Source organism: Sorghum bicolor, chromosome 3 (assembly GCF_000003195.3).
Source record: "Sorghum bicolor cultivar BTx623 chromosome 3, Sorghum_bicolor_NCBIv3, whole genome shotgun sequence".
Lineage (NCBI taxonomy): Eukaryota > Viridiplantae > Streptophyta > Magnoliopsida > Poales > Poaceae > Sorghum > Sorghum bicolor.
Genome location: NC_012872.2, coordinates 46,591,439 through 46,660,677, shown reverse-complemented (window position 1 = coordinate 46,660,677; position 69,239 = coordinate 46,591,439). Strand labels below are relative to the sequence as shown.

General features: G+C 42.3%; 2 protein-coding genes across 4 annotated transcripts; one reads left to right on the top strand and one right to left on the bottom strand.

Moving 5' to 3' along the window:
* Positions 9,082–37,214, bottom strand: LOC110433701. The gene is made up of 7 exons (XM_021456216.1): positions 36,769–37,214; positions 36,627–36,689; positions 35,937–36,026; positions 32,927–35,430; positions 19,645–20,710; positions 17,545–17,590; positions 9,082–9,112 (listed from the first exon to the last, which is right to left on the bottom strand). Exons 5-7 carry the CDS (start codon positions 20,708–20,710, stop codon positions 9,082–9,084), a joined length of 1,143 nt encoding a protein of 380 aa, XP_021311891.1. The 5' UTR covers positions 32,927–35,430; positions 35,937–36,026; positions 36,627–36,689; positions 36,769–37,214.
* LOC110433979 (pre-mRNA-processing protein 40A) lies at positions 39,268–61,575 on the top strand. 3 transcript variants are annotated; one of them, XM_021457294.1, is made up of 30 exons: positions 39,269–39,428; positions 39,536–39,578; positions 40,294–40,392; positions 40,481–40,549; positions 40,649–40,957; positions 41,058–41,186; positions 41,356–41,417; positions 41,547–41,616; positions 41,967–42,019; positions 42,129–42,186; positions 42,289–42,614; positions 42,705–42,777; positions 44,551–44,649; positions 44,733–44,801; positions 44,867–44,944; positions 45,057–45,143; positions 45,232–45,266; positions 45,437–45,542; positions 46,516–46,596; positions 46,677–46,769; positions 46,847–46,900; positions 46,988–47,104; positions 47,183–47,281; positions 48,620–48,667; positions 48,797–48,889; positions 48,990–49,097; positions 57,047–57,111; positions 57,705–57,807; positions 58,593–58,919; positions 60,273–61,575. In XM_021457294.1, the coding sequence occupies exons 3-30, from the start codon at positions 40,357–40,359 to the stop codon at positions 60,402–60,404; spliced, it is 2,979 nt and encodes a 992-aa protein (XP_021312969.1). In that variant the 5' UTR covers positions 39,269–39,428; positions 39,536–39,578; positions 40,294–40,356; the 3' UTR covers positions 60,405–61,575. The 3 variants fall into 3 exon arrangements, with proteins under 3 accessions (XP_021312968.1, XP_021312969.1, XP_021312967.1); XM_021457292.1 differs by having other exon boundaries at positions 46,988–47,281; XM_021457293.1 differs by lacking the exon at positions 39,536–39,578 and having other exon boundaries at positions 39,268–39,428; positions 46,988–47,281.

Genomic DNA, 69,239 nt, shown 5'->3' with positions numbered 1-69,239 from the left:
CTTGTGGGAAGAGTGCTTGATCTAAAGTCTAAGTCGTTAACGGATATGATATGGGAAGGTTGAGCTGTTGTTTATTTGTTCCTAGAGATGCTAGAATTCTAGAGAATTTTATCTTTCAAAATCTTTAAAATGTTGCATGATGAGTTCTTGTATGATGAGAGTTTAAAATCCTACCACAGCCATATATACATGCTTATTAGACTATGAACCATACATTTACTTTTTACTGCTTATGAGCATTGAGTGTGGTCAAGCTGTGTAGACCCTTGGGAGCTTGTCATGTGGTTAAAATCAAGATTCACTTGCACGTTCACTCATAAATGCTGCTTCTACTCCGAAAGTACGCATCTACATACATCCATTCATTTCCATCTCCAGATTCACATAAAATTATTCTACTCCTATCCAAGAGAGAATAGCCAAAAATATTATCCTATCCCTGTTATTCCCCGTGAAATAAATGCTCTGGATATTTTGGTTACTACCACTTGCTACATTATTCTAGGAGGGTGAGTGCTCTGGAAAAAAAAAGAGAAAAGAAAAAATATACGAGGAAATAAAAAGGGGCAAGTGCCCGGAACCTCGAAGGAAAAAAAAGAGTAAGACGAGAGGTAAAAATGGACAAGTGTCCGACAGTACAATTAGGGGTACAAGATACCCACCTAAGAGAAAAGAAAAAAAAAGAAAAAGAAAATATAGAGCATCTCATTCCCCTCAAACTTCAAAGTGCAAGAAAGGTATGTATCCCCTCAAAAGAGCAAACGTAGAATTAGACTTTCACCATTGTTTTCATCATTATCACCATTATCACCATACACCATTCATTCACCACACATGTGTTGGGTATTCTTAACATCATTACCAAAAGTAGACAGTTTTCTAATTCTAGTAACGGTGCGAAAAATGCCAAACCTATCCCTCATACCACTTAAGCCAAGTTGTCATCCCCAGCATGACATGAGAGACGCGGTATTGAAATATGCAATGAATGGGATCTGCAAGCGCACAGATTAATACCGATGTAGCATTTTAACCGGCAACCTTGTGGAAAGATAATCTATCTATGTATAAGTCTTTTTCTTTATATCTTCTCAAAGATTGAATGTGCAACATTTTAGCTCATATGATTAGGAGTGTAGGATCATGGAGGTAGTACTCGGAACAAAGATTAAAGGACTAAACATGCTGAATCAGTTGGGTTGGTTAATTTGGAGTTATAAATCATACATGTTTGTCTCTTTATTTTATGTGAACGCCAGAACCAAGGAGAAGCTTAGAAAAGTGATATTCACATACCTTAAGATGTTACCTTAATTGAAGAGTGATGGTACCATCTCACCTTGTGGAAGCTTTCCTTTCTTAGCGGTTGTGCATCGTGTTTGTGGCACTCTTTGTCTCGTTCCATGGATCATCTCTCTATGATGAATGCGCTATGTCCTTCCTTGTGCAAATCGTTAAACTTCATGTGTCTCCTTTATCTCCAATGTGAGTTTGTATCTCAGGACTTCCCAGGTTGATATTGAAAGTTTTCCTGCAGGGGTTAGTCCGACAAAATATACCAATGCCTACTCAAGCAGTTTTTAGTTCAGTAACCAAACTAGACTCCATGTCTAATCAGATTAAGGAAGGCTATTTAACCTAAGCACCACGCTTAATTTAAATGTCAATGGAAGTATGTTCAGTACTTCCAAACCAACACTTGCTTATGAATAGACAAAGATAGCATGACAGCATTTATAGAGATCTACTTAGGTGGAGATGAAAAATAAGTTTAGTGTTTAGTAAAATTGAGCAAGCCTCAAAGGTAGGGACAACCAATATAGCAACATGGCAAAGGATGTTTTTATGTAAGGTACTCCCCCAAGCTTGAATTTTACAAAATTCAAGTTTGGATGAATTTAATTCAATGTTGTATGATGATTGGTTGGACATACCTTGTGCTTGTTGTTGACGGTCCTTAAGTACCAAATATAATCATCAAATAAGTAAAGGAAATGATCCAAATGCAACCAACACCTAAACTTAGGGTTTTATCTGACAGAATTCCACGAGTTTTGGTGTTTGTCTATTTCTGTAAGGGGTTATCAGGAAATATGGAAGAAAGGCCCACAAGTCGGGTTTACATTGAGATATTCACGTGCCGCGCAATTTTCTATCATCTAGAAGACTCTAGAAGCCACGAGAACAAATGGGAAGGTGATCGGGCCCGGGGGCAGGGCGCCCGCCCTCCCCCCTAGGGCGCCCGCCCTGACCTAGAGTCCAATCAGGACTCGCTTCGGGGGTTACGCTCCACCGACCTAAAGGATCAAGGATAACCGTTCAATCAATGTCAGTTTGATCCGACGGCCCACGTTCACCTGAGGGGACTATATAAGCAGACCCCCTCGCCCCTAGAGGAGAACAAGTTCATCATAGAGTTGAGAGGAGCCCTCGAAGGAATACCTCTCCTCTAAATAGACTTAGGGCTTAGCATCCAATGTGAGAGTAGAATTAGTTCTTCTAAGTTCTACTAGATTGAGAGAGATAGAGTGGAGGTGTAGATCGGAGGAAGCCCGGCCTGTCGGTGTCTACTTCGAGGTTGTACCTGCGGGATCAAGTCTCCTAACCCGAGGCTTGCTCCTAGGATTCTTCAGTAATTCGACTTCTAAATTCTAGTAAGTTCTTGTTCTTATTGTTCTTTGGTTTATGAGTTTACTTTAATCTCTTCCGGTTGAGTTTAGAGTAATCATTGCTAGCGTAAACGTGATGTTTGGGCTAGGGTATGTACTCATAGATATCCCCTGACTAGCTGGACCGTGGTAGTAGCGAGAAACGTGACATTTCCGAGTTACCTTTGCATCCCACATCTCGTTAGCAGGACGGGTAGGGTTTATAGGTGCGGGTCGAACATCCTTTGTGGTGTCTAGATTCCATAAGCTTCCCCAATAGAACAGTAGATCATCCTTACCAAGGTTAGAACGAGACTACATGTAACATCCCAAAAATTCACATTCAAAAATCACTCGCATTAAAAAAATTATTTTCAAAATATATTTCAAAAACTATAAATCATTTGAGCTCTATAGTATCTCCATCTAATTCTTTTTCCATCCATTCTAATTATCCATCTTTAAATATAACCTGCACCGCATGGCATGAGCATCATATGTCCGCTACTTATCCCTCTTGCTCGCTAGCTCTGCCCGATACCCGGCAACGGCGCGTGCGCCGACCCCACCACCATCAGCGCCGCAGCGCACTCACGCCCGGCCCCCTCGCCGAGCGCACTCGCTCGCGCGCGCACCGCGGCATGCGGGCCCCACCTCTTGCCTTTTCCCGCGCCTCTTTTGCTGTACAAAAAGATAGCAAGTACCAGCAAGCTTACATGCGAGAAAACATAGCAGTGCACCTACACGAATATATATCTCATGCATGCATGCAGGACAAGCATGCCACCGTCCATTTGCATGCACCTGCATGCAAAGGACATGGTGATTAGGCACCGTCCATTTGCACGCACCGTGCATGCAAATGAGACATTGCCATTTGCATGAAAATTAGGCACCGTCCACCGTCCTGTCGTCCTGTGTAGCCATGCACTACAGTAGCAATTCTAATGGCACGAAGCTGAGCACCAGAGGCATAACCTCACTCCTCTGGCTATAAAAAGCCAGCCTCGGGTGCTCACTCTCACCACCCGAGAAACACGTTCACTCACTCGCTCACTCACTCTCACTTCGCGTATACCGTATACGGCCATACGCACAAGCTGAGCTCGACTGTCGTCGCAAGACGAGGTGAGCAGCTCATGAGCATCTCCTTGCTCTTCTCTGTCTTTCTGTAGTATTTTTTCTGTATTTTTCCATGTATTTGTCTGTACCGGTTCACTGCCAAGAACTCCACGAATAGAACCATGACATACAGAAGAGTTCTAATGACCCCTGCTAATTTCTCTCTAACCATGCATGTGTGGGCCAAGCATTAACTCCAAATAGTACATGCATGCATGCAACATGCACTACCAGCCAAACAAATGCCCACGTGAAGCATCCATTCCTTAATCATCGTTAGCCTTTTTCGCATGATTAAATTCCGGCCATTTCACAAATGCCACATGCTAACTCTGATTTTAATAATTCTTTTTCCTAAATTCATCTAAAATCATGATCTACCTCCCATATTAATTTCATGATTTTTGGAGCTCATTTGAATTTATATGATTATTTATCTGTGCCTGTTGTCTGTATCGTTCGTCACGTATTTTAGTTGACGGAGTGAACGAGCCAGAGAACGAGAACGTTGGAAACGAGTACCGCGAGTTTGACGCCGAGGACCCGGACTGTCAGCAGGAGTTTGCCGAGGACGCCGACGGAGGCAAGTCCAACTGATCCCCTTTGATGCATATTGATCCTATTTTTAAACACAACCCGTAGAAGCCGTTTTAAATATTGCATGTACGATATATATACGAAGTATTTTCGCTGCTTAGTTAAAACCTGTTGAATAGCCATCCTTGAATTGATATTACCCGATAATTGTCTTGTTCGAACCTAGGAACAAATAATATGCTATGACAGAAATATTATTATTTAGTATGCTTAGGACTTATTACTCATCCTGGATACTCATCGCTATATTTTATCAAATATAATGATTTTAAAAGTAAAAGGTGTGAGTGGTGAAAATAAATTGTGGGTATTGTGAAAGGGTTAATGAACAAGTTATAGATGTGATTACTATGGAGATGGGGCGGATGGGATCTCGTTTGGGGATGCCCTGGTGTTGTGGCTTATACCTTGCGGGGTTAAGCGTGAAGATATCCGCCTTGTCTCGATTAAGGACTGAGTTGATGATTCATCTTGCCTAACTCATTTATCGTACAACCACTCGCCTTGCATGGGAAAGGCTTAGTCTAAATCCCTCTAGTTAGTATGGCAATCACCTGGAGGCAGGTGTGCAACGGGACACTAAGTGATGTATGTGAAATTGTGGAAATATATGAAAAGAGCTTTGTGAATTATTGTGGTATCATGAGATGTGGCCTTAGTGTTCCCGTGGTGAGCGCCATTACTTAGCTATGGAGGGTAATGACTTTGATGGATCTGTGCTTGCACGACGGTGTAAGTTATGGTATCCTACTTGTGGGAAAAGTGTACAACCTCAGCAGAGTGTAAATCTATCTGGATAGCCGTGTCCGCGGTCTCGGACGGGTTATGGTTTGGTTTCAACAACTAGATGGGTTGGTATGAGTGAAAGCATGTGAGAGAGTGTGATTTTGGAAATAAATGGTTGACTGCCATTGTGTTGTGGGAACAAGGGTTCAACAACACTTAAAATTGTGATCAAACCCCCATTTTCAGAAATACTATCATATGTGGAAAAAGAGTTCTTTTACAACAGTATTTGTGAAATGAAACCTTGCATGTGTAAAAAGATAGCTTTATGCAAATAAAACTAAGCCTCATCCTTGATTTATCCATATGCATATATACTGTTATCCCCTTCCGTAGGGTAAGGTTGGATTTGCTGAGTACTTTGTACTCACCCTTGCTTTATTAAACAGAGGAAGATCCGGACTTCGATCCCGAAGTGGCGTTCGAGTAAGGTCGTGTCTGCACCCAACTAAGCCTGTGGCATTGGGACTCGTCAAATGTTCGATGGCGATATCGTTTGTTTCTGGGTCCTTTGGACCTGTGTTGTATTTTGGTGTCTTATTATTATAGCGTGCCTTCCTTGTCCACGCTTTCCAAGACTACTGCGCTGAAACTTATCTGATGTAATAAATGTGTTACTAGCCTCCTGGGACTAGTATTGTATCACATTTGAGTTCCTGGTTTACCAGGGGTGCTTCAGGTGGTATCAGAGCCGTAGTTGGCTGTAGGACGCGACCTTAGGCTTTTCTGGACCAGTATTTTACTAAATAAATATATTTTACAAAAGTTCTTACCCTCTTCCCTCTATTTGAAAAAAATATTTACTCTCATCTATTTCTCTCAGATGGCAGAAGGTGTTTGGACCAGCAGTTACTGTCTAAGTGTAGAAGGCTTTCCCAAGCTCTTGTATGCTACCATGCAGAAACTTGGAATCAAGGATCGCCCAGAATATGAAGACAGAGAATATGAAGAGCATGAGACCGAGCGGTGTGAAGTTACCGTCTATATTGGGAAAAGTGAGGACTTCCCTAACATAGCTGAAGCTTGGAGTATGACTGCGATCGGATTTCGGTTTGCAGATACATATCAAGCCGTCGCCCGCAAAGCCTTGAGGTACCTATGCCAGATCTACGAGAAGCCCATCACCCGTACACCTATGAGGTTCTTTCCACCCGACGAAAAAGACCGACCAGTTGGGAGGACCCGCATGGAGCTCTTGCAAGGACGTTACTCACTTGAAGATGACCCAACTGTGGTATTCATGACCACGTACCTTCTTGCTCTAGATAAGCAATATGATGAGCAGGCCTCGGAGTTAAGAAAATGCATCCATCGTGCGCAGGAAGCCGAGATCATAGTTAGAAAGCTCCATGTGCAGCTTGCAGAAGCTCAGGCCCAAGCAGCTGCAGCCGAGAGTCGTGAAACCACCATTGCTGAAGTCTTAAAGGCAGCTGAAGACCGCCATGCTCAGGAGTTGAAGGATGCCTACCTTATCACCAGGATCAAAAGAAGGATGTTAGCAGTGGAAGACCAAGAGCCCATAATCCTAAAAGGAATCCCAATCATGTCCCTAAAAACCAAAAGCAAGATGGACATAGAAGGGCCATCAGCTCCCCCACCCACAGAAGCCTCTCATGAAGCTTTAGAGTTGGAGCCCAGTAAGGAAGAAGGATTTCCCCTCCTCACCCAGCCACCACCAAAGGAAGACGGTGACCCACCTCTTAGTCCAAAAGAAGAACCACAAATGCCGGAAGCATGATCCTCCTCAACACCAAGGGAATGAAGCCGTTCTGTCCGAAGAAGTTGAAGAATAGTAACACCTAGTTCCTCCTTATGTCTTGGGGAAGTGAAGTTTACTTCACTTTTGTTCAACCCCCAAAGTAGATGAACCGTATTGTAGTACGCTTATTTCCTCCATTACTATGTTGTAAACCGCCCTCTTATTCAAAATATATATTTGTGCTTGTTGGTTGTGCTAAATAATTGAGTGCTCTATGTTGTTCCCTTACGGGATAGCAAGTCTTAAGACTTGCACCTTTTTAAAATATAACGCCTTAACAAAAAAAACAACATCACTCAATAGATCTAACCCTTATCTAATGCTTTCTCATCTTAACCAACAGATGCCTCCCAAACCAGCTACCCGCTCTCAACCAAGTGGTCGTGCAGCTAGTAGACAAAGCCAAAATCCAAATGGAAGTCAAGCCAATGCAAATGTGGATGGTATTCATGAAGATGAAGTGAGTCAGACTAGGAACCATAATGAAGGAGATGACTTGCACCCTCCTCCAGTAATTGACTTGGCACAAGTCATGGCAACTCAGACTCGCCTTCTGGAGACCTTGGCTCAAGGCATGAACCGCCCTAGGAACAACCGTGGAGCCGGAGTCCAAGACAAGATGACTGAGTTCATGAGGCTTAAGCCACCCACCTTTACTGGATCTGACAACCCCATGGAAGCAGATGATTGGCTTAAGGTGATTGAAAGAAAGTTGGACACAATCCACTGTGATGGAAGGGATAGAGTTCTGCTAGCATCTCATCAGCTGACAGGAATTGCCCTTTCTTGGTGGGAAGCCTATAGTGGAGCTGTGGACAATGCCAACACGATCACATGGGAAGAATTTGTGGATGAATTCCGCCGGTACCACATTCCAGATGGAATCATGAAGCTAAAGGCTGATGAATTTCGCAACTTGAAGCAAGGAAATAAAACCCTGAGTGAATACATCTTCCAATTCACTGAGTTGTCTCGCTATGCCCCAGAATTGGTCAACACTGATGCTAAGAAGCAGACAAAGTTCATAGAAGGATTGACCTGTGAGCTTAGAACCCTCATGACCCCACAGATCTATCCAGACTTCAACACCTTGATGAACAGGACCATTCTGACTGATGTGGCCAAGACTGAAGAAAGGAAAGAGAACAAGCGCAAGTTTCTAGAGCGCAAGGTTCAAGATGGTGCTAGATCCCAGAGGCTGAAAACCTTTAGCCAACCAAGCCAGCGGACTCAAGCCCCAATGCAGTTTCGCTCTCCTGCTAGTGTCTCCAATAACCAAATGCAGTCATCATATCAGCCTAAGACAACCTATCAGAATCAAACTTATGGCAAGACTCAACAGAACAGCACTAGTCAAGTCACAAACAATGTTAGGACTTGCTTTAATTGCCATGAGACTGGACACTACATCGCCAACTGTCCCTACAAGAACAACCCACCAGCAGTGTCCACTCAGTCCCACACCATTAATGGACCAAGACCTGCAGTGTCTGGAGTCAACCGTGGTTTCCCTCACAACAATAGCAACACCAACAATAATAGCCAGATGATGAAGCAACCTCAACAATCCTATGGTAGAGCCCGTGTCAACCATATTCATGCTCAGGATGCTCAGACTGCTTCAGGAGTGGTACTTGGTGAGTTCTTAGTCAATTCAGTACTTGCAACAGTATTATTTGATTCAGGAGCATCACATTCATTCTTATCATCAAGTTTTGTTGAGAAGCATCAAATACCCATAGTACTACTAAAGTTACCCCTAATAACTCGAACACCTGGGTCTGACATCAAATGTCATCTTGGTTGTTCAAATGTAAGGATCATTCTAAGTGGGGTAGTTTTCTTAGGAGACTTAGTAGTGCTCAAGTCCAAAGGAATAGATGTTATCCTTGGAATGGATTGGTTAACCAGACACAATGGAATTATTAGTTGTGCAACCAAGGAAGTATCATTAGTTAACCATGAAGGGATTAAAGTGAAATGCCAAACCCGAGGGTCTAAAGTTAATCCAATGGTCTTCAACTTGGATGCAAGGACCATAGAGGAAGTACCAATAGTGCAAGAATACCCTGATGTATTCCCTGAGGAACTACCTGGGATGCCACCAGACAGGGATATAGAGTTCATCATTGATCTTATCCCCGGGACTGCCCCCATAGCCAAGAGACCTTACAGGATGGCTCCAGCAGAGTTAGCTGAACTGAAAGAGCAGCTAAGAGAATTGCAGCAGAAATGCTATATTAGACCTAGTTCTTCACCATGGGGAGCCCCAGTTTTGTTTGTGAAGAAGAAAGATGGAAGTATGAGGATGTGTGTGGATTATAGGTCTTCACCATGGGGAGCCCCAGTTTTCCTTCTTTATCTGTTAGTAAAGCAAGGTATGTCTTCATTCGTGGACATCCTTCTTGCACTAGTCTTCATAGAAAAATCTTAGAGATAAAGAAGGAATCATCTCCCAGACGAGGAAAGAAAGTTTCAATAGCCGATTTCCAAACATTTCAATCCCATGATTCGGCTATCCAACCCATCCTTGAGCTTAATAATTTCTACTATGCTCTTTCTCTTGAACCTCCCGATGATCCTATGAATCTCTCTAGACATCTCATACATAAGACTCACCAAGACCACAAGGAGGATCGAGAAGAGCAACATCAATGGCTAGAGGGCATTAAAAATCCATGTGCTATCACCATTGAATGGATGGACAAGGAAGAAGCCTTAATGGATTCTGACTTTGGCTCAATTTCAAGTGGTGAGTTCTTAACTCCACTTGAATACGAGATTCATCCAACTACAGAAGAGGATATAGGCGAGACCAATCTAGGAGAAACTCCGAACATTTAGATTGGAGATGAAGATAACATTAATGAGCATGAAATTTATTTCATAGCCACTGTGTTTACTCCATGCTCATATGCAACATCTTCCCAATCTATTGGTCTCTCCAACATCACCACATTTGAGATCTTCAACCCCCTCTTCCTTTCTATTTATAAAAACTTTAAAAGAGCGGTTGTCGATGCATATGTCTATAATAAATATTGCAGATCTCGTTGAGTTTATTGATGGTTTCCCAAGGACAAGCTTAGTGTCCTAAAACAAGCACTTATTAGATCGTAACATGAACTTTTAATTATTTGCAACATTGCCTTGTGTATTGAGCATATAAAGATAACTGTAGAAATATTCCTTCAGGTATTCTTGCCACTAACCTTTCCAAGATTGGAGCAAGAAGATCGGATGAATGACAAGCACAAGGTATGTCCAACCAACCATCACACAACATTGAATTAAATTCATCCAAACTTGAATTTTTCAAAAATTCAAGCTTGGGGGAGTACCTTACAAACATCATTTGCCATGTTGCTATGTTGGTTGTCCTTACCTTTGAGACATGCTCAATTTGTTAAATACTAATCACACTACTTCATCTCCACTTGAGTAGATCTCTATAAAAGTCATCATGTTACCTATGTTTATCCTAGTAAGTGTTAGTTTGGAAGTACTGTACATACTTCTATTGGCTTTTAAATTAAGCATGGTGCTTAGGTTAAATAGCCTTCCCTAATCTGATTAGACATGGAGTCTAGTTTGGTTACTGAACTAAAAACTGCTTGAGTAGGCATTGGTATATTTTGTCGAACTAACCCCTGCAGGAAAACTTTCAATATCAAACTGGGAAGTCCTGAGATACAAACTCACATTGGAGATAAAGGAGACACATGAAGTTTAACGATTTGCACGAGAAAGACACAGCTCATTCATCATAGAGAGACGATCCATGGAACAAGACAAAGAGTGCCACAAACACGGTGCACAGCCGCTAAGAAAGGAAAGCTTCCACAAGGTGATATTGTACCATCACTCTTCAAGTAAGGTAACATCTTAAGGTACTTGACTATCGCTTTTATAAGTTTCTCCTTGGTTCTGGCGTTCACATAAAATAAAGAGACAAACATGTATGATTTATAACTCCAAATTAACCAACCCAACTCATTCAGCATGTTTAGTCCTTTAATCTTTGCTCCTAGTAAGCTAAAATGTTGCACATTCAATCTTTGGAAAATATAAGCAAAACATAAATATAGATAGATTATCTTTCCATTAAGTCGAGCGATTTGATCCGACGAATGTTTTAAATGCTACACTCATGATCTTATTATCCATCAACTTTGTCTTGCTCACTATGCTTAAGGTTAGAGAAGAACAAATACACTTTTGGTTCTGTTGGTGTTTTTCACCAACAGAGCCCATGCACTTGATCTCTGCCTTGTCTCTATGAGCAGGTACACTTTGAGCATAATATGAAGGAGTTTTACAACTCCCAGACTCCACCAAGTGAAGAACCTTGATCTACAAGCACAAACACACTGGAGATACTGGACACTCAGGCAATCACTGCCTTGAGATGCTTGAGGATGTAAACTACATCAACAACAAACAACAACTACTACTACTACAAACATCCTCAACAAAATCCAGAGAGGCGATCCAGGACGCCCCATCATCCCGATCTCCATCAGCATGGTGGACTTCCCAAAAGCACTCTGCGACTTTGGCTCCAGCGTCAACATTATGCCCAGGGTTGCATATCGGACACTAAAGTTTCCCAAAGGGAATATTGAAGAACCTCTGCGTCCGAGTTAGTACCTTGTACGCCCAGTGCTGCCAAGATTAGTCTCTACATCAAGAAGAGGAAGGAGACATTTTCCTTCAAGAACAAGACTACACAAATCTCAGAGCAATCCCGACATGAACCAAGGAAAGGACCAACGGGAGGAACAGGAACAAGCAAATGTGGACCGAGTCAGCTAAGATGGTCACTGCAGTTCAAGGAGGTCAAGATCGTTGACTTAAGTCACCGTTTCTGACCAAAAAGGATGACATAGCTCCAGATGGTAGATCAGACATTCCGAAAGGTTGAAGGTTATTGACATGGGAGAAGACGAGTACGATCCACCCATCATCCTTGAGAAACCGTTCCTCAGCACCGTTAGAGCAATCATCTACATTGGAACCGAAGAAGTCCACATGCACTTCCCCTCTGAGAAGGTGCGCCGCTATTTTACTGACCTTAACTATATAGTTGAAGACTCTAAGCAGGTCAGGACGAGAAGAAGACGACGCAACCACAACCAGAGGAGGCAAATCATCAAGGACGGATGGGCATACTACAAAGGAGAAGTGGTAAGGTCTGAAGACATACAGCTTGAATAGAACTGTCCTGAGGAGACTGTAGCACCGAGTCAGGTGTGGAGAGAGAAGATAGTTATACACGAAGAAGAGGCGCTGCCGGAACCACCGACTATGCCATCCAGCGAATCCCAGGACGACTGAGAAAACGGAGAGTCCCGTTCGGAGGACTTAAAAACACCGAACGCCTTGCCAAGAGGTAAACTTGGTAGTTATCCTTTTCCTTTCAATTATTTAATAGTTTGCTAAGTTAATCAGGTTCATGCTATCTTAAAAAAGAAAATAAAAATGTTAAAAATAGTAAGCCCCATGTGAGTATGTTCATGGCATAAAACCCATAAGTACATTCACTATGGTGGCATAAAAATAAAATGAATATATTCCTATCCTATAAAAATGAAAATATAAAAATAAATTTATGATCCTACCAAGTAATATTTATTAGGAGGAATCTCAATATGATAAAGGCTAAGAGATTTTATGCTAACACTTAACCAGTTCCACAAACTTTGTTGTCTATTTGAGCTCCACAGAATTCAAGGATCAATGAAGACTAGCCGGCGGAGGACATCCTAATCGGTGTCAGGGTGCTGCCGGCATTCAAATACACCTCCGTCACCTGCTAGCTACATCAGAAGAAATTACGTCAAAATCCAGCTTGGGGGAGAGCACCCCCATTTATCCAGATAAGTGTTTCTACTCGCGTTTATACTTTACTCAAATAATAAAAAGATGCATAATCATGAAAACCCAAATAAAAATTTTGTGCTTATATATATCTTTGCTTAGTTTGCTAAATAAATAAATAAATGAAGTTTGCTATGAACCCTCATGATAAGCTCTCACATAAAAATGATGAATAGTTGCTCTACCATAACTAGTTCTCAAAATTAAAATCTCTCTCAAGTTTAGGCATGACTGTTATGAATTAAGATTTGCTCTAAAATCTGAACTTGTGGGAAGAGTACTTGATCTAAAAGTCTAAGTCGTTAACGGATACGATATGGGAAGCTTGAGCTGCTATTTATCTGTTCCTAGAGATGCTAGAATTCTGGAGAATTTTATCTTTGAAAATCTTTAAAATAACACATGATGAGTTCCTGTATGATGAGAGTTTAAAATCCTACCACAGCCATATATACATGCTTGTTAGACTATGAACCATACATTTACTTTTTACTGCTTATGAGCATTGAGTGTGGTCAAGATGTGTAGACCCTTAAGAGCTTGTCATGCGGTTAAAATCAAGATTAACTTGCACGTTCACTCATTCATACTACTTCTACTCTGGAAGTACGCATCCACATATATCCACTCATTTCCGTCTCCAGATTCACCTAAAATTAATCTACTCCTATCCGGGAGAGAATAGCCAAAAACATTATCATATCCCTGTTGTTCCCCGTGAAATAAATGCTCTAGTTATTTTGGTTACTACCACTTGCTACATTATTCTAGGAGGGTGAGTGCTCTAAAAAAATATACGAGGAAATAAAAAGGGGCAAGTGCCCAGAACCTCAAAGAAAAGAAAAAGTGAGACGAGAGGTAAAAATAGACAAGTGTCCGACAGTAGAATTAGGGGTACAAGATACCCACCAGAGAGAAAAGAAAAAGAAAATATAGAGCATCTCATTCTCCTCAAAAAGCTTCAAAGTGCAAGAAAGGTATGTATCCCCTTAAAAGAGCAAAAGTAGAATTAGACTTTCACCATTGTTATCACCATACACCATTCATTCGCCACACATGCACATCTTGATTTGACTTATTGACTTATTCTTCTGGATCCATGGTTTGACTATGCAATAAATGTCTTGTAAGTATGTATTATCTGTCTCCCACCTATGAGCTCCAGATATCAAAACCTTATTAGAGTAGGATGAGAGAGAAGGCAATGTCACTATGTCTCATACCAAAAATACCACATACTTCGAGAGAAGGCATATACCATTACTGCCTTGGTAAGGATCCAAAAATACCACAAAAGAGAGATTTGAGAGAGTCATACAAGGAATCTCTGAGTTTTATTTTGAAAATCTACAAAAACTCCAGAGCTATAGTTGACCAAGAATAAGAGACATGACGCTTGACTTGACCGTTCTATCTTTTAACTGCTCAAGACATAAGTGACGGTTACAAGCCCCATGGTGAAAGGTAAAATGAGTAAGTTTAAATCTTAACAGTTTACCCTAACCCAGAGATGAGATCTTGTTTGAACGCATGTGTACCTTTAAGGCATAAAACCACTGCAGAAACTCTTGAGTCCATCCTTGCTCAGGGACGAGCAAGAGGTAAGCTTGGGGGAGTTGTTGACGGTCCTTAAGTACCAAATATAATCATCAAATAAATAAAGAAAAGGATCCAAATGCAACCAACATCTAAACTTAGGGTTTTATCTAATAGAATTCCACGAGTTTTGGTGTTTGTCTATTTCTGCAGGGGGTTATCAGGAAATATGGAAGAAAGGACCACACGTCGGGTTTACATAGAGATATTAACGTGCCGCGCAATTTTCTATCATCTAGAAGAATCCAGAAGCCACGAGAACGAACGGGAAGGTGATCGGGCCCGAGGGCAGGGCGCCCGCCCTCCCCCCTAGGGCGCCCGCCCTGACCTAGAGTCCAATCAGGACTTGCTTCGGGAGTAACGCTCCACCGACCTAAAGGATCAAGGATAACCATTCAATCAATGTCGGTTTGATCCGACGGCCCACGTTCACCTGAGGGGACGATATAAGCAGACCCCCTGGCCCGTGGAGGAGAACAAGTTCATCATAGAGTTGAGAGGAGCCCTCGAAGGAATACCTCTCCTCTAAATAGACTTAGGGCTTAGCATCCAATGTGAGAGTAGAATATGTTCTTCTAAGTTCTACTAGATTGAGAGAGATAGAGTGGAGGTGTAGATCGGAGGAAGCCCGACCTGTCGGTGTCTACCTCGAGGTTGTACCTGTGGGATCAAGTCTCCTAACCTGAGGCTTGCTCCTAGGATTCTTCAGTAATTCGACTTCTAAATTCTAGTAAGTTCTTGTTCTTATTGTTCTTTGGTTTATGAGTTTACTTTAATCTCTTCCGGTTGAGTTTAGAGTAATCATTGCTAGCGTAAACGTGGTGTTTGGGCTAGGGTACTCATAGATATCCCCTGACTAGCTAGACCGTGGTAGTAGCGAGGAACGTGACATTTCCGAGTTACCTTTGTATCCCACATCTCGTTAGCAGGACGGGTAGGGTTTATAGGTGTGGGTCGAACATCCTTTGTGGTGTCTAGATTCCGTAAGCTTCTCCAATAGAACAGTAGATCATCCTTACCAAGGTTAGAACGAGACTACGGTTGTAGTCTTCTCACATTCTTTGTAGCCTAAAGGATAGTAGCAATAGATTTGGTTAGTCAGATGCACGCTTTCTCCCAGTGGTAAAAATATAAATACGATACTCTGGATAACCTCCCGGGTGAAGTGCTCACCGATATCCGTGCGCTTGCGGATCATTTCCTGATGGCGTTACCAAATATCAACACTTGTCATTCATCCGATCTTCTTGCTCCACTCCTGGAAAGGTTAGTGACAAGAATACCCGAAGGAATATTTCTACAATTATCTTTATATGCTCAATACACAAGGTAATGTTGCAAATAATTAGAAGTTCATGTTATGATCTGATAAGTGCTTGTTTTAGGACACTAAGCTTGTCCTTGGGAAACCATCAAATTATGTTGGTGGAGTGGTTTCCCCTCCAACGCTGACCTGTATCAAGATCAACTCAACGAGATCTACAGTATTTATTATATACATCGACAACTGCCCTTTTAAATTTTTTATAAATAGAAAGAAAGAGGGGGTTGGAGATCTCAAATGTGGTGATGTTGGAGAGACCAATAGATTGGGAAGGTGTTGCATATGAGCATGGAGTAAACGAAGTGGCTATGAAATAAATTCCATGCTCATTAATGTTATCTTCGTCTCCAATCTGAATATTTGGAGTTTCTCCTAGATTGGTCTCGCCTATGCCCTCTTCTGTAGTTGGATGAATCTCATCTTCAAAGGGAGTCAAGAACTCATCATTTGAAATTGAGTCAAAGTCAGAATCCATTAAGGCTTCTTCCTTGTCCATCCATTTAATGGTGATAGCACATGGATTTTTAATGCCCTCTAGCCATTGATGTTGCTCTTCTCGATCCTCCTTGTGGTCTTGGTGACTCTTATGCATGGGATGTGTCACACCCATATTTTAAGAACAAAATATGATGCATAGAAGACTCATATGTGCCCCAGGAATAGTCGCACATATAAGTAGACAAATCTCAAATGTACCATTGCAGTGTTTATTACATAGCGGAATATAATATATCACATAGTCTCATACAAAAATGATAGCATGAAGTAAAACAACGCTCTCGACGGAAGCTCCACACAGGGACACTGTTGACTGGTTGACTCCAAACCTAGTACTCATAACGGTAATCCTCATTCCAGTTATCTTCATTAGCATATCCTGAGGTGTTGGGAAATTATAAGAGTGAGCACATATCGTACTCAACAAGTATAACTAGGGGTTCATGAGGCTCAAATAGCTGACACTGGTTTGACTGCATTCAGCTTTTAATAGTGGATAGCATGTTTATTCATTGGATAGCAAATGTCAAGGTAGCATAAATAATCCATTAATCACATGATCTAGTGTAAGCATAATTAATTCATATCATAAACGATAATCAAATAAACATAATAACATAACAAGCTCATCATCTTAATGTAGATGTCCCCAAGGCCGCTCCTGACCATGAGCTCGGCTAGTATACCAGTTTTACACTCTGCAGAGATTGTACATCTTTACCCATGAGTCATGATTTACCCTTTCGCCCGAGGTAGCTAATCTCTTAACCCCCTTCCTAGGGAAGTCGGCAGGGATCACTATGAAGCCTTTCGAAAGTTCGTCTAACAAGTTAGGGCCGCAAGGTTTCCTTTGCGCGCAGATATAGAGCCCCCCTTCCGATGGCACAATGACTCGCAGCCTATACTCATACAGACAGAGGCCACACTATACCCAAAACGGTTCAGCCCCTCCGCCCTTTCGGGTAACCTCTAACAAGCTAGAAAAGGTCTTCATACTGAGCTAAAGCCAGAGCCATTATAGCCCTCATGGTTGCACTGTTATCCCAGGTGATCACGTACAGACAAGATCTCATACAGTTATTTGTCATTCTTTTATTTTCATTGCATAGCTATTAATCATCTTACAAGATCACGGATTATATCAAGCACTAGCACATCTACACCAAATGCATATCAAGTAGGTAGCAAGGAATCCAGGTAACAATCATCTATGATTTTGCTAAGGTCGACAAGGTGATAGCATGCATATGATATATATGTGTAGTTATAAGTGAATAGGTAACAAGGATGATCCCAAGTTATACTTGCCTTGCTCAAAGCTCTCCTGAGCCTGCTGGTCTTCAAAAGCTTGGTCTAGATCACCTACGTACGGCTCACCGTCTATTCCCAAACATCAATCAACAACACGCAATCCAATGGAGACAATCATACACAAAGCAAACAAGGTATAATTAGAACATTACACCAAACAGTGGTAAAACAAATATAAAAGTCTATGAAAATATCCTACGCATTGCTACGATCACACAAACGTAAAGTTCACGAAAATCAGAATTAAAACGTGAAAGATATGAATTTTCTAAGATTTCCTATAGAGAAATAATTAATTAAATAGTACCAGGAAATTAAAAAGTTCCAAAACAGTAAACTAACATTCTAACATGTAGAGCATGTAATTACGAATCTAACGGAATTTGAATTGACAAAAACGGAATTAAAATGAGCATTTTATGAGTAAAATAAAATCAGTGGCATTTCTGTAATTTCTGGAAAGCGCCTTTGAACTGAGCTGACAGAAATACGCTTTTAAATCTGGAAAACGTAAACTCCTCTAGGGCGCCAGGACCGCGGGTTCAATTAAGAGAAAATCGAGGGTCTCTTAAGAAAAATACCCCCCGAAGGGGTATCTTCTAATCCTGGCCGGTGATCTTCCATCGGGCGGCTGGGAAACACGCAGGGGGGCGCTGCCCCGGCATGGTGGTGCGCCATTTGCGCCACCGCGGAGCTCTCCAGCTTCGCCGACTTCTCGTCTCCGAGCACCAAAACATAAACCGAGACCATGGGCGCGTGGAGGAGAGTGCGGCGAACTCACCCAAGGGGTTTTCTCAGGCTAGAAGCGAACGGAAGTCTCGGGTCGCGGCCAACGGAGAAGCTCAGCACAGTGAGATCCAAACGCGGCGGCTAGGGCTTCTCGGGACGCTAAAGGTTGCAAAAGGAAGGTGCGGGGTGGGCTCAGCGCTTTATAGGGCTTGGCTTTGCGCGTTTTGGCAAGGAAATCTCGAAGTTTTCAGGATTGATTTGGCCACGGGACTCTCGGCCGAGTCCTGCTCGCATACGGCGAGAGGTAGGAGGAAGGCGACGCTGACACGCGGGCCCCAACCGTCAGCCAAAGAAAGGAGGGAGAGGGAGGGAAGTGGGGCGCGCGGGCCGCATGGCGCTTGGTGGGCCGCAGTGGGGAGGAGGCGGGCGCGGGGCTGGCTGGCCACTAGTGGGCCACGCGCATGGGAAAAAAAGAGCAGGCCGGGGGAAGGGAGCTGGGCCTCAGCCTGGATCCCTGGGACTTTCTCCCTTTCTCTTCTTTTTTCTGTTTTTATTTTCCAAAACATGTTTTCCAAAGCAATTTTGAGCAAAAACAAAGGGTAAAAACAGAAACACACAACACAAAATAAATGCTATTCTCAGCATGAATGCAAAAGCATGTTGCTACCCTTAAGATAAATTTTATTCTCCATAAAATTATTTATTTGCTAGATTCAAATGCTCACAAAAATTCTTAAATAATCAAATTAATTCCTATTAATTCAAAATCAAATTTTGGGTGTTACAAACTCTACCCCCCTTAAAAGAATCTCGTCCTCGAGATTGAGCAGTGCATAAACAAACCACTGTGGATATGGCCCTCTCCAAACATCCTCTCTTTATCAAGTTGCTTCTGCCTCTGAAAACCGATTCCATTGCACTAGCAAAATCAACGTCTTAGGTCAGGTAGCATACCTGGCATCTTATCTGAAAATCTATTCCCTACACAGTCCTGAAGATCAACACCATCATTCAGCTGATTCACTGTAGCGGTGGGTGGAGCCTGCACTGCTACATCCACACTGATTCTCTCTCCCTTCGGTGTTGTCACAACTACTACTTTCTCTTTGCACTTAATTTCTGTAGCATATTTCTTCATCCAATCCAAACCCAGTATCACATCTATGGCTGAGGTTCTCATAACCATAGGACTAACCGGGAAATCTACCCCCCTTAAAGAAAGACTTGCTGAGGGGCAACAATACGAAACTGGTATAGTCCCTCCCGATGAGTTTACTAGCATATGGGTTTTCATGGCAACTAGTGGAATGCTATGAACTCTAACAAATGCTTGTGATATGAATGTATGCGAAGCTCCAGAATCAAATAAAACATAGAGTTGATACTGAACGTACCCATCATAATCTCTGGTCCTTCCTGTACTGTCTCTGCAGCCACGTGGTTCACCTTTGCTCCATGAGAATTAGACTTTTGATTGTTGTTCTGCTGGTTGAACCTCTCTGGGCAATCATATGACATATGAACTTCTTTCCCACAGCGAAAACACCTAGTAGGGGTATTGGGAGCACTTCTCTTCATAGAGGTGGCAGTTGAATTCCCTGAGCGGAGAACCTGCTGACCACTCTGCTGTTGATTAGGATTACGCTGAGGTTGTTGGTTGCGATCCCATTGTCCAACCGGTCCCTGGTACCTCTGTTGATCGCCTTGCTGAGAATTGAAACGTTGGCGGTTGTTGCCTCCAGAACCTTGTGCTAGCATCCTCCTCTTCTTGTCCTGACCTTTGCGCATGTTATCCAACACAATAGCACGGTTCACCAGTGCCTGGAAAGTAGGATAAGTGTTTCCAGCCAGTTGCAATCTAAGTTCATAGTAAAGACCTTTCATGAATAGACGTTGCTTATCAGCATCTTCTCTAACTTCATTTGGAGCATAGCGAGCCAACTGCTCAAACATGTCATGATACTCAGCCACAGACATAGAACCCATCCTGAGAGATCTGAATTCTTCCTGCTTGAGCTCCATCATTCCCTCATTGATGTGTCGTGCTCGGAAGTCTCTGCAAAATTCCATCCAGGTGACAGGACGAGCATTGTTGGGACGAGCAGCTTGGTATGACTCCCACCATGTCTGAGCTGCTCCCTGAAGTTGTCCAGAAGCATACAACACTTTTTCCATATCATTGCACTGGGCTATGTTCAGTTGTCTTTCTACAGCACGAAGCCAATCATCTGCCTCCATAGGATCAGCTGAGTGTGTAAACACTGGGGGTCTTCCCTTCATAAACTCTCCACGCTTATCTCTCACATGAACAGGTGGTGGTGTTGGTGGGGGTTGTTGCTGTAGGTGCTGCATGAAAACGTGCATCATCTCATTCTGAGTTTGCATAAGTTCCTCCACAACAATTGGGGCATTGTCACCATTGCCACGGCCTCTGCCTCTGCCTCTTCCTCTTACTGCCATCTGCATTTCGAGGCATACAATCATGTCTTAGTAATGTCCAGCACGACAGTTACAAGAGTTAACGGAATCTGAAATTTTCTGGGTAACATCCAACATCAGCTGATCAGAAAATCAGTCATATCTCGAGTTCCAGAATTCAAAAGGATACATGAAGTACACCGTTGAAAAGATAAAGAAATTTTCTACAACTTTCATTTAGATCATATTACCAGATTCCAAAGTTAGGTTAATCAAAAACTGGGTACAACCGAAACTGTACAGAATTCCAGACTGCGTAGAAACCTCAACTTTAAACAGTCATAACTCACAGCTCATAATAGATATTATGGTCATTCTTGCGGCATTGGAAAGATATGAAGGTCTACTTGTTTCCAGAAAAATTTGATGAATATTGCACAAACAGAATGTGATTTATACCAGAATTTTTACAGACTGCTCCAGAAAACAGCAAAGGACATAAACAGGATTTTAACCAAACCCGACTATTTAGTCCATTAATCCTTATGCCTTAGGCCTATAGACTAAATGAAATTGTAGATAAAATATACAAGATCATTACACTCATTACAAAGATCCAAATCAAGCATAAGCATAATAACAAACCAAACCAAGCATCAAAGGTTTCACACTTCAAGCATTGACTCAACTTGCGGTGCTATCGTTCTCTTCCTATTAAGGGTAAAGGTCCTAAAACACCTATTTCAATGACGCTAGAAAGTGGTAAGACAAGGTTTTAAAAGCATACCAAGCAAGGATTGGGGATGAGAATAAGTCTTTAAAATAAGCAACAAGGTGAAGATGAATAGCAATGGAAAGGATATAGTATAGGAGAAAATATCAAGGTTTATAGAACAAGGATTTTATAGCAATTTCAAAACCTTAAGGCGACTGATTTCTAACTAGGCTTGCGTTCGACAGTCAACAAAGCTTTGATACCAATTTGTCACACCCATATTTTAAGAACAAAATAGGATGCATAAAAGACTCATATGTGCCCCAGGAATAGTCGCACACATAAGTAGACAAATCTCAAATGTACCATTGCAGTGTTTATTACATAGCGGAATATAATATATCACATAGTCTCATACAAAAATGATAGCATGAAGTAAAACAACGCTCTCGACGGAAGCTCCACACAGGGACACTGTTGACTGGTTGACTCCAAACCTAGTACTCATAACGGTAATCCTCATTCCAGTCATCTTCATTAGCATATCCTGAGGTGTTGGGAAATTACAAGAGTGAGCACATATCGTACTCAACAAGTATAACCAGGGGTTCATGAGGCTCAAATAGCTGACACTGGTTTGACTGCATTCAGCTTTTAATAGTGGATAGCATGTTTATTCATTGGATAGCAAATGTCAAGGTAGCATAAATAATCCATTAATCACATGATCTAGTGTAAGCATAATTAATTCATAGCATAAACGATAATCAAATAAACATAATAACATAACAAGCTCATCATCTTAATGTAGATGTCCCCAAGGCCGCTCCTGACCGTGAGCTCGGCTAGTATACCAGTTTTACACTCTGCAAAGGTTGTACATCTTTACCCATGAGTCATGATTTACCCCTTCGCCCGAGGTAGCTAATCTCTTAACCCTCTTCCTAGGGAAGTCGGCAGGGATCACTATGAAGCCTTTCAAAAGTTCGTCTAACAAGTTAGGGCCGCAAGGTTTCCTTTGCGCGCAGATATAGAGCCCCCTTCCGATGGCACAATGACTCGCAGCCTATACTCATATAGACAGGCCACACTATACCCAAAACGGTTCAGCCCCTCCGCCCTTTCGGGTAACCTCTAACAAGCTATAAAAGGTCTTCATACTGAGCTAAAGCCAGAGCCATTATAGCCCTCATGGTTGCACTGTTATCCCGGGTGATCACGTACAGACAAGATCTCATACAGTTATTTGTCATTCTTTTATGTTCATTGCATAGCTATTAATCATCTTACAAGATCATGGATTATATCAAGCACTAGCATATCTATACCAAATGCATATCAAGTAGGTAGCAAGGAATCCAGGTAACAATCATCTATGATTTTGCTAAGGTCGACAAGGTGATAGCATGCATATGATATATATGTGTAGTTATAAGTGAATAGGTAACAAGGATGATCCCAAGTTATACTTGCCTTGCTCAAAGCTCTCCTGAGCCTGCTGGTCTTCAAAAGCTTGGTCTAGATCACCTACGTACGGCTCACCGTCTATTCTCAAACATCAATCAACAACACGTAATCCAATGGAGACAATCATACACAAAGCAAACAAGGTATAATTAGAACATTACACTAAACAGTGGTAAAACAAATATAAAAGTCTATGAAAATATCCTACGCAGCGCTACGATCACACAAACGTAAAGTTCACGAAAATCGGAATTAAAACGTGAAAGATATGAATTTTCTAAGATTTCCTATAGAGAAATAATTAATTAAATAGTACCAGGAAATTAAAAAGTTCCAAAACAGTAAACTAACATTCTAACATGTAGAGCATGTAATTACGAATCTAACGGAATTTGAATGGACAAAAACGGAATTAAAATGAGCATTTTATGAGTAAAATAAAATCAGTGGCATTTCTGTAATTTCTGGAAAGCGCCTTTGAACTGAGCCGATAGAAATATGCTTTTAAATCTGGAAAACGTAAACTCCTCCAGGGCGCCAGGACCGCGGGTTCAATTAAGAGAAAACCGAGGGTCTCTTAAGAAAAATACCCTCCCAAAGGGGTATCTTCTAATCCTGGCCGGTGATCTTCCATCGGGCGGCTGGGAAACACGCAGGGGGGCGCTGGCGTCGGTCCGGCCAGCAGGGGGTGCCCCGGCGCGGTGGTGCGCCATTTGCGCCACCGCGGAGCTCTCCGGCTTCGCCGACTTCTCGTCTCCGAGCACCAAAACATAAACCGAGACCATGGGCGCGTGGAGGAGAGTGCGGCAAACTCACCCAAGGGGTTTTCTCAGGCTAGAAGCGAACGGAAGGCTCGGGTCGCGGCCAACGGAGAAGCTCGGCACAGTGAGATCCAAACGCAGCGGCTAGGGCTTCTCGGACGCTAAAGGTTGCAAAAGGAAGGTGCGGGGTGGGCTCAGAGCTTTATAGGGCTTGGCTTTGCACGTTTTGGCAAGGAAATCTCGAAGTTTTTGGGATTGATTCGGCCACGGGACTCTCAGCCGAGTCCTGCTCGCATACGGCGAGAGGTAGGAGGAAGGCGACGCTGACACACGGGCCCCAACCGTCAGCCAAAGAAAGGAGGGAGAGGGAGGGAAGTGGGGCGCGCGGGCCGCCTGGCGCTTGGTGGGCCGCAGTGGGGAGGAGGGGGGCGCGGGGCTGGCTGGCCACTAGTGGGCCACGCGCATGGGAAAAAAAAGAGCAGGCCGGGGGAAGGGAGCTGGGCCTCAGCCTGGATCCCTGGGACTTTCTCCCTTTCTCTTCTTTTTTTTGTTTTTATTTTCCAAAACATGTTTTCCAAAGCAATTTTGAGCAAAAACAAAAGGTAAAAACAGAAACACACAACACAAAATAAATGCTATTCTCAGCATGAATGCAAAAGCATGTTGCTACCCTTATGATAAATTTTATTCTCCATAAAATTATTTATTTGCTAGATTCAAATGCTCACAAAAATTCTTAAATAATCAAATTAATTCCTATTAATTCAAAATCAAATTTTGGGTATTACAGGATGTCTAGATAGATTCATAGGATCATTGGGAGGTTCAAGAGAAAGAGCATAGTAGAAATTATTAGGCTCAAGGATGGGTTTAAAGATAGGTTCGAACGAGTCATCAAAAGTGGTCATAGAAGGGGAGAAGATGAGATTGTCTTCTAAATGGTTTTGATCTCCTTCTATTGCATCACTTAAGACGCCATCCTTGAGTCTTTCTAGATGTCCATCAAAGGGATTGGATTTGAGATGCTTTCTAAGAGATCCCTTCTTAGGAAGGTTCAGACTATATGCACTCAAAGGTCTCTTATGAAGCAGGAAGTTTAAGCTTATCCCAAAATGAATTTCCAAAGGTAGAATTTCTTCTTCGCTTAGATGATTTTGGAGCACTACTAGTTTGGGTTGGATAGTCGAATCATGGGATTGAAATGTTTGGAAATCGGCTATTGAAACTTCCTTTCCTCATCTGGGAGATGATTCCTTCTTTATCTCTAAGATTTTTCTATGAAGACTAGTGCAAGAAGGATGTCCACGAATGAAGACATACCTTGCTTTACTAATAGATAAAGAAAGAAAAACTCTACTGAAGGTTATATGATTAAGACCAATGTGAAAATATCGAGAAAAAATATGGTCTTGTAGGGCTAGGTTTAAACCAGAATTTATAGAAAGATTAAAAGATTCCCTAGGTGTAGCTAAAAGTTCATTATCTTCTTGATTAAAAGATAGGACCTCAGCAATAGAAAAGGGTTGGTTTTGACCTATTGCAATCAACTCCAAACACAGATCATAATTAGAGGCAAAGAAAGGACTTGTTGACTCCCATGGTCTATGGCTGGTCTCCGAAGGTGCAAAAAATTCAATAATAGGTGTGGAATTTAAGTTATCCATAAAGATGGAAAAAATAAAAAGATAAAAGAATAAAATTATAAAAGTATAATACAAGATAATAGCAAGACTTAAAGTTATCTCAGCAAACCGTCTTTCTCCCCCGGCAACGGCGCCAGAAATGCTTGTTGATATTTGGTAACGCCATTAGGAAATGATCCACAAGCACATGGATATCGGTGAGCACTTCACCCGGGAGGTTATCCAGTGTATCGTATTTATATTTTTACCACTGGTAGAAAGCGTGCATCTGACTAACCAAATCTATTGCTACTACCCTTTAGGCTACAAAGAATGTGATTCGATGTGAGCGATGTGTAGAGAAGACTACAACTGTAGTCTCGTTCTAACCTTGGTAAGGATGATCTATTGTTCTATTGGGGAGGCTCCTCATGGAATCTAGACACCACAGAGGATGTTCGACCCGCACCTATAAACCCTACTCGTCCTGCTAACGAGATGTGGGCTGCAAACGTAACTCGGAAATGTCACGTTCCTCGCTACTACCACGGTTCAGCTAGTCAGGGGATATCTATGAGTACCCTAGCCCAAACACCACATTTACGCTAGCAATGATTACTCTAAACTCAACCGGAAGAGATTAAAGTAAACTCATAAACCAAAGAACAATAAGAACAAGAACTTACTAGAATTTAGAAGTCGAAATACTGAAGAATCCTAGGAGCAAGCCTCGGGTTAGGAGACTTGATCCTGCAGGTACAACCTCGGAGTAGACACCGACAGGTCGGGCTTCCTCCGATCTACACCTCAACTCTATCTCTCTCAATCTAGTAGATCTAGTCTACTCTCACATTGGATGCTAAGCCCTAAGTCTATTTAGAGGAAAGGTTATCCTTCGAGGGCACCTCTCAACTCTATGATGAACTTGTTCTCCTCCAGGGGCCAGAGGGTCTCCTTATATAGTCCCCTCAGGTGAACGTGGGCCGTCGGATCAAACCGACATTGATTGAACGGTTATCCTTGATCCTTTAGGTCGGTGGAGCGTAATCCGCGAGACGGGTCCTGATTGGACTCTGCAACAGGGCGGGCGCCCAAGGGGGAGGGCAGGCGCCCTGCCCCCGGGCCCGATCGCCTTCCCATTCGTTCCCGTGGCTTCTAGAGTCTTCTGGATGATAGAAAATTGCGCGGCACGTTAATATCTCTATGTAAACCTGACGTGTGGGCCTTTCTTCCATATTTCCTGATAACCCCCTGCAGAAATAGACAAACACCAAAACTCATGGAATTCTGTCAGATAAAACCCTAAGTCTAGGTGTTGGTTGCATTTGGATCCTTTTCTTTATTTATTTGATGATTATATTTGGTACTTAAGGACCGTCAACACCTACGAATGCACCCAATGTTGGGCCATGTGGTAGATCATAGGCATGATAATAATCCCATTGAGTCATATGTAGTCCACTCCCTGTATGTAGGACTAGTAGAACACGGTCTTCTAGGGTTGTCTTGTTATGATCCCAAACCTCTCTACAGTGATGTTCCTTATGCATAGATGAAGAGTCCTTTATGCTATATATATGATTGTATTTTTTGCTAATGTAGATGATAGACTTAATGAATTAGTAATAACTTAGGGATTCAAACTCTTAATTAATCTTGTAACACTTCTAGTGTTAGCCTTGCATGTTAAGCACTTGCATTGCATTAGCATGAGCATTATCACATTCACTCATAAGCATCATGCCATGATCATATGTCATTTCATGTGAAATTGTATGCAAAGAGTTGTTCGAATGCTTATATATGTGTATGCCATAGTAGAACCAATGCAAATAGGTGTCTATTGTCCCCACAAATACTTTAACTAAGCTTAGAATATGTTTTGGAACAACGTTCATGTTGGAGGTGTCACCCAAAACTTCCCCTAAGTCATGGTAACCCTAGTTTGACCTACTTTGACCTCCTAGACCCCTTTTTCAAAGACCTTTTATGAAAACAGTGTTAGAGACCTTGCATGGCAATGATCCCTAAATCAAAGTTGTAGCAAATTGTATAAGCTACAAAAGTTATTCTGGGACCCTTTCATGAAAATGTATGTAACATGCTCAAAAGTGGCCCACAAGTCAGAAATTAGTGCTGTTTTTGCACTTAGTCAAATTTTTCTAAGTCCAGTGCAACACAGTTTCAAGGTAGGGTACTTGGGAGCTTTGTAGTTTGAAATCCATGGTGAATTAGATCATGTTTCTTAAACCAAAGTTGTAGAACTCATGTACCTCTGTCCAATGGAACAAATTTGAGCCAAATCCATCGAGTAGATTGCGAGTAAAACGTCGACAAAGTTTCAGTTTCAGTCGTCGTTGAAGTCTCAATCGAGTTCATCAGAACAGAGCTGGGGATCAAGGCGCTGCTGCGTGTCCGGCCACCTGTCGGCCATATGTCAACGGCGACCCCGCCAGTCAGCGCCAACACGTTCACTTGAGCGCCACGCACCTCCTTGACGCCTCAGACGCGCTCACTCCTAGCTCCAGCTCGTCTTCTTCCTCCCGCTAGAGCTCAACTGCGCTCCGCCATTGCACGGCGAACTCGCCAGTGCTCTACCCTGCATCCTGAGCCAAGCTACCGCGCACAGAGCTCCACTAGGACGTCCTCTACCTCGTCGTCGCACCCATGCATTGCCCCAGCCGAGCACCAGTGAGCCCACATTGCTCACTCCGCCGTGATTCTACATTGCTGGAGTAACCCCGCGCTCACCGACGATGTGGCCAGAGCTCTCTGGTCCACCTCCGGCCATGATTCCTTCTCCTATCACTTTCTCTTGATTCACTGTTGCTCGGCATGAACCTCGACTGGGTCACCGTGGCCCTAGCTCGCCGGTGTACCGCCACACAACACCGCCGCGCCGCCATTCTTGACGGCGAAGCACCTCCGGTGCAGTAGACTTAGGGAATCCTACCTCAATCGACATGGAAGAGAGAGGAGAGCACGATGGTGCCCTTGGCTGCCGTGGAGACCTCGCTGTCGTCGAGTTCTCCAGTGGGGAAGCCTCGGCCCTCACTGTAGAGTCACTGACGCGTGGGTCCCTCCCTGTCACCCTCTACCTCCCTATCCCTCTATTTTTGTTTTTGGGCAGATTTGGTGTTGTTTTTGTAAATTCCATAACTCGAGTTTTGCATATCCAAATTGAATGATTCAAATTTGGTTATGTTCTTGAGTTAATTTAGTTTTTAATAAAAATATGAAACATAACATGTTTTTGCAGAAATATTTAGTTATGATTTATCTCTTTTATTCCCTAATAAAAAGAGGGTGATTGTATCTTTAAATCTGTAAGTCATATGGCCATGAAAATTTAGGAGGATGGTAAGTGTAATGTGGTAGTGCCATAAACTTGGTGAGTGAGGGACGACCCAAGATGGCATGATACGTTCCCTCGAAGTCAGTGACCACAAAGTTGACGAACTCGATGCGGAAGTGGTCGGGAGTACCAAACTGTATAGGGAGCGTTATTTAGCCGAGAGGCGTAGAGCTTTGACCTTGCGATCACGTATCCTCTCGAGGTTGTATTTGTTGCCAGGCTATTCGTAGGTAGCTATAAAGTTGTCGATGAAAGTCTGGCGTAACTCCTTCCATGTGTCAAACTAGTTTTCTAGTAGGCCGAGTAGCCACTGGTAACCGGCTTGATCAAGGATGACGGGGAAGTACTTTGCCATCACGTGTTTGTCGCCTGTGGCTGACCGGACGTCAGTCTTGTATAGGGTGATCCAGTTCTCAGGATTCTCCTTGCCATCGTATTTCTTAAGCTTCTCTAGCTTGAATTTGTGGGGCCATATGACTTGCCAGAGATGAGGGATAAACTGCTTCAACCTGGGGGGGCCATGCACAGTATCATATTCAATGCGCCGGATGTTCTCATGGGCCGCCCTGTCATTAATGCGCTTGTCAATGTGGTCACGTACGTCCCGTGGTGGAAGGTTATGGCAGAGATCATGGTCTGCCCTCTGATTGACTTCTTGGTTGTGACCGTGATGGTCTTGACGACGTTGACGGGCATCTCGATCACGGTCGTTGTGGTGCTCCTCTTGATTGCGGTGGTCGTTATTATTTCTTCGGTGGGCGCCGCCTAGTGGTGATTGGTCATGACGGGAATCACTAGGTGGTGGTGAGACGTGACTTTGGTTACTGCAACTAGAGATGGCAGGCCTATAAGAGGCAGCCTGAGCCCATCTAATTAGATCTGCTGTTTGTCCCATGGCGGCGATCAGGTGTGCCCTTATGTTAGTCGGACATCCTGGTATTCTGGCGTGTTTGGCAGTCATTCGAGTTTTGCCATAGCGATAGCTACGTTGGCACTTGGGTTTTGAAAACCTATTGATTACTCATCATGTCAAAAACATCGTCAAGGTTTTGCTAGTTTATATGTCTTTGCTGCTCTTCTTCGTGTGCTCACCGTTGAGCGCAGTTGGCATTCCGCTGCTCGTGTTACTGCCTCTGGTCATCGGTTTCGCCATCAAGTGGCAGTTTGTCAATGCTAACGTTGAGGACCAGATCTCCTCGTCACAGTGGGAAGACTAGAAAGCGAGGGAAGCCTAGAGGGTATGGAGGGAAATCCATATCGTACTCATCATCCTCGAGGTGCAGAACCTCGGTCGGTCGGGACAGACCCAGTGCTAGATTGTGTGCTTGAAGTGTCGTTCTCTGGGACAATATAGATGGAGACCATGTTGACGAAGTGGCGTGTTTGGCGTGCGCCTAAGGTACGCTAATCCTGGATTGGTTCTGTCAGCGTAGAATCAGCGAATAGCAGATGTGTGTGATGCGAGGCCAGTGCAGCCGAGTTGCGTAGGCCGTGAGGAAACACCAATCACTGCCAATCTGAGGGGTTACTTTAGTCTGAACGGTCCGTCCTTCTAGGGTGGCGGTGATCATTAGATCTATTTCCAACTATTTGTGTGTAGTGACATGAGTTGGTCGAATAGATCTGTAATGATCAATTTGGTCTGGTCTGGTAGTCTGACCCGAGATTGAATCTACCAGAGCTAGGGTTTCAAAGAGCTTGAGGTCGACCTGGTCGATAGCCTCAAGCAGATCGGCGTTGCCAATCTGCTTCTCGTTGTATCGGGGAAGTGGAGGACGTGTCGTCGACGCAGTTGGAGACGTTGTCAGAGTCGTGGTAGTCGTGGCTGACGTGGTCGTGGTCGCAGCCGACGTGGTCGAAGAAAAAACTGGCGCAGATTAGATCTGTGTTTCTTCTATGATCGTGGCGGTGAAGCCGTCGGAACCGGTCATCCAGGTGATCTGACCAATGGTGAACGTGAGGCCTCCTGCCACGGATGCGGAAGCGGGAATGATGACCATCTTGTTTATCTAGTACGCACACCCCTACCTGGCACGCACACCCCTACCTAGCACGCCACTATCGATAAAAGCTGGTCGGTAGTCTACTTTGGAGTATACCCTCGGTAGTAGATTGTCGGCACACAGGTGCGCAAGCTACGAACTAGATGGTGAGGCAAGACATAGGCAAGGATTTTATCCAAGTTTGGGCACCGTAAGGGCGTAATACCTACGTCATGCGTCTGATTGTATTAATACGAGGTGTTATGAGTTGCTCTAAGGGGTTCCCTTGCTCCTCCTTATATAGTCTGGGGGACAAGGTTACAAATCTAGAAAAATCCTAGTCAGTTACAATTGTCATAGATAGTACGATATCAATCTCTATTCTAACCGAACAGGATCTTACTTGATCTGCACGTCGAGTTTCCTTGCGCAGAACTCCGAGTAGGTAGATCAAGCTGTGACTCATCTTGTAATGGGCCAAATCACCCCGCCCAAGTCTAGCTGTAAGGGTATAGGGGTTTATACCCCCACACCTACAATGGAGCACATCTGAATGATATTTAAGTAGAAAGTGGCATCGCTATGTATATGATATACAAAAAGAATATAGGTTTGGTTGGGCAGCTATTTAGGTGTGCGGTGTTTTACATGATGTCGACCTTTTTTAGGTGTTGTACCATGTATGATGCTATCTTTGATGAAATTATGAAGTGAAAAGTAGCTAACTAGAAAATAATTTCGATAGACATTCAGTGATGGCAAGGTCAACACTTTGTGTTGGCTTATGTATCATAAGTTCATGGAGTAAAAATGTAGGGAATTAAAATAGATTAAGGAAAGTACCCTAGAAATTTTGATCTAATCAAGAATTTGGCTTTGAAGGAAAACAAAAATGCTAGATGTAAATAATAGACAGTAAAGACAAGATATGGTCCTCTACACTTAACATCCACTTGTCCAGCAAGCTATAGTGGATTAAGGAAGGGGACTATTTCTCATGAACTCAGATACTTCTTTGTGCTTTTTAAATGACTGAGTAAATAGTAATGAGTCAATATATTAATAAGAAAAATGAAACACAAAACGTAACAAATAAAAATAGTTATTTGTAATACCTAGAGAGGATTGTACTAAAGTTGAGCTATGTAAAGTTGGCACAATGTTCAGTCATCTTGTCAAAACCAATGAAACATATGTTCAAATGAAACATGGAAGCATGTGTAAACTAAGATACTTCATGGGATGGAACAAAGGAAAACCTATAGAATTAGATAACTAACCTAGATATGATCGAATAAAACCGAACACAATTGAAGTGTACATGTGTGGCAAATAGGTTGGCAGTAGCAGTGGCAAATAACATGTTTTCTGACATACCTAGAATTGGAACTGTCTTTAACGATTTGCAGGAATTGAAAACAAAAAAAGGCTATTTATTATGAGTAAAAGGATTCATAAATTGTTTTCAATCAATCTATTATAGCACATGCAATGGACATTGGCCATGTGGAGATGTATGCCTGTGATAATAAACTGGAAGCATCCATACACATAAGAAGGATGGTTGTGTGGGAAAAAGGGGGAAAATGGCTTCAAAGGAAATCAAAATGCTAGGTGCAAACAATGGACAATAAAGACAAGATAAGATGTTGTACCTACCTTAATTTCTAGTTCTTAAATTTAAAACATGTAAAACAAATGGTCTGTAATTTCAGGCCAACTATAGCAGGAAACTAAAAATTGAGCACTAGTTTGTTCAAATAAAAATTAGAAGGTTGACCTATTTCTTGGCTAGGCTCGTCAGCAATCCCATACTTGTTCTGGATGTCAACAACTCCTTATAGTCCAGACTCTAGACTTACGGTCCAAGCTGAGTTGAGGAGCCAAATTTGGGTAAGCAGAGCCTCTAGCTGGCATTACAGTCCTAAAACATTAAGCCAGATTACAGTATTGAAGTGAAAGAGAAAAGGATACATAGGCTGATGTATTCTGAATCAGAGGTTCCACAACATGCATATTTAAGTCAAAGACACTCACATAGGATTGACTCTCTAGAGATATTCTATCACCTTTAGTGTCAGAACTAAGTCCATTCTTGGCATCCATCAAGCCATAATTCTTTACACCTCAAAATCTTAAGTGTTAAGGAGTAGACAATAGAAACTAAATTGAATAGCCACAGAAGGACCCAACAATCATTCAGATTTGACTATAACAAAAAAACAGATAAAGGAACACTCAATATAAGATAATAACAATTGCCAAAAGAGGCAGTAGGCATGTAATATGTGTTACTGCGCAGAACAATGCATAAACAAACATCGAGTACAGACAAAGCGGCCTATGAAAAACTCACCAAGATGCCTTAACTCTTAGTAGGTATGTAATTGTGTCAAAAATGATTTTGACAGTAACAAGGGGCGTCCTATGAAACATTAAGGTTGGAGCTTCATACTGCAAGTTAGAAGGAAGCATGATGGAGGTGGAGATAAAACAAATAGACATTAAAGTAACTGATATAGGTTGTTTGGATTGAAAATATAATAAATTTCATAAAACACAGTTCTGGACCGTTAAGACATAATAATACAAAACTCTTAATTAGGTAAAAATCATAGCTATGGATTAGCATTTAAAAAATAAGTTACTGTTTAGCATTGAGATTTTCTTCAGATGGACAAAACAAATTAACATGAAAATTATCATTTCCATGGTGCTAAACCAAAAAAACACGGATATGCAGGTGATGTATGCAGTCCAGAAAACATCCAAATGGATTGAGAAACCTGAATATGCATGTGTTGAAAATGCATGCAGTTATTTGTGCATGGACCATATCACAACTCGAAGAAATACTATAATAAAATAAAATATGAAAACAAACAGTGTATAAGAATCATTTTGTCTTGACATAAAGCTATTCGGCAGTTAGTGGTAAGACATGGAGCAGAAGTAAAAGTACACATAAATTTCCAACTCTAAGCAACCTTAAACTACAACGATGTGTCAGTAGCAATAATTAATAGTGTTGGCCACCTAGGAGTCTAGGACTCATAACATCTCAGTAGAACTAAGTAAAACCATGTAACGACCTTAGTTGCACTGAAAAAACCTTGAACCGTACTTTAACATTTGTAAGTAGAGGTTTTAATAATGATTGATGGGATAGCGCAACACTTAATTGTGTACCAATGATATTTAAATAGAGTTCATAACTAGACGTCCCAATCATAACAAGGTATCCGTGCATGCAAAACTTTTAAAAGTATCATAACCAAGATAGAATTCTAAATGTATATAGCACTTGTATTCTCTGAGGTAGCATAATTAAGTTGCCATACTGCACCCAACTATATTAGTTCTAAAAGTAGTATAATAGAAAAAATTAACTGGCATGGTTCCTCTAGGCTAGTTCAAATATACATGCTTTGTTTCTGACGCACATATTATCATTGTATAAGTTGTAAACCAACATGGAGATGACACGAAATCTTACCATGTGCAATTATGCTTGTAAGTAGGAGTGCTCAAAAGGAGAAACATGTACTCTGTAGGTTTCTGAGAATCACCATATAGCAATAAAAGAAAAAAGAAAACCCAAGCAGCAGTATGCACACCTAAATTTCATTTGATAATACCAAAACCATTTTGGATGTGCAAATGCAAATTAAACCACAAAGCTTTTTTATATAAAGCTGAATTTGAAATGGTGTAAGTACGAGTCGTTCCAGAGTGTGGTCCAAATTTAAATGTTAGAGAATCCATGGTAATAGGAAGAAAATTGGAACAAGAATATTATTGAGGCATAAAATTTTTGAATCTACCATATAAAGGCAGATTATAGAGACACAATGCCCTAGATAGGTACTTGCACCCTGTTAGAAGGGAGCACAAAATTTGACAAATGGCGCATAGAGAACTTGATTGTTGAGAGTGAAATAAGCAAATAATTTGGCAGGAAAAGCATAACAGCCGCCTAACAGCGATATCTTTATTACAAAATGCTAAATGACTGGCAAATGAGTTGTGTCGGTATGTACATTTATAACAGGAAAATGTATTACTCAATGCAGTAGCATCCTAATGTTGGTGAACGAACCAAGTACTGTTAAGATAAAGCGATGCATTTTTTTGTTATGTACAAAGCATTGGAAATAAGATAGGGAAAATTGTCATACAATTTTAACGGTTGAATAAACAAAGAAAGGCACAGTGAGAATTCCCAAAAATAATTAGTTGGTGTTTGAACAGGCATTCCTGAAACAAAAACAGCTGAGTTAAATAAAAATTGCTAACAAATTAGGCAAAAAATCTTCATAACAAATGGATAGTTGCAAAAAAAATGTTCCTAATAAATGAAAAGCTGCTTTGCTCGTCATCTAGTTGTAGCACCTATATAGACCAAAGAAAATTGCAACATAAATAATAGTAAATCCCACTGACATTTCTGTCCCGCAAACCAACACGTTGTTTTAAAGGTCCATAAAATTTCTGCTGCAGCAACAAAGAAGGTATTTGTTTCAAAGCAGGTAGGATTTTTTAGAGGCCTCAGAAACATACCAATCATCATTTGTTTATCAACTTGGAGCTTCAAGGCATGCCGACAACTAGAGTATGTAGTAGGTCATGCCGAATACCTCACAAGCGAATGAACATCAGATGCTATCCTTGAGCAGTGGTATGGAATTTTCATCATAAGCTGAAGAATGGGAAAATGGCCAATGGCATATGCTGAGAACATTCCATTATAAGCAATGAGGATACAAATCAAAGCTTAAGGGGTGGTGAGCATGAGAAACCAGTTCCGGAGACATTTATCTCCTTTTTATGCTACAATACACGGTGATGATGTGGATGGGGCTGAGACGCCGGAGAATTCCCCATGATTCATATAGTTAAAAGAACTTATTATCAGCAGAAGAGTCTCGCTACTTAGGAAAGATTTAACTAAGTATAAAAATCAGACAACAATATAAACTTATCATCATATAAATCTTTGTTATTGGAGGTTAACAAATGGATTCATTTTTCTTTGGTTGCAGTTATATAACTACACATGTTAATTTAATAATGTATCATCCAAAGGATTACCCTATCTCTATTTTTACTAAAGACACTTCGTGACACCAACCAATACGAAGGTATATACATGTAAAAACCTGAACCTAACTAAGGAATAACAAGAGCATCAATAATCATATAATTTATGTTTTATTATTTCTACAGTTCTAGCTTGCCGTAGATGTCTACATCAATACTTGAATCCTTGGAGTACTTTAGGAGTGAAAAATGAACATGATACCATTTTTTAAAGCAAAGACAATTGACACTCCAAAGCATCCCAAACTATATGAATAGAAATGTACCTTAGTTAGGATACTGCATGCGTAGCTATAGAGAGCCTCAATCTTTTACGCGAACTATTAGGAACCAAGACACAAACTTGTCCATCACCCCTAGATAAATTCAATACAAATTTAGTGGTATCTTGAAAAGGCTTGGAAAAGGAGAACATGCATAGAGAAAAAAACAAAAGATTATCTAATGAATCATGAGCCCCTATTTAGGTCCATATGGTTCTAACCCTGCCGCGTCCCCCACCCTCCCATACATGAATCATGCATGTATAATCACGAGCGTATTCAAGAACTGCTGCAAAATTAATCTGACAAAGAAAAGGACTTATAGGGGAATAAACAAGGCATAAATCTGAACAAAAAACATCTCATTAATCACCGGGCAAATCAAATACAACTATGCATTCACCGGGTAACAAATCAGAAGAAATAATTATTGGACTCTATGAAATTAAACACAAAAGGTTAAGCGTTGATTGGTTAGCATGAAACATCCATAAAAAAGGTTTAGATTTATAAGGGATCAGACAAGGCAATAATCTGCACAAAACGTATCACGTAATGACCAGCCAAATCTACTGCATCTGTACATTTCAGCGGGTAAACAAATCTGAAGAAATAAATCTTTGTCTCTAGCAAACTAAACACTAAAGCTGAAGCACAAAATATGGAAGGAGAATCACCCACAGTGCTCCGTACCTGGTGGCTGGGTTTTGGGCAGTAGGAGAGAGGGGAGGAGCAGAGACATTACAATTCATCAACCTGCAGTACGGATGATAAGAGGGACATAGAGAAAACTGCAATATGATCGATACAGAGGAAAGGGATGGCCTTGCTTCACCTGGGAGACGCTAAGAAATGAATTGAGCAGAGGAGACACCACCATCAGAAATGTCGGAGGCAGCCATGGCGGTGCAGCGCATGCCAGGAATCACCGCGGCCAGATCCGAGCCCACCATGGCACCTAGGGTTTCTGCAGAGCAAACGTGGCTATGGTCGTGGGGAGAGAGAAAGGGAGAGGATGCAGGGGGAGGAGGAGCAGCAGAGCCGCCGTCGCGCCGCCTCGGGCCAGCCGCACGAGCTGGCCACGCCGCCCACCGCCGCATCGGGAGGGCAGGGGAGAGAGAGATAAAGGAAGGGGAGGGGAGAGAGGAGGAAGAGAAGGACGAGGTGGTAGAGGAGGACGAGGGCAGCCGCGGCGCGCGGCTGGCACCCGACGTCGTTGTCGTTGCCCCTATTGTGGCGTCGGGAGGATGGAGGAGGGAGCAGCCTGCGGTCGGCATCGGGAGAGAGAGGTATCGAGGGAAGTTTGTGGGTCTTTATTTTGCCCACGCTGTAAGGCCTTGTTCAGTTCGCACAAACGGGTGAAAAACGGCACTGCAGCACTTACGTTTTTATTTGACAAATATTGTCCAATTATAGAGTAAGTAGGTTCAAAAGATTCATCTTGCGGTTTACAGATGAACTGTGCAAATAGTTTTTGTTTTCATGTATATTTAATGCTCCATGCATGTGCCGCAAGATTCGATGTAACGGGGAATCTTAAAAAATTTTGCGAACTAAACAAGGCCTAAGTAGGGGATGGAGAGGTATTTGTGCGGCGCTTTTTTTTCCGTGAACATTACCACAAGCTGACGTGGCTAGCCTCAGACGCCGGAGAATGCCATCGAATTGAAGTAGGTAATATAATATTGTTTCTTTTTCTGGGCTCCATTATCATTAGTATGGTAGTTGTTTTTGTCATTAGAAAGGTGAAAACTCTCTGTTGCGCACTACGTTAGGTGTTAAATTAGCACCCATCTTAAACTTTATTCATAGCTTAGTGACTCCGAGACAATGTGCAATTTAGGCTAGAGGTGTTAGAACTCTACCCCTCTTTTCTGTCTATATGTTTAGATGCTTATATTTTCGTTTATCTCTGAAATAGAAATAGAGGATGCCTTCACATGGGAAAAATAAATCAAGTTGCTTATAGTAGAGTAAAAAAACAAGCCACAAATATTCTACTCGCAATAAGTAGTAGAAAGGGTGCAGAGTATCTAGATCTGAACAAAAACAAACCGGATCCGGTCGTAAACACCTTCAAGAAGACAAAACATAAAGGGATCAAGAAGGCATACTCTGGTTCAAACCATAGTCACTCACCTTCTGCCACCTAGAGACGATCGACGACACTCTTTGACGAGCCCCCAACCGGGAACCCTAACAGCAACACAAAAGAAGAAAACGAGAGTGCGAGGGAGCGGAGGGTGAGTGAAAGCAAGAGAGTGGCAGAGGGAGTGAAGAATGAACCACTAACCCTAGCAAGGGCACTGGGGATTGAGGCTTTTATTCGGTGCCTTCAGCGGGCCAAGGCAGTGGAGCTTGTGCGACTAGTTCAGGCTCATGAGAACAACCGATTCGATCATGTCCATGAAACCACCCAAATATACAAAATGGGTTTATAGAAGGTATGACTACCAAACCAAACAAGCCTAAATTGTATTAGGCCTTATTTAGTTCTCAGCAAAAAAAGTTTTTTGAGCACTGTAGCATTTCCGTTTGTATTTGATAATTATTATCTAACCATAAACTAACTAGGCTCAAAAGATTTGTCTCGCAAATTATAAGAAAACTGTGTAATTAGTTATTTTTATCTATATTAATGTTTCATATATATACCGTAAGATTTGATGTGATGAAGAATCTTAAAAAGTTTTTAGATTTTGGGTGAACTAAGGCCTTATTTAGTCCACCCCAAACCAAATTTTTTTCAAGATTCCCCGTCACATCGAATCTTGCGGCACATGCATGGAACATTAAATATAGATGAAAACAAAAACTAATTGCACAATTTGACAGTAAGTCGCTAGAAGAATCTTTTAAGTCTAGTTACTTAATGATTAAACAATGTTTATCAAAAATAAACAAAAGTGCTACAGTATCAAATCCAATTTTTTTTATCTAAACAAGGAATCAAAACAAGGTCTTACACAAGTCTGGGTCTTACATACCAAACACAGGGATCGGACGTGCAACTAAGGCCTTGTTTAGTTCCTCAAAAATTTTGCAAAATTTTTCAGTTTCCCTGTCACATCGAATCTTTAGACGTATGCATGAAGTATTAAATATAGATGAAAATAAAAACTAATTGCATAGTTTGGTCGGAATTGACGAGACTAATCTTTTAAGCCTAGTTGGTCTATGATTGGACAATATTTGTCAAATACAAACAAAAGAGTTACTATTCATATTTTGCAAAATCTTTTGCAACTAAACAAGGCCTAAAAAGCAGCGGCCCGGCCTGCTCGTGGCCCATCAAAATTTCTATCGGATCTTCTTAACTAGACAGCCCCGGAATGCGTTAGGATGCCTTTTACTTCGGTTCACCCCGCTTGCGCCTCGCTCGCGGGGACGACTGCGCGGACCACCGCCGCCGCCGTCTCCGCCTCCGCCTCCGCCCTACGCTAGGCGCCCAGGACTTCGTCGGAACCTTCGCCTGGCACAAGCACCACCCAGCAGGTATGCTCACCCCTTCTCTCCCTTGCTGCTGTGCGAAACTGAGCATTCAAACCCTAACTGCCTGCTCGGTGCGAAACTGAGCATTCAAACCCTAACTGCCTGCCCAGGTCTTTCTCGGATCCTTCACCGGGCACAAGCACCACCCAGTAGGTATGCCCACCCCTTCTCCCCCTTGCTGCTGTGCGAAACTGAGCATTCAAACCCTAACTGCCTGCTAGGGTTTCTCGCTAGCTGATAGGCTGCGTTCTGGCGTAAGATTGGGATCGCAAGATGTTCCAGCAACTTTTAGTTTGATTTATTTATTAGGCAGCACAAGTTGGATGTTTTAGTGCAGAGGAGTTGATTCCTAAGGAATGCCTAGAATTCTCGTAGTGCATATGCGACCCACGGTGGGGAGATCTTTTGGTTTTAGCTATATCTGGTCAGTAGCAATAAACTGGGTTGGACTCTATCTGATCCAATGCTCATAATATGCGTGCCGACAAAAGGGGAAGGGGTCCGATTCCTTTACCAAAAAGGAAGGTTGTTGCCCTTTTTTGCTGGGGGAGTCAAGGGCGGGTAGGCAAGACAAAGCACCGAACACCTAGAGTTTTCGTTACTCCTCGTATTGTTAGTGAGCATGTGGCGATGAGAGTTTTTAAGTTAGCTGTTGCAGCTCTTATCCAATAGCTTCTCTGTTCTCCACGTGTCATGTTCTGTAATCAATCTCTGTTTTCCGTACTTTGGACGTACTGTTAGCTAGCGAGCACGTGCCAATGGGAGTTTTTAGGTTAGCTGTTGCAGCTCTTATTCTTATCCAATAGCTTATTTGTTCTCCACGTGTTATGTTCTATAATTAATCTTTGTTTTTCCATACTTTGGACAGTTTACAGCTGTGATCTCTGGAGGTGCTCTTCCTATTCTTTGTCGGTGCTTTGATGGTGGCTTGATGGCTAGTAATATGCAGGCTCCTGGGCCGCCTCAGGTAAGTGCTGTCACATGCTGTAAATATTATTTTGTCATGCCATCTGTAGTATACATAGTGCTAATCATCTTTATTGCCTTACAAGCAGCCTCCCAGGCCTCCCATGATGGGTTCTAGTGCCCAGCCACAAAATCTTGGACCACCAATGCCTATGCAGGTAAACTGAATTTTAATTTTTTTTGTTTCTTTCCACATTCGTTGCTTCCAGAATTCTAGGCTATGTTTCTAATGTTGCTCCTCATGCTCCAACTTTCAGTTTAGGCCAGTGGTTCCTTCGCAGCAGCCTCCTCAGTTCATGCCGCCAGCAGCACAGCAGTTTCGTCCTGTTGGTCAGCCTATGCCGGGGGCTAACATTGGCATGCCTGGGCAAATGCCACATTTTCCACAACCTGGGCAGCATTTGCCTCACTCAAATCAAGGTCCACCTGCATCACAAGGGGTTCCCATGGTATATCAGCCAGCTAGACCAATGTCATCAGCACCTATGCAGCCACAGCAACAAACTGCGTATCCTGGGGGCCATTTGCCCACCATGGGTGCCCCTATGCAGCCCCCGACCTATACAGTTAGTCCTATTAGACACTCTTTGCTAGTTAATTATTTCCGTATGATGTCTGTTACTAATCTTAGGCTAAGCTACTAACTTGTTAACTTCGACATTTCAGTATCAACCAACATCGATTCCTCCTGTAGTGCAAGCCTGGGGTACAGGCCCAGGACAGAATGTACCTCATGTGCCTCATCTAGTGCAGTCTGGGCACCAGCCGGTGTCAGCTCCAACAACTTTGCCTTCAGTAAGTATTGCCTATGCTTCATCACCTGTTTTTTGTCTAATTTTGTAACCTCTGCTTCATCACCTGTTTTTTGTCTAATTTTGTAACCTCTGCTGTATCAATTGTTTTTGTCTACTATACAATATTTTATATTGTTGACTTTGGAATAACTGAGTTTGCAAATGACAAGGTCAACTTGTCTGAACCTAGCTCTTCAGACTGGCAAGAGCACACTGCCGCCGAGGGAAAAAAGTTAGTATTTTTTCAATTCCTTTCCGTTATTAACTTCACTACAAGCTCTTGTAATTTAAGTATTTCATTTCATGTTGTGGTTTTCTCTTTATTTGGTTTGCTTTAATTTTCCCCTTTCATTTTCTATAGGTACTACTATAATAAGAAGACAAGGCAATCAAGTTGGGAGAAACCAGTTGAGTTGATGACACCTTTGGAGGTTCGTCTGCTGTTTGCTTATAGTCATGCAGCTTAGCCATATGTTTTTGTTCTGTTTAGCTAGCCCTATGCTTGTGCCTGATATCATCTTTGACTACTGAAGTTGAAGAGTTCAATTCCCAATGTGCTTCTGTGCATAAATTCATGCACACTCTTTGCCCTTTTTCGTTATTTTGTGCTTTCTATCTATTTAGATTGATTCTTTAAATTTTGTTAAGCACTTGCAAAGGACCAAGAAATCATTCTTGTTTCTTTTTGCTTGAGGACAGTTCATTCTCTGGTATAAGTAATGCATTTAATGCGTCCTTTCTGTATTAATTTCCATTTCAATGGGTTTTGTTAATTTAACAGAGGGCTGATGCCTCAACCGAATGGAAAGAATTTACTACACCAGAAGGACGGAAGTAAGTTTATACTGGAATTAATTGCCAATTGAGATTTTCTTATTTATATGTCAATATGTCATTGTATCCTCCATTTTCTTTCCGTATTTTGACTGTTCTATCACTGAAGGTACTATTTCAACAAAGTGACCAAGCAATCAAAATGGACTATTCCTGATGAGTTAAAGGTTTTCTTCTTTCTCTTCTTTTGTCCTTCTATATTTGTTTAATTGAAAATTACATTATTGCAATTATTTCTCTCTCTCTCTCTCTCTCTCTCTCTCTCTCAGGTTGCACGTGAATTGGCAGAGAAGGCATCAAATCAACAACCTGATCGAGAATCAGGAATAGCTGCTAGTGCTCTTGTTGGATCTGCTGCCTCTGAACCTTCTACTATACCTGCTAATCAGTCTTCATCTGCTGTTGGTATAATTGCTCCCAGCTCACATGATGGGTCATCAAACTCTGCTCCTCCTGGTGCTGCCCCGTCGCACAATGTGGAGAACACTTCCAGTTCAATTGTTGGCATGCAAAATGGTGCTCCAAGTACTGCTGTTGTTCCTGTTGCAACAAGCACAGAAGTTCCATTAGTTGCAACAGATGCAGGGGCCAGCAGGTTTTCACACATGTTTACCATTTTTCATCCTGTTGTATATGCTACCTGATGTTCAAATGCCTGCTAATATGTTTATTTGTTGTATTGCAGAAACAACAATGAAAATTCATCTCTGACCACTGGGGTTGACACACAGGATGGTACATCTGTTGAAGATTTGGAGGTATGTTTGCATGTTGTTTTGTTTCATAAGATTTGCAAGTACTTCATAATTGAAGTATTTATAATCCTTTGCTAAATCTTGTCCAAGTCAGTGACCCCACATTGTAACAATTTGTCTATGGTTGCCTTTTTGTTATAAAGTTGCAGTGTTTGTCCATTTCAATTTGTATGTGAAAATCCTTGTCAACATCCTTGGGTAGCCTGTTTTTACATGCCTTTTAGCACTGCATTTGATTTCCTTTGATTGATGGATGATTTGTAAGATCTATTTATGAAAAATTGAGTAACTAGACACACTTGACCAGTGTTCTAAATAGCTGACTGTAGCGGTGTTATAGTGGTTCATGCCATCAATGTTTTCTGGTCGGCTGGTCGATCCTGGTCGACCTAGGACCGACCAGGCGATTAATCGCGATTAATCAGCGACCAGGTCGATTAATCGACCCTGGTCGTCCCCCTGGTCGTCCCTGGTCGTCCAGGCATATCAGCTGGTCGACCTATATATCTACCTCTATATATACACTATATTATACACAATAAAGGAAGCATCAAGACTGCATTACTGTAAACCAACATTCCTCTTCATCTTCAACTCTTTTTGATGTAAACCAACATCTCCTTCTTAACTATTTCTGGAGAACTGGGACAACCAACAGCATCTTCATACCCCCCACATATCTGCCCAGTCAAAAAAGCCCAAAAACAGAGCACACAACCTGCTCGTCCATGTCCTAATCGGACGATTAATCGCGATAAGTGGACGACTAATCGGACGACCAGGTTTCTGGTCGACCTGGTCGGGTCGGACCTCCTAATCGAGCACTCCTGACCGACCAGGACGATTAATCGCGATTAATCGGACGACCTGAAAACATTGCATGCCATTTGCCGCTACAAAAATGTTGTACCAAATAGCAGGCTATAGCAGTAAATAGCGGCGCTTTAGCGGCTGAGCAAACCTCTCTGCTAAATGCTATAGCCCACGATTTAGAACACTAGGCACATAATGTATATTTTCCCCCTTTTGGACACCAGGGTTTAGTAGATTTCTTACAGATCAATCCAGTTGCATCTTTTTTGGTACTCATTCATGTTTTTCCTTCTTAGTTGGCCTTTAGAGAAAGCGAATTACTAGTGTTTAGGGGTAAGAGATGCTGTAGCGTGAAGTACTGTTACTCAGTATATGGAAGGAACTACTCCCTCCACCCCAAATTGTAAGTCATTCCAAGAATCTTGGAGAGTCAAAGCATTTTCATGTTTGACCAAACTTATAGAGAAAAATACTAAGATTTGTAACGTAAAGTGAGTATATTATGAAAATATAATTAAGGAAGAATCTAATGATACTTAATTGGTATCATAATAATAATTATTTTATCATATAAATTTGGTCAAATTTAGAAAAGTTTGACTCTCCAAGATTCTTGGAATGACTTACAATTTGGGATGAAGGGAGTACCTAAGAAGTTAATTCAGCTTCCTTTTCTTGGTAACTAGGTATCATACTGAAGTTAATTATGCTCCATCTTTTTATTTCAAAAAAGAAATATCATTGATATTTGAAAGAGAGGAAGGGAGATCTGTAGTCTCAGCTATATAGTTTCTACTTTGATGAAATTAGGACGATTTGAACTGGACAGTCCTTTTTCTGTGGATGAAACCATATTTTCGCACTTATATTATCTATATTTTAGAAGTGGCTAGTCGACCTAACTGCTTAGTTTTTCCTCTCTGTAACTGAATGTTGATGTCGTTTCAACATGCTACTCTGTAGGAGGCAAAAAAGACCATGCCAGTTGCAGGGAAGATTAATGTCACTCCACTGGAGGAGAAAACAAATGAAGAAGAACCTGTAGTCTACGCCTCTAAGATGGTGAGATGGCTTGAAAGAAGCAAATTATAAATTGGAATGTTTGCTCATGACTTGGCAATCTCATTTATATTTTTGATTTGTAGGAAGCAAAGAATGCGTTCAAGTCCCTGCTGGAGTCAGTAAATGTGGAGTCTGATTGGACATGGGATCAGGTATGGAACTCGTCTCTACTTAACATCAACCGATCAAATCTGTAACATTGTTATAACATTTCCAGACTATGAGAGTCATCATAAATGACAAAAGATATGGTGCTTTGAAAACTCTTGGCGAGAGAAAGCAAGCTTTCAACGAGGTCAGTGTTTGTTTCTTATAAGATCCTGACCCTTCTTAGCAGTATCCTCAACTGCAGATCATTGTAGTAAATGTTTTACTGAGGCCCAGGTATTATGATTTTATTTCTACAGTACTTGAACCAGCGCAAAAAGTTTGAAGCCGAAGAAAAACGTGTCAAACAGAGGAAAGCACGTGACGATTTCCTTGCAATGCTGGAAGTAAGCTAGTTCTACTGTAGTAAGTTTTCTCCTTTCTATTACTGTATATATATACTGTGTTAGTGAATGCCTTGTTTCTCTTATTCAGGAATGCAAGGAGCTCACATCATTGACAAGATGGAGGTATACCTCCAATTCCAGTATTTTCTTTGTATATAGCATCCAAGATTGGCTGTGTTTTTTTCTTCTAAAATTTCACCAGATAATTGGAGTTTCCTTTTGATGGTGTTGATTGATGTTTTGATGTCTTTTTCTTGGAGTAAAACTTACTTTTTTTTTTGTTCGTTGTGCAGCAAAGCAATACTTATGTTTGAAGATGATGAAAGGTTCAAAGCAGTTGAGCGTCCAAGGGAGCGGGAAGATTTATTTGAGAACTATCTTGTGGAACTGCATAAGAAGGTCATTAGATATTAAACTTTTTGCCTTGTGACTCCATTCACTGTGGTAGTTCTTACTGTTGATCTTTGAACGTTCATATATTTCTTTGTTGATATACTGGTTTTGGATTCTGTGGCTTCACTCTCTTCTATCTAGTAGTACTACACTTCTGAAAAAAAAACAAATTCGCTACAATTTATTAATGGCGTTATGTCTACATACTTTTTCCATTTTTAATTTAAATAGAGGATTTACATTTTTCCTTCCAAAATATTTTTTCTGGAATCACAGTTAGTCTTGAAGCTATTTGTTTCTTTCATACTTATCATAAGCACTTTATTCAGTGCCATTCACTTGAGAGAACAGCTTCATTCTAGATGGGTTGGCCTTGTTATATGGGCATAGCCGTTACTTGCAGCATGACCCAATTCCATGGCCTTTGCGGCATTACAGCCAAGAGGGTATCGAATGAGGAAGTTTCATCCCCTTCCATCCTCTGAACTTTCCAGTAAGATAAAATTTAGGTATATTTCGATGGTGTCCATAACTTGTAATTTCACAAGGTAAGGGGCGCCACAGCTTCTTGGGTGGGTGTTTGGTTCCAAATATTTGTGGCTTGCGTTTTTAGCTTAATAGCACATATTTTGTCATCACACATGTGGCAAGCATTGCCTAAGGTGTGGTGAGCTGCCACATTTGTGGCTGGCTACACCGTTTTAGCTTCATACCCCACATATCAGACTCACACATGTGTCAAACATGCCTAAGGTGTGGCAGAGCAAATTCACATCTTAGTCATAATTTGGCAAGTGTGGCAAGGTGCGGATATATCAACCAAAGTTGCACTAGCGTTAGGATTGTGTCCAAGCACCTTGTTAGTTTTTGACAATGGAGTTTTAGCTTCAGAAATGTAAAATGTTTACCATAAACCACTGATGACACGGTTTAACTTGTACTTTATGCTGTGCCTGATCTAATACATTCCATACTGTAGGAAAAAGCCAAGGCTGCTGAAGAACACAAAAGATATGTAGCAGAATACAGAGCTTTTCTAGAATCATGTGACTTCATCAAGGTTATTTCTTTGATTTCTCATATAGTCAATCTATTTATACGGAAGCTCTACAAATGAATAATTGTTTTTCATTATTGCAGGCAACTACTCAGTGGAGAAAAGTTCAGGAACGTCTTGAAGATGATGAACGCTATTCCCGACTTGAGAAGATCGACCGTTTGGATATTTTTCAAGTAATTATTTTGCTGGCCTTCAGTCAACTTTTGCTGTGTTGTGGTTCATTTTCAATTATACATTTTGCATATTGCAGGAGTACATACGGCACCTGGAGAAAGAAGAGGAAGAGCAGAAGCGGATACAAAAGGTACTACATTGTTATTCCTCATCATGAATCTAGTTGTATTATTTTTTCCAATCTATAGATGAAAATTAAGCTAACATTCACATACAGGATCAAGTGAGAAGACAAGAGAGGAAAAACCGTGATGGGTTCCGTAAAATGTTGGAAGAACATGTCGCTGATGGTACACTCAATGCAAGAACTCGGTGGCGTGATTACTGTGCACAGGTTCTTGGAATATTTATTTTCAGAGATAGAGTGTTAAAAAATGCTTTTCCTGATTCTTTACATTTTATGAATTCACAGATAAAAGATTCAGAGTCATACTTGGCTGTAGCCTCAAACACATCTGGCTCTACACCGAAAGAGCTATTTGATGACGTGATCGAGGAACTTGACAAACAGGTTATTTTCAGAAATTCTGGATATATCCTTGTAACAGTTCTTCCAATGTTTTAGGGAGTGTCATACTATTGTTTTTCTTTTATTTTATTTTTTCATTTGTATGATCTTTTCTACAATCGTGCATAGACTTGAACTTTGGTTGAAAGCACCTAAACTTTTTGCATTGTCCCGTGAACTCATATTCTCTTGGTCAAAGAGTTATTGCATGTGTATTACTTATTAACATCATTCTACCTGTGTTATTCCTGGGATACACTAAGCTTTGGTAACTAGTAATGGTAAAACAAAACTTCTCTTAGAATGAACACATCCTATCTGATCTTTTCTACCTATCAAGGAGACCCTTAATAAGTACAGTTGGTATAGTAGTGGAAAAAAAATTCAGAGCTGTCATCATGTGTGATCATCTTAGTGATGTAGTCAAATTGACTTGTATATTGAATTGTTGTGTATCTACCTTTAGGGTGCTCAGTCAGTACTTTCATTGATTGCAAGGTTGATGTTAATTTAGCTGATATTTTCACAATCTGAATTGTTGTTCAAGGAATAGTTGTGTTGTCTAGCTGATGCTGTACTTGAGCTTAACCAGTGATAAATCACCTTGTTGAATTTGTGAGGATGTGAATGGAAAGAGTGGCAAAAAGGTTCTGAAGATATCACGTTCCGAGTCTGTGATTGAGTCGATCCATTGATGGCTGGGTGAGGTTGGCTGCTAAGGCTGAAATCACAGATGAACATGGATAGATATAGAAGGGGAATTAGATTATTGGTTCTTGCTTCAGATACATGCCATACGCCCCTACACACAAAGCCTTCTGACTCCTAACAGCTGAATCAAACATGATGACAGCTTAATCCTACCAGTAAGGTCTAATAACAACTCAAGTAATGTTATCTCTTTTTCGGTATGTGATGCAAGGCTGGTCCATTGACATGCTGGTCCATGGCTCCATATTCCATCACATCAGATATGGAGGACAAGAGAAAAAAGGGAAGACTGGAAGAGTATTTGAAATAGACGTGTCTTGATTGATAGATAGTGCCCCTTTTTATTAGGAATCTAGCAGTAACCAATGCTTTTTTCAAGTAGGGAAATTGACTGGTGACCAGGGGTCACAAATCACCTTCGATGAAAACATATGACGAATCCATGATGTTGCAAAATGCAAATGTTTAAGGTTCCATAAGAATCATGTAGTACACATTAACTTATTTAAAAGAAAAAGGGGTACTGTAAGCACATGATGAACATGGCAGATCTGTTTTACTGAGTCCATTTGAAAAGCTATCATTATATTTGTGATGCTTATGGTTTCCTGGTATACTCTTGCTGTACAGTATCAAGAAGACAAGACCCAAATCAAAGAAGTGGTGAAATCTGGAAAGGTATGGTTCTTTGTGTATAATCATGATCTACATTTTGCTTGCGGAAAATGGTACACATTGATTTACCATGTATTATGTGTACACACCATGAAGTTGCCGTATTTATGATTTGCATCCCTCTTCTTCCAGATTCCTATGACAACTTCGTGGACATTAGAGGAATTCCAAACTGCTATTCTGGAGGATGATGCTCTTAAAGGAATATCAACCATCAACGTCAAGGTGTCATATTGACTGGAAGTTTCGATTGATTTCTAAATGATGTTATCCATCTGTTGCATTTTTTCCAGATTGTTGTTTTACTTTGTTGGATTGGTTGCAGCTTATCTATGATGATCAGCTTGAAAGGCTCAAGGAAAAAGAGCAAAAAGAGGCTAAGAAGCGCCAGCGGTTGGGTGAAAATTTTTCGGATCTTCTGTATTCAATCAAGGTATTGCAGTAAGCATGTTACATTATTCCTTTGCCATTGCTTACATTTGCTTGGTCTTGCTTGTTAGAGGTAACACAGACTTTGATTAGCCTTGAGGCAACTAACCCCAGGCGTCTCCTTCATTATATATAGAGAAAGACAGACATTGCATTGATTACAAATAGCTCACTAGAGCATAGCTAATCAGATAGGTGCCTTGGCAGCCGTACACACCTTTGGGCTGCCCAAGGTCTTTAATGACAGTAATTAACTAGCACAGTTATCTAAGAAATGCTTAGGAAGCAGGGCTTATTAACTACATTTCTCCCCCTAAGTCCTTCTTCAATTAATCTTGATCTCCTTGATCCCAATCCTGCTCCTCATCTCTTCCAGCTTGGTTTTGCCCAAAGCTTTAGTCAGTATATCAGCGAGCTGATCTGCAGTGGGAATGAACTCTGTCTTGATGCTACCTTCTTCCACACAATCTCTGATGAAATGATGCTTGATTCTAATATGCTTGCTCCTGTCATGGAAAACAGGATTCTTTGCCAAAGCCAGAGCAGACTTATTGTCTACTCTGAGTTCCACCACTTCAATTTTTCTTCCCAATAAATCTGCAAACAGTCTTGACAACCACAAAGCTTGGGTTGCAGCTGTTGTCATCGCCACATATTCAGCCTCACAGCTAGACAGAGCAACAACTCTCTGTTTGACAGACTGCCAGCTGACCAGGCTGGTTCCAAGGAAGAACAAACATCCAGTTGTGCTTTTGCTTGAATCAACATCTCCAGCCAAATCTGAATCACTGTAACCCACAAACCTTGCTTTGCCTGTTGATCTGGTGTAGCAGAGCCCATGATCTAGAGTACCAGCCAGGTATCTTAAGATCCTCTTCACAGCCTGAAGATGTTCAGTTGTTGGCTTTTCCAGAAATCTGCTAACATACCCTACAGCAAAGGCCAAATCTGGTCTTGTGTGCACTAGGTATCTCAAGCTGCCAACCAGTCTTCTGTACTGAGTTGGGTTTACTTCTTTTGCTGTGCTTTCCTTGCTCAACTTCAGCCTTTCTTCCATGGGTGTGGTGGCTGGATTACAACCTGCCATACCACCAAGCTCAAGTATCTTCTTAGCATAATGGGTTTGCTTTAGAGTGATGCTCCCCTCTGATTGTCTTACCTCAACTCCCAGATAGAAAGACAGAAGACACAAATCACTCATTTCAAAAGTTTGCTTCATCTTTGCCTTGAAGGCTTCAATCTTCTGCTGATTGACTCCTGTAATGATCAAATCATCAACATAGACTCCAATTACCAGTAGGGAGTCACCTGATCCCTTCCTGTACATAGCAGCTTCATACATATTCTGCTCAAAACCCATCTGCTTGAGAGTCAAGTCAAGCTTGGCATTCCATGCCCGAGGAGCCTGTCTCAGGCCATACAGAGCCTTGTGCAGCCTGTACACTTTCTTCTCTTCTCCTGTTACAGCAAAACCTAGAGGCTGTGTAACATAAACCTCCTCCTGGAGTTATCCATTCAAAAATGCAGACTTCACATCCATGTGATGTACTGCCCATCCCTCTTGTGCTGCTAAGGCAAGCAAAACACGCACTGATTCCATCCTTGCAACCGGTGCAAAAGCATCTTCATAGTCAACTCCTTCCTGCTGCACAAAACCACGGGCCACAAGTCTTGCCTTGTGCCTAATTACAGCTCCATGTTCATCCTTCTTCAGCTTAAACACCCATTTTAGTGAAATGGGACGGTGACCAGGACGGGGAGAAACAAGTTCCCAAGTCCCATTCCGCTCTACTGATCTCAGCTCTTCCTTCATCGCTGCTTGCCAATCTGGATCATTTTTGGCTTCTTCATAGCTTGTAGGCTCACCAGAATGGGTGAGATTCAGTTCTGCAAACAGCCGCTGCGCCGGCGGAGTGGTTGGCTGATCACCAATGATGTCATGAATCTTCCGATAGCGGAGTTCTTCATCGTCATGGTAGGCATCCACCCTTTCATCATCATCTTCCAGGGGGGTCACGTGCTCAACCTGAGGACTTGCTGGAGCTAGTGTAGGTGTTCTGGGCGTCGCAGGCACCTCTGCCTCTGCTGCAGGCTCCTCTGCTTCCGCTGCAGGTTCTCCTGCATCCGCTGCAGGTTCTCCTGCATTCACCGGAGAGAAACCAGGCGATGCAGGATGTGGCGGAGGAGATAGGGAAGGCGACGCTGAACTTCCTGCTTCAGGGAGTTCCTCCGCCCATGGGAATTCAACAGAAAACTCACTGCCCGCTACTTCTGGTGTGCCTGCTGCTGGTGATGCCCAATCCCAGCCGTGGCCTTCGTCGAACACCACATCACGGCTGACACGCACGCGCTGGGACACTGGATCATAGATATGGTATGCCTTGGCCCCTTCCGCATAGCCGATAAACACGCCAGCCTCGCTGCGGTCATCGAGCTTGCGAAGCTGAGTAAGCCGCCGGGTATAAGCCACACAGCCAAAGACCTTGAGATGGCCGACTGTTGGTGCCCGGCCGTGCCACGCCTCATAAGGAGTAGCATTCTTCAGCGCCTTCGTCGGGGATCGATTCAGAATATACACAGCCGTCATCACAGCCTCCCCCCAAAACCGAGAGGGCATCTGGCGTTGCTTGCAATGTTTTCAGGTCGTCCGATTAATCGCGATTAATCATCCTGGTCGGTCAGGAGTGCTCGATTAGGAGGTCCGACCCGACCAGGTCGACCAGAAACCTGGTCGTCCGATTAGTCGTCCACTTATCGCGATTAATCGTCCGATTAGGACATGGACGAGCAGGTTGTGTGCTCTGTTTTTGGGCTTTTTTGACTGGGCAGATATGTGGGGGGTGGGCAGATATGTGGGGGGTATGAAGATGCTGTTGGTTGTCCCAGTTCTCCAGAAATAGTTAAGAAGGAGATGTTGGTTTACATCAAAAAGAGTTGAAGATGAAGAGGAATGTTGGTTTACAGTAATGCAGTCTTGATGCTTCCTTTATTGTGTATAATATAGTGTATATATAGAGGTAGATATATAGGTCGACCAGCTGATATGCCTGGACGACCAGGGACGACCAGGGGGACGACCAGGGTCGATTAATCGACCTGGTCGCTGATTAATCGCGATTAATCGCCTGGTCGGTCCTAGGTCGACCAGGATCGACCAGCCGACCAGAAAACATTGGTTGCTTGAGCAGAGCTCGTGCCATGGCCACCACTGTTTGGTTCCTGCGCTCAACAACACCGTTCTGTTGCAGTGAATAAGGGGCACTGAAATGCCGTTTAATACCTTCATCAGCGCACTATGCAGTAAACTCTGCGACGGTGAATTCGCCGCCATTGTCGGTGCGCAGGACCTTCAACTTGCGCCTGCTTTCCACCTCTGCTGCCACCTTGACCTTTTTAATTGCTTCTGCTGCTGCGTCCTTGGATGGCAGCAGCACAGCCCACATAAAGCGGGTGGCGTCATCGACAAGCAGCAAGATATAGCGGTTGCCCGCCGGTGTCGCTGGCGTGACCGGACCGCACAGGTCACCGTGCACCAGCTCAAGCTGATTCTGGGCACGGTATGCTGCTGCAGCCGGAAAGGAACGCCGCCTCTGCTTGGTGGTAACGCAGGTGTCACACACCTGCTCAACATGGTCGACCACCGGCATCCCGCGCGCCATCTCCTCCATGCTGAGTCGCCGGAGTGCGTCGAAGTGCAGATGGCCGAAACGCTCGTGCCACTACCACGCCTCTTCATCCTTGTGTGCCGCGAGACAGACAGGTTGTGCAGCCTCAAGATGCAGAATATACAACCTATTCTTCCCTCTGCGTACCTTGGCGAGCAGACGACAACTCTTGTCCCAAATGCGAAGCACGCCATCATCAATCTCAACCTTGGACCCTCCTTCATCAAGCTGTCCCAGACTTATGATAGAGTTCTTCAGCGCCCGAATGAAATAGACGCCATGAAGAACCCTCTGCTCACCGGTCTTGGCTTGGAAAACAATAGACCCGACGCCCTTGATCTCAACCTTCGACGCATCCCCGAACCGGACCGTTCCTCGAACGCCAGTGTTCAGATCAGCAAACAGCTCTTGGTGCCCGGTCATGTGATGCGTCGCGCCGGAGTCCAGGTACCAGCCGCTGTCCACCTCTTCTTCGTCCACGCCGAGGTAGGCGCGAGCGCGTGGCTCAGAGAGCTCGACGTGCTGCACCGTGTAGCTGTGCGCCGGCGTGCTCTGTTCCAGGCTGATGAAGCCATGTGCCTGAAACAGAGCACCATCTTCATCGCACTCAGCGTACTGAGCGCGCGCCTCATGCCTTCCTTGGTTCCCACCACGCTGCCCAGCCTGATTTCCGCCGCCACGACCTCCACCACGGTTGCCACCACCGCGGCCAGCACGGCTTCCCCCTCCACCGCCGCGCTCTGCATCTTCACAGCGCGGCTGGGGACACTCACGTGCCCAGTGGCCTTCCTGGTTGCAGTTGAGGCAGGTGTTGGGGCCGACGCGGCCAGCAACACTGCCATCTCCTCGTCCGCCACCACGTCCACTGCCTCTGCCTCGTCCTCATCCACCACCGCGGCTACGTCCACCGCCACCGCGCTGGTTCCTGAAACCAGAACCACCAGCATCATCTCCCTTCTTCTCCTTCCTCCAGCGCGCTTTCCACTGCTCCTCGGTGTACAACAGCTTGCCGTTGATGGCCACCGGCTCGGTCAGCGCTTGTTCCTCGCGATTATCCACCGCCTTGAGCCTTCCAGTCACCTCCTCAAGAGTGAGCGCCTCAAAGTCGAGGAACTGCTCAATGGCGACAACAATCTGCGCGTACTTGGCTGGCACCGTGCGCAGAAACTTCGCCACCACATGCTCCTCAGTGATGTCCTTGTCACCATGAATGACAAGCTGCTGGTGCAGAGTTGACAGACGCATGGCGAAATCCTCCACTTGCTCGCCGGGGTTGACGCCGATGTTCTCCCAATCGCGGCGTAGGCGCTGCAGCGTTGCTCGACGGACCCGGTCCACGCCGATGCGAGTCGCAGCGATGGCGTCCCACGCCTCCTTCGCCGTAGCCTTGTCGAGGAGTGGAATGCCCATCTCCTTGGGCACGGCCCCGACTATCACCTCCAGTGCGCGCCTGTCATCACGAAACTGGACAGGGCCGCCCTCGATGGCGTCCCAGAGGTCGCGCGCCTGCATCCTCAGCTTCATGGTCTGACTCCACTCGTAGTAGTTCGACTTGTCCAGCATCGGCCATGCCGTGCTGCTGCCGGAGTCGCGGTACACCACTCTGCCTTGCGGTGATTCGTAGCGACCGCCGCCGCGGCCGTGCCTCCGGTCCCGCAGTGGTGACTGCGAGCGCCTCCTGTCTCGCGACGGAGTCCGCAGCCTCCGGTCCCTGTTCTCCTCCTCTTCCTCCTCTTCATCCTCTTCTCCCTTCTCAGCAGCAATTTCGGCCCGCAGCTCCTGCGCCGTCCTTGCTGCCACCTCTGCAGCAGCCGCCGCCTGCTGTGCTGCCTGGACTGCCAGCGCTGCTGCTTCCTCTGCAGCCTTCAAGTGCGCGGCCAGGCCGGAGGATTCGCCCAGCTCTCCATCGCCGGTTCCCTTGGCCTTTGAGCCTGGCAGCGTGCTCAGCAGAGGTCGACATGGGGTGGAGAAGGTGAGGAGTTGGCCTCGTGGCTCTCTGGTGTCTAACCTAGCTCTGGTACCAAATGTTAGAGGTAACACAGACTTTGATTAGCCTTGAGGCAACTAACTATATATAGAGAAAGACAAACATTGCATTGATTACAAATAGCTCACTAGAGCATAGCTAATCAGATAGGTGCCTTGGCAGCCGTACACACCTTTGGGCTGCCCAAGGTCTTTAATGACAGTAATTAACTAGCACAGTTATCTAAGAAATGCTTAGGAAGCAGGGCTTATTAACTACATTGCTATGCATGGTAACAAGGGTTTTCACAACAATAAGTAAAATTGGACAACACTCCTGGGTTCTTAGCATCCAATGACACTTCTCTTAAGGATCACCACCTTATAATTTCTAAGTGCAAGTTGCATGTAGCATTAATGTGCATTTGTTCAATTGGCAATAATTTGTAATTAGTATGGGTATTGTGGTTCACCCATGGGGCCTAGTACTGCTAGTGTAAAGGTTGTGCAATGAAAAATTTTATTGTGGATGAGTGCCAAATGCAAAAGGAAGAGAATCCTTGCTCACCTTCCCCAAAAGGAAGGCAAGGCAAGAGAACCAAATTTGGATCCACCTTGTCACCTCCACCCTTACCTTGCTGGGCAGGTTTAGGCAATTGATTCAAATTCAAACATGCCCTATGCCCTTTTGAGCAACCACAACATGCTCCAAAAGCAGTCCATAGGGACTAAATTATTCCTTAACATTGTTTAAGGAACAATAGAGCAGTCCATAACAGAAGTCGTCCATAAGCCTTTGGACCGCCCATAAGCAATAAAAAATATTTCTCTGTCCATCTCTATGGGTTCTTCTTGTTGCCGCTTCCCGCCAGCTGCTTGCGCCGCCCACGAGGATGCTGTCCTGGCCCTCCGTGTGACTGGTGAGGACGTTGCCCAAGCCATGTGCGTCGACCTCGAGGTCGCGTGTCTGGCCATCCGCACCACCAGCGAGGCTGCCACAGCCATCTGCGCCGCTCGCGCCACTGCCGGCATGGCCATCTATGCTGCCCATGAGGACGCCGCCATGGCCATCCTTGCTGCCCACGAGTTAGCCGCGTGTCTGGCCATCCGCACCACCAGCAAGGCTGCTGCAGCCATCCGCGTCGTTCACGCTGCTGCCGGCATGGCCATCCATTTTCCCATGAGGACACCACCATGGCCATCCATGCTGCCCATGAGTTCGCTGCCGTAACCATCCGCATGGCCTGTGAGGTCACTGACCCAAGTCCCCGACCATAGTGCGGCCCGAGAGGTCGCCATCTACACGCCGTACATGAGAAAGAAGCAGCTCAAATCAGATCCGGGAAGAAGAAAACAGATTCAATCGCTGCATGTGCCCCATGTGTAACCGTCTGCACCTCCTGTGAGTGCATATCTGCCACTGGCCTTTGCCTCGAATCTGCTCCGAGTTTGGCTCGAGTATGGCAGTGCGAAGGAAGGGAGTGGGCGGACTGCCAATTTTTTCTATGTGTTACAGCGGGCCTCTATTTTGGTCCATATAAACTTCAACATTGTGGTGACAACAATAGCTTGTCTACTGACACAGGTCCCACCCATATGGACTAAGTAGTTGAAATACATTGTGGTTGCTCTTATGGGAAACCACGGCGGTAAAATATCAGGAAGAATGACTATGACTTGCTACTTATCAGCTTAAATTGATGTGCTTCTTTATATGATATAATCCATAACTTGTTGATGTATAGTAAGTGGATTTATTTGAACTAGTAAATGCTATCTGAATTTATTGAATGCAAAAATAACACAGAATTATTAAGCCTGCGCCAAATGTGTTGGTACTTTAAAAATGCAAATCTTATAGGTACTTCTTCCCTTGAATGGCTTTATTATTTGGTAATTGATTTTGCATCAACTACTCGATTGTTGGTATTTTTCTCAGTATGTCCTAACTTTGAGATGGTTTGGTATTGGAGTTTGCCTAAACCAGGGAAAATGGTTTTCAGCTGTTTTAGATTCTTATTTACGACCTGCATTTTGTTGAAGTATGTTTGCTCTGGGCATACTGAATATTCATCAATAGAATCATTCATTGATAGTACAGAAACCATACCATCTCTGTGACCCTCTCCAAGCATACCATATTTGGATTGCAAAATGTTTGATTTCCAGTGCAAATCTGAATCCATTTTGAGATCCCTTGTAACTGCATGCATATTTAGTCCAGTGTTCTGAATTCGATGGATATGGTGACATAATTTGCCAGACTACTAGGATATGCGATACCTTTGGTGTGATTCATTTGTGTTTCTTTGAAACATTGTAGGAAATATCTGCTTCTTCAACCTGGGATGATTCTAAACAGCTTTTTGAGGATAGTGAAGAGTTCAGGTAATGGCAAATGTCAATCATCCTTCTAATCATTTTGTGAACAGTTTACCACACTACATGCATGTGCCCGCCTAGTTAATGTAATGCCATTGTGGGTTAGAAAACGAAAACGGTCCTGTTCACTGAATATAGTACACAGAATATAGCAGTAGTGGTAACAGTCAAATTAATTGAGTATGAGTTGTTACTTCTGGAAAAGAAATTATTCTCCAGGCCCAATTAAAAATGAGTAGGCTCCAATTCTTTAGTATCGTGGTATTGGATTCTCTGATATAGCTATAGGTTCCATTTTTTTAGACTATTTTGGGTCCTCATTTAAATAAAGATTAGTGTGTCTTCATTTAAATAAAGATTAGTGTGTCCTGTATAGTACACGATTCATTTAATTGTAGCTGGACAATGATTGTGTTGGACTACAAATGGTTTTGTATAGAAATATGTCATGCAAAATGTTGATTTAACCCTCGGAGGTGATGAACTGTGTCATGGTCTCATGGATGTTTGAACTGCTGTATGATAGGGACTAGTATCAGATTTTCCTACTTATTATTTATATTGAGTGAGTGATTCTTATGTTTGCTTTGCTGCATTAGGGCTTTGGACAGTGAGACTTATGCTAGAGAGCTTTTTGAAGAGTGTGTTGTCCACCTGAAAGAGAGGTTAAAAGAGAAAGAACGTTTGAGGGAGGAAGAAAAGGTAAATGGTTGTACTGTTGTCTATATCATCTATCTGCAGTCTTCATAGTTTGTTAAGAGTTTATATGCTGTTTTGTATTTTGTGTTAGTTCATAGCTGTCCATGCACAATTGGTACTTAGTGGGAATGGCAGGTACCATGTGTTTATTACTTGTGTTGCTTACCAGAGGTGGAAAAAAAGTGTGATCCAACCTACCTGAGCAAGAATAGCCGATTTCATTGCTGATTGGCTCTTTTTGTTCAGTTCTGTTTCAACTTTGGAGACCTATATAACAGATGAGCTGAAATGCAGGATTATTATGGCTTCCAAGCCTTTTAACCTATACTCAACATGTTTGTAGCTATAATGTACATCCAGTCCTTGATATTGATAATATTAAATTCAAAAGCACTAGTATTTGGGGCTACTTTTTTTTAATTAATAAGTTGCGTTTCACATCTATGTATTACTCACTGTGTTCCAAATTATAAGTTGTTTTGGCTTTTTTAGGTGCATAGCTTTATCTATGCACCTAGATTTATACTTTATCTAGATACATAAGAAAACTATGTATCTAGACAAACCAGAACAACTTATAATTCGGAATAGAGGGAATATGATTTTGTATATGTTAAGATTAAGCCAAACTAAGCATTTGTGCTTTGATTTGGTTTTAGACAGCACAATGCCAAGATTTCAAATATGGTTAATGTTTTTATGGGAACCAACTGAACTAACCAGATAGTTTCTGTGAGATGTTTCTTTTCATTTCTCATTCTCCCCTGTAATTTTTACTCTTATACTAGGCAAAAAGAGAGAAAGAGCGTGAGGAGAAAGAGAAGAAGAAAGAGAAAGAGAAAGAAAGGAAGGACAAAGAACGCAAAGAAAAAGAAAGAGACCACCGGGAGAAGGAGAGAGAAAAGGAAAAAGGGAAAGATCGATCAAGGAGAGATGAAATGGATCTTGATGGTGCTGATTTGGACACCCATGGTTCAAAAGATAAGAAAAGAGATAAAGAAAAGAAACATAAGAGACGCCACCATGACACAGATGATGTAAGCTCTGAAAGGGATGATAAAGATGATTCTAAGAAGTCTCGGAGGCATAGCAGTGATCGCAAGAAATCTAGGAAGGTATAAAATTTGATATTCTGTGCAAATCAAGCTAAACATTGGGGACGTTGTGACTCTGATTTGGTGTTATTCGTTCATACATGTGGTTCTAAAGTCCATACAAAATCAACAGATTTAGCAACTGTAACAAAATGTGTTTGGCATCAGTATGTCAGCAGTGTGAGCTTGATGCTACTGTTTGAAGACAATTTCCTTTCAAGTTCACTTAACTCTAGTTATTTTCTGTTTCCTGTTTGTGTTATTCGACTTCAAACATGTTTACCTTCTTTTTGTGATGTTCAGCTGTAAAACCACCAGGACGTTTTGTGATGCAGTATTTATTCCTAATTTTGTTTATTAGAATAAACTAAAATACCTACAAGAAGGTAAATTTGCTGTTAGATGTCTGCTAGATTTTTTTCCTTAGAAACAGTAGGCATTAATGATCTCCCCCACAAAATGTTTATTGCTTTAGTCATACTCTGTATTCTATAAACGTTGACGATACGTCATACTAGGTCCCCTACTTTTAATAGACTACTCCCTCCATTCCAAATTACAGGAGATTTTGGCTTTTCTAGATACATTGCTTTTATCTAGACTGTATATCTATATGTGCATAGCAAAAGTTATGTATCTAGAAGACCCAAAACGTCTTATAATTTGGAATGGAGGGAATAACTTGTTCATGTGTAATCAGTTGGATAAGCCACAAAATCAGCTAGCTAGGTCATCTTGTCTTTATTAGCTTGGTTGTCTTTTTCCATGGCCTTAAATTGTTTGAGTGGGAAACTGGCTGTAGAACAATCCGAAATTTTTCCACGGCTTTGAATAGTTGTCGCAGGGTATAAGTTAAAAACCTTTTTTAACTTTGGCCATCAATATTTCAAATTTGTGATCGAAAGTAGTATGACTTTGTAGAGCTTATGAATTACAGAGAAAGCTCTCATAATCATACCAGTCTTGTGATTTTTAGATATATATAGCCTTGGCACAAATGTGCCATTCAGACAATCCTTTGAATCAGCTTTTCCATTGAGGACTAACACCTCCTTGTTGCAAAAGTATGAATTTTAAAAAAGAAACAAAGGAAAGTTATATAACTGTAGTATGACTACCTTCAAAAGAAAAATTGTCCTTGCTCTCTGATTTGTTTCCCTACTAGAATGACAGAATCATAATCAATCTGAATACAACCTAATCTTTTTGTAATCCATCAAAATTAACCAAAACATGGACAATAGCTGCAATTAATATGTAATTGTTCTGTTCTGTTGCTTAGTTTGTCAAATATTCTTCGATCACCTGAAATATTGTCATGGTATTCACTTATGGTTAATGTATGTAATAAGATCACTATTGTTGATCATGCAGCATGCACATGGTTCAGACTCGGATAGTGAAAACCGGCACAAAAGACATAAAAAGGACCGAGATAGTAGCAGAAGAAATGGTGGACATGAGCTGGAAGATGGTGAACTTGGAGAAGATGGAGAGGTCAATTAGTATTTCCGTTTGCTACCAAGATTGTCAGTAATTACTGCCCCTTGTCATGTTCTCCATTGCTCCTATTCTTCTTACTTTTGACATAGTGCTTCGGGCTTAACAATCATTAGTGTTATAGTTATTTAGTCCCATATATTCTGAAATATTTTCTTTAATATCTACATTTCTGCCGTAACACTTGTTGTTTCTTTCCTTTTTGCATAATCAATGTGCGGGTTTTGGGGTAGTTGCACATATTATTCTCTGGAAAAGGTGCAGCACTTTAACCATGTGGTTTGCTTCATGTGGATGGTATGTCCTGGTTTGGGATGGTGTGAGTAGTAACTTCTTTTGTCTGGATGTGCGAATTGTAGCCATGTATTTTTGTAACGTTAACAAAATATTTTGTTGCCTTCCTAGACACTTCTTTATCTCTGCCTTCTCTTTGTCTTTTGTACTTTACTGTGTAGGTTTGTATTTGTGTACATCAGTACATGGGAGCTGAAAAGTGTTGAGTGTGCCTTAATTATCCTTTAGAACCTTGGCTGGACATGCAACTTTAGATAGCCATAACCACAAGTTGTCTTGTCCTATTCTCAGAAAAATAAATAAACAAAACCATAAATTTATTTTAGTTCCAACTATTATAATCTTATTATGTCCTGATGAAGTTTATTACTGACATTTGACTGAACCATCAGCTACTTGTAGCATTCATCTCCAGTCTTGTTACACATGGATTTATTGCCATCTCTTGCCTGTTGAGTTGCGCTGAAGCCTATCAGCTGGATTTTCCCCTGCCGCAGCTGTGATGCTACTGCTGGGGGGCAATGGATATAGCAATAACACCAGCCCATGCTTGACACATTTTATTGGTCCTTCTGAAAGCTGATCAGGCTAATTTTTCATTTCCTTCGAAGTCCATGGTGCAGTTTGTTTTGAGGTAACATGGTTTGTGCTGAAGTTGTAGATTGAAGTTGCTCAGTTTTCAACAAGTTTGCTTTGTGAGTGATGTGCTTTTGGACTAGGCTGAGTATTGAGTTTCTGATTTTGTCGCTAATGTCATGTTGACATGATCATTGTAATAGGATTTAGATTTATTTTGAATTGTGTTGAGGATTGGTGGGCTGGAAGATTCATCGTTTTTGTATTATGTTTTTCATTTACCAGGTTATCCAGATTTACTCTTAAATTCGTAGGGTGTTGTACCTAGAATTGTACTGGATGCTTTCAGACGATGGCTTCCTGTTGGGGGAGTTGACAGCATATCTTATTCGCATTCTCAGTGTCCTGACTCGCGAACTGTTTTCACCCAACACCTGGGATCACTAGGTGACAACGGGTAGTTGTCGAGAATGACGCTCTGGGATCGCCAAAGTGGTAGCCTGAGCTCGCTCTGAGCCTCTGACGCTCTGCAACCAACATATCCGTGCGTGGAGGCGAGCAAGGTGAGCTCCAGCGGCGAGGCCATCTCTAGCGGTGCGAAAAGCTTCAAGCAAGAGATGGTTGCAGCTTGTCATAGCTCACGTGGAAAAGTGGACTTGAAAACTAGAGACATGTCATGTGTATACTCCACATCTCAGGCCTTGTTTTTCTGATTTGAATTTTTTACACTTAGGAAACGCATTCCGCTTGGAACTTCGTGTGCACAAGGAAAGCCTGTAGAATGCAAACAAATTTAACACCCTTAGAAGATGCTGTTTGGTTAAAAGAATGACATGAATGCAACTATTCTGAAGATACCGTGCTAATTTCAACATAAAGATAGCCTATCTTAATTCATTTCATTAGGGACACTGAGAGCCGTCAGGATAGCCATTATCAACTAAAGTCTCGTTCGTTTTTGCCGGATTGAGCCATTCCCGGGCTCGTTTCTGTTGGATTGCTGTGGCCAGTTTCCAATCTGGATGTTAATGGGAATTTGTGTTCGTTTCGGTCCCGTGGAATCCAAACTGGATTGGAACGAAAACTTGCTTCGCTTTGCACTGTCTCCGTGGCCTGGAATGGATCCAAACCTCCTACCCTCTAGATCGATTCCGTCTCCTAGAAGCAAAGCGGGCATACGACAACTCGAGCAGCAGAGGCGACGGCGCAGCACGGCGCGGGGTGACTGCAGGGCAGCGCCCTTCCCCTTCCTCGTCCGTCTCGTTGGTGATTCACTCGTGCTCTCCTTCGTCCTCGTCCTCTTTCCCTCTAGTGTTCTCTGATCTTGAGCACAATGGTCTTATGGTAGTTAGATGGATGATGATGATGATTAGTGGGGGGCTAGAAGTGGGTGCTGATCTATCCTACTCCAGGTTGACCTAGGTCACAGGCGTGTTCTTCAGTATGTGAGGAAACTATATCAGTGTGATGAAACAACTTATAGTTGTAGTTTAGTTTGTGTCACTAGTATTTCCTCAAGTCCGGCTATCTACTACATGCATTTTATGGTGGCATTGATATTCAGATGTCATAGTTTGCTTTTGTGAGCACCTATATTTTTCCAACTGGGAACCTTTGATGTATTCTACTATAGTTGTCAGCAGGTTGCTTGGTTGAGTCACCAAATTTATTTATTTTTATTAATCTTCTGGCCTAGAATCATGGAGAAAAGGGTGAAATTGACCTGCACTGATCCCTGATTTGAAGAGTGTACCAAAGCAAATGGACACTGCTGCTGCTACCGCTATGCTAGATCAGTGTCAGTTTGAGGAATTAATCCATCCTCGTCTGTCAGACCATTACCATCCATATGAGACGAGACTAATGACCTGCTTATTAGGATCCTCGATCATTCATGTGTACTGTAGTTCCTGACTTGCCAGTTGCCTGCTCTGCTCACTAGCCATTGCATGCATCAACTCGTTGGTTTATTATCAGATCATTTGTCTCTTCAGAGACATCACTGACTGAGCAGTTAGCAATGACAGTGAGCACAGGTTGTATTGTCTCTGACTGATCTAAAAAATGTGATGGTCTAACATGTCAGTCTACTTAATTGCTGAAAACTTAATGTTTTTCTTTTATTTGACTACAAGAGTCCTTTAATCACTGCAAAACTTTGAGTTCTCTAGGCCTGGTCAGTCACATAACCTTAGGTACCTTCGTAGGAGCAGTGCTACTGAACAATTACAAGCTCTGCATATCTTGCGCTATTATAATATCCTGAAACTTCCCATTTGCTTCACAAAGTGCGATTGCAGAGCCTGACCTTTCCCTCTTCAAACTCTTAATGATACCTTCCCATTTGCTTCAAATTGTACTTAATTGATGATGTAATTCACTTCTTTAGATATATATTAGTGTTCATGAGCATGCTTAGTACACTATCTCAGGGGCAAGTATGTGTAAATGTTGACTGAAGTTGGACCTTGCAAGTAGGCGTAGTCTAGCGGTCCATTCTTGCACCAAGAATATAAGAGGCACTGAGGCAGTGCTAGGAGCAGTGCTGGTTCTTGATTCGTAGCAGTTCTTGAGTTCATCTACCAAATAATTGACGATAAGAGCACATATTGTTGGTAGATTATTTGTTTTGTAGCTTTATTCAACGAATTAGCTAGGAAGAAATTGATGGTTTGTGTGGCGGTGTGGCCTTTATACTCATTTATTACCTCTCATTATTTATTACCACGTGACAATTAATTCCTGGTTGTGTATTTGGGCCTGAAATGAGTGACACACCTAGATCCACCGTATGCCGGCCTAGAAAGATTCAAGGACCAGAAAGGAACCCAAGCAAATGAACGAGGCCTAAGCAGTTGAGCCCGCTCACACAAGCGTCAAAGTGAGTATCATCAGGTAGATTGGGAGCCGCCAGGATAGCGATTAGCAACTAAGCAGTTGAACTTAGTTTGAACCCCAACTCAAATAAGCATCAAAGTGAATATCATTAGGGAGATAGAGAGCCGCTAGGATATCCATTAGCAACTAAGCAGTTGAGCTTAAAAAAAAGAAGCAATTGAGCTCGATTTGAACCCCGACTCGTCAAAATGAATATCAAACTAGAATGGATTTCAAATCAACACTTAGTTGACAAATTTAGTCACTATCTTCTCCACTAGGAAATACCTAATTGACAAAGAGAAGGTGGAGGATGCATGCAAGCAACCGATGCGGTCTCAGCCTTCATCAAGGGTCTCCACTACCACGACAATCTCAAGGCCAAGCTACTCCGTAAGCGACCGGCCTAGGTGCAGGAGTTGCTTGTGACAGCTAAAACCAGGACAAGGGTCCCCTTCATCGGCACCAGAGTCCTATGCACACTGTTCACTCCATCTTCGACAGCAAAGTATCCATGGAGACTCACGCAAGAAGAAGCTTCTTGCCTGAGCTATCATGAATGTCGCCAAAGCTGATGATAGGATCACCAACCCCAAGTTCCATGCCAGGTCCCACCAAGAGATCACCTGGGACGCTGTGCCCTAACTGCCGCCGCCGCCGCCGTATTGTGCCTTCTAAAAACCATAACTTGAGATACGTAAAACACGCATAACTTTTCGCTCGTTTATCAAAAAAATCTAAAATTTTTACAACAGCTTCTTGACACCATTTGGAGCTGACCCAAACTTGGCTTCGCCCTGTTTGGTCTCATCAAAATTTCCAAAAAAACGAAAAAATAAAGAAAAAAATTGTTAAAGTTTTTGCATGCTTTTTAGAGAACGTGGTCAATTTCTGTAGACCACATCCCACCTCAGTTGTAGGTGTCAATTTTTATGGTTGCGTCTTTTATGATCCTTGCTCAGAGAAATATATAAAAAAATAGTAAAAAAAAGTTTGATTCCTACTAGTATCTTTTGGAAATCCGGGGCATATTCATGAAAAAGGGAAAATCCAGGCTATTTGCTTATTTTGTGAGTTCTTTCCATGGTCCTTTGTTTCAACTTGTTGCACTACGTATAGGCACGTCTTAGCCAATAATTGTAGTTTATCTTTTGGATACTTATTGAACTTAGCCAAATCTGCACTCGTCAATTGCTAATCCTTATTGATCATAATGTCTTTCCAAAGCTCCACATATACTTCTGTCAGCACACACTCATCTTGAAACTATTACCGATTCTCAACAACAGATTGTTTTGCCAATTTGATTTTGCTCCTGTTTGGCTTTGGTAAGAACACTTGCAAGACAGTGGTAAACCGCTTGTGATTTTGCATTCTATTTTCACCACCACCACTTGGTTCCTTTTAGTTGATAGGGATAATACTTTGGTGTTGTTTTTTTCTATCTTCTAACCATGGTAGGGACTCTGGTAGATTTGAATGAGTACGTGTCCAAGGGCGAGCTTACAACGTTCATCACTGAACAACACAATCTTATGAATGAGCTAACGCGCAAGGTGAATAATCTGGTCACCTGCATTGAACAGATTGAGCAACACCCTCTGCCTCATTGTTCTGATGATGAAGATGCGGATGTTTTTTATGATGAAGATGCGAATGCTGATAATGATGCACACAACCATCACCACTACAACTTCAATCGTCGTGGTATGAGAGGTAATAATCATGGTAATAATGATCTTTTTGCTAAAATTAAATTTAGCCTACTTTTTTTACTGGTAATGTTGATCCTGAGGCATACTTAGATTGAGATCTTGCTGTTCAACAAATATTTAATTCTCATAATGTTCCTGCTAAATATAGAGTTAGACTTGTTACTAGTAAGTTTACTAAATTTGCTTTGATTTGGTGGAGTGATCTTTGCAATGCTAATAATATTGCTGTTGTGCCTTAAACTTGGAATGCTTTAAAGCAACATATGAAGTCTCATTTTGTTCCTCCGTATTACCAACATGATTTACGTCTAAAACTATAAACTTTAAAATAAGGAGATAAAGAAGTAGAAGCATACTATCAAGAATTGCTTATTGGTTTAGCATGTTGTGGTGTAAATGAAGATGATGCTGATGCTAGTGCTAGATTCTTTGGTGATTTAAACCATGATATACAGAACATTCTTGATTACAAAGAATGACACAATTTTCCCAATTGTATCATCTTACTATTAAGGTAGAACGTGGAGTACAGGGATGCAAACAACACCAGCCTTTCAGGTTTGACACTAGGAGGAATTTTCAGCAGTGTCCCGAGCCAGAGACGCCCAAGATTTTTGTTGCACTACAGCCATTTACACTTCTATTTTCTTTTCAGATAAGTAAATTATCTAATGTGCAGTTTCCCCAGTTGAAGAAAGGTGCCACTCCAGGTGCTTCTACTAGCTCCTGCTCGCTCAGCTCTAAAATGATTTGCCACCGATGCAAAGGCATGGGACATACCTGAAGGAGTGCCCAGTCGTTGTGCCTTTATTGCTACCGAGGATGGATATGTAAGTGCTAGTGATGTGAAGATGATTTAGCCCTTGCTGCTAACATTGATGCAGATTCCACTGAGGGCGATCAAGACAAGGAGGTCATAACGATTGACTCCATGGCTACCGCCGCGGGCTACCCTAGCCTTCTTGTGGTATAGGCCTGATCTTCTAAGAGGTCACTAGTAAGTTTGATTTATGGAGATCTCAATATTGGCGATCCGGCTTCAAATTAGACGCAATTCGAACCCTGCAACTGTTACACCACTACTCTGTTAGTTATTAACCAAGCACAACTTGATTGACCTCACCAAGAAGGCTTTTCATGCAAGCGAATCGAAGAACACAAGTAAGAAGGTTTAAACACGCAAACTGAATTGCAAATATGAATGACACAAATATCAATAAAGGGTTCAAGAACTCGGTTCTAAAGGACTAATCAACACAGTGGAGGAGATCAAGAACGGGGGCCCTAGATCACTGTAAAAGGATTTGTCACCAAAGTTACAATGAATGATTTAATTTCTCTATGAAAAACTAAACTCAAAACAAAACTCAAGTCTCAACAGCGGTGGCTATGTAGAATATGAAAGAGAGGCGTCATATGGTTGAAGGCGACCAGGGAAGGCGCCCACAACTTGGGCTTAAGGCCCGACGCGATACATGGCCAAGTTGACCCAAAATATGTGACACAACACCTTGATGTGGTCACACAGTTAATCCACGGGCCATCTCGAGCTAGGACCAAACTCAAAACGACGGCGCTGTCGTTCCCTTTCCAATGAATCCAAGATCACCCTGTTTCGATGTCGTATGAAGAAGTTATGATCGAAATATTGATAACGTATATGCTAAATCCGAGAGTGACATGGCTTCTAAGTTGGAGATGAGGTGCAAGTTGGAAAAGACGATGATGTAGGCATGTCCATTGTGGCGATGTCCTCATCATCCTCTCCTTCTTTAATTGGAGTCGTCCTCAACTCCATCTTGGTGATGTCCTCATCACACTTCATCTGGATACTAAATTTTTATGAGAGATTGGTGATGACAAGATGTGACTACTCTATAAATTTCATACGTTCGGGGTATATAAATTAATTACTATGAAAAAGACAAGCCTTAAGTGTAAACAAGTATGTGAGAGCAAGATAAATAAGAAACTCAATATTTTCTACAAAGACATTGCTATATTATGCATCAACATGATATAACACAATCATATAAAGGTAGAGGAATCATATTTTATATTTATTCATTTTTTATTTTAATTATAAACTATTTAATAAGCATTAAACAAGATAATCAATAACTTAAACATATATTATGCACTAAACATGCAATTTTTACTGCAACACTCACATAACATCATAAGCACACCATAAAAATTTCATGCCAATAGAAGCTATACAACATGAGATATGAATTTCTCCTTTTTAAATATAACTAAAAGACATAAATCATAAGTAATTATTTTACTGAAAAAGGCCAGTTTAATATTATTAATAAAAACGAGACCTCTTAAGGATCAACACAAAAATTAGTTCAGTAAAATTGGAGTTAGCAAACACTAGATATGAATTTCCAAAGATCCAACAAAACATCTACAAATAGGTCCTCATAGCACTATTCATCTGAGTCATGGTCTATGCAGTTAGGCCCCTCGAAAACTCCAAATTGTCGCTCAAGGTTCTTGGTCGCGAATAAAAAACAGAGGACATGGCTGGCTGACCGATTTCAGCTGGGTGGGACGGTCTTCGGTGATGAGAGGTGGTGATAGAGCAAGCTCAGACCTGTGCGCACCCGTTGATGGCTGCAGCTTGCCTTGAGGCGGTTCGTGGCAGCCAGGCCACGGAGGAGGAACGCATGGCGACCACGATAGTGCCTGGCACAGCGACATGACAGTGGATAGGTGGCTCCGACGGCTGCCTGGCAAAACAAAGGGGCCGAACATGATTACGGCATCATGGAAAAGCTAGCCCAAATTCAAAATGATGGAAAGAGCAGCCTGGCCACGATGAGCGGCTTGTGGTGGCCATGGCGGGTTGCAGCGACGGGAATCCGACGCCTAACGGATTCTGGTGGTAAGAGGTGCGGCAAGCAGGTCAAGGAAGTGCGCTAGGAGCTTGCGAAGCATGGGGAGCGACTAAGGCCTTGTTTAGTTCGCAAAAATTTTCAAGATTCTCCGTCACATCGAATCTTTGGTCGCATGCATGGAGCATTAAATATAGATGAAAATAAAAACTAACTGCACAGTTTACCTATAATTTGTGAGATGAATCTTTTGAGCCTAGTTAATCCGTGATTGGACAATGTTTGTCAAATAAAAATAAAATGCTACAGTACTCAAAAACAAAAATTTTTGCGAACTAAACAAGGCCTAATTGGACGCAGGGCTTAGCAGAGAGATGATTTGCTCCGGCGAGTCAAGGGTGCTCAGCGGCAAAGGGAGAAAGAAGAAACTATGGCAACGTTGCGTTCTTTGGATGAGGACGACCGTGGCCATAGCAGGGAGCTGCATGGCTGCAGTAGCCAGTAGGCAGGTCGAGCACAACGACGATTGGCGGCGA

Coding starts and splice junctions, on each gene's coding strand:
- LOC110433701 (XM_021456216.1), bottom strand. CDS start 20,710: ATGGCAGTAAGAGGAAGAGGCAGAGGCAGAGGCCGTGGCAATGGTGAC. Junction 17,591..19,644: donor AGGACCAGAGATTATGATGG/GTACGTTCAGTA, acceptor GTTTGGGAATAG/ACGGTGAGCCGTACGTAGGT. Junction 9,113..17,544: donor GACCAAGCTTTTGAAGACCA/GCAGGCTCAGGA, acceptor CTGCTCTTTCAG/TTCAGCTAACTCTGCTGGAG.
- LOC110433979 (XM_021457293.1), top strand. CDS start 40,357: ATGGCTAGTAATATGCAGGCTCCTGGGCCGCCTCAG. Junction 42,615..42,704: donor ACAGATGCAGGGGCCAGCAG/GTTTTCACACAT, acceptor GTTGTATTGCAG/AAACAACAATGAAAATTCAT. Junction 58,920..60,272: donor ATCGCAAGAAATCTAGGAAG/GTATAAAATTTG, acceptor TTGATCATGCAG/CATGCACATGGTTCAGACTC.